This window comes from Pelodiscus sinensis, chromosome 1, assembly GCF_049634645.1.
Source record: "Pelodiscus sinensis isolate JC-2024 chromosome 1, ASM4963464v1, whole genome shotgun sequence".
Classification (NCBI taxonomy): domain Eukaryota; kingdom Metazoa; phylum Chordata; order Testudines; family Trionychidae; genus Pelodiscus; species Pelodiscus sinensis.
The window spans coordinates 257,675,488-257,747,576 of NC_134711.1; the positions used below are offsets into that span (position 1 = coordinate 257,675,488).

Here is a 72,089-nt window from a genome sequence, read left to right on the forward strand (position 1 = left end):
TGTTTGCTAGAATAATTTTTAAAAGTGGGTCTATCTGGAAGATTGATTATACCTCACATCAAATCCCAGTATATTTAGGGCTTAGCTTTGTTATGACATTGCTTAGACTATATATAAGCTATAAATGTTTTTATAAACCATTTTATAGTACATTCAGCCCCAGTCTATACTAAGATTTGTAACAGTGTTAGCACCTAGCAAGCACCTGTCAAGAACTATTTTTAACTGTGTGCTTCTGGCTAACATAGTTAGAACTCTAGAAAGGAGAAAACCAATATGGATCAAGATGGAATAACCAATTAGTCTTTGTATTGATTTGTACTAGTACAAGATGTAGTAGAGGCAAACACTGGCTAATCCAGCTTAGGCAAAACCAAAAGGCAAGATCTGAAAGGTGCTATTATCACTTTGAAACTGGGAATTAAGAAAGTGATCAAAGCTCTGTTCAATGTCTGTAAAGAATACGAGAGTAGAATGAGATCATGTCTCTTACTTTTGTTTCTACCTTGATTAGTTGATACAGCACAAAGAAAGTGTATGGAGAAGAATGTACTTAGCAGGGGGTTAGATTAATAACTACTACTAATACTAGGCAATTTCCCTTTATAATTTCTGATTCTATTGAAACTATGGTACAAATTGCACGTAAAGTGAGAACTAGGTTTAGTATTGAAGCATGTGATATTTACAGGGTTCTGTTTTGGGAGGGGGGGTTCACTTAGGCAAAGTCTCCTTGATTTCACTTGAGTGAGAACTGAAGAAGAGCAACCAGATTTGGCAAAAGTATGTAGTGTCGTGGACAGCAACTATGCAAGACATGGTACTGGTGAGAAGAATGCCGGAGATTAACTCCTTTGACCTCAAGGAATATTGAGGCTATAAAGTGGTCAAGTTGGATTCTAGGCATGGAAAACCAACCTAATTTCTGCAACCTTGACTAGCGATGACCTGGGCATTATATTTCTCTCATGTGGATGAATATTGCTACAAGACCTGGCATTTGTAGCATGAACTATTTTTCCATTTATAGGTTATGTATCTTTATCCTCTTCCTGGGTAAATATTTAGAGTTAATTGAGAAGATGGAATTGGGTGTAACACTTACAAACTTTATTTCATACACACAACTATAATTGAAATTATAGAAAATGATCAATTTGCATAATTATAAGTGTGTAAAGTACTTTTCTCTACTATTAATACTTACAGTCCTGTGAATATTTAAAATATATGGAGATCACTGGAAAGAAAGATAGAAAGGAAATTTAGGAGACTCATAAAAAGGGCGTTTCTGATTCAATTTTAACTATCTCAGAGACCCAAACAACACCCAAAGAAATGGAAAGTGAATTTTATACTCTTCTTTAAACCATATTTGATAATTCACACTGAATATAATAAATTAATTTCCTACCACTCTCCATATGTGACCACAGAGGTATACATAATTAATCGTTCATATTTAATGATTTGCTTCACTTATTTCTTCATAATTCCTATACATAAATATGGTCTAACTATTTAGGTACTGCATAATCTAATTGCTAAAGACCTCAAAACTCCCTTTTTGTGTAATTCTGTGGTTTATTGTACCCATTGGTGGTTACTCATTAGTGTTTCAGAATGAGGGTGAAAAATATCTGGGCTGGTTTTATCTCTTTAGAACTATACTGCTTAACTTAATCCCAGCTCTGTCATAGCTATTCCAACAAAGCCTCACACTAATCTAAGAGGTCTTTAATCATAGAAAGCCTACTAATGCAATTAATTGTTCTCCTTACTGGTACAACTTTCATAACTTTCATTTAACATGCTCAGCAAAGGAATTATGTTATCCAAAATTATAAGCACTTCAAAAATGGTCAGCGTAAATAATATCTTTGTTTCACTTTGAATGTTTATGGGAGGAGAGAAAAAAGAAAGTTGAATTTCTCTTAGCTTGATCTAATAAGTTTCTCATTTTTTCCCCAATTAATCTTTAAAAAATCGTATGTATGCCCAACCCCATCTTGTCCCTATTAAAGGGCACCCAAAATAGCTACTTGTATCCATACAAGATTTGAAAACATTTTAATTAATATAGAGTTACACAATTTGCATAAACTTTAATTGCTCTAAAGATGAAGTGCCAATTACTGTATTATTAATTTGTGAAAACTGAAAGCTCAATATATCGTGGCTAATGGAGCTAATTATCTGAGCAATAGAAATATTCAGTGAGCTTGGTAAGCCAGTCAATTGACTGGTCAAATAACGTTAGTTGACCAGTCATTTAACTTACCATTAATGGACCAAGGTCAAATATTGTCAAATATTCTAGTAATAAGATTCTGACGTATATAGCTGTCGACCATTCTGATTGTACCTTGGCACCATTTCTTCACTTTTAGAACTTCATTGTCCAGAAGTACTGAAAGAAGGACAGGATTTTATAATGGTTTAATCTGGCCTCAACTTAATATTAGATGTCTGGGACTACCAGGCAGATAAAAGCGTACAGTACAGGCAACTCCGTATTCATTCAATTACTTCCTGAGGGGATTTCTAGCAGCCCCTTCTCTTTTTCCATCCAGATTTCCTATAGCTGACACATTACTGGAACCGTAGCAGCCTCCCCACCCCATCATAGGAGGGTCAAGGTGGGCTATAAGAAAAGGAGGTTGGCTCTTTTCCATGCCATTCATTGCAGCAACTCCACCCCACCCTCCATTCTGTTCCTGTAATTAACATCTCTTTTTTGAAAGTTCTTTTTCAAGCCATTTGTCTGGTCACTGTATAACTTCCCTATGAATATGTGGATGGCATATCCATCCCACATTTCTGTAATGAGGTGTGACATATAGCCTAACTTGCTATATCAAAAAAGCCCTCCCCAAAGGTTTAGTGCTGCTCCAGACAACTCTGTGTAAAATGCGGCTTTGCCGCATGAGGGTGGCCCTTTCAAACCATTCTACCTATCCAGTTCCCACAGGAAGAATCTGTGTTGCCATACTGGTGCCTTTTCCCCTTTTGCTACAATTTGACTTCTTGCTGCACTCTAGCCATAGAGCACTTTTCATTCTGCCTGCCAGACAAATCCCTTCTTCCTCCTTTTAAAGTTGTGGTATAGCCATTTCATTTGTTTTGCATTTCTTTGATTTAAAGAAATTCAGTTCAGCACCTCCTTTTTGTGTAATTAAACATAACTATTTAAGCTGTATGAGCTGAAAACCTTAGTCTCACTCTTTTTTATTGTTCTAATAAATTATTGCTTTAAAATATTTGACCACTTTTGATAATATTTGGTCAACATTTGACCTGTAAATTAACCAGTTCTTTTGGACCACTCAAATACAATACCATAAACATACACATCAACACTGTTAAATATTTAAGTTTGGGTATTAACAATTACATATTTGCTGTATCAACAGGGGAACAATTATTAAATCAAGGTGGTTCAACTATCATTTGGCTTATTAAAAGTTGAGCTCAGGCTTTTACAAAGATTTAAATTAAAGGGAAACAAGAAGACCTTTTATAAATACATTAAAAGCAAGAGGAAGACCAAGGAGAGGGTAGGCCCACTGCTTAGTGAGGAGGGAGAAGCAGTAACAGGAAACTTGGAAATGGCAGAGATGCTCAATGACTTCTTTGTTTCGGTCTTCACCGAGAAGTCTGGAGGTGTGCCTAACGTAGTGAATACAAGCAGAGAGAGGGTAAGTTTAAAAGATAGGATACACAAAGAACAAGTTAAAAATCACTTAGGAAAGTTAGATGTCAGCAAGTCACCAGGTCCTGATGAAATGCATCCCAGGATACTCAAGGAGCTGATAGAGGAGGTATCTGAGCCTTTAGCTATGATCTTTGAAAAATCATGGCAGACAGGGGAGATTCCAGAAGACTGGAAAAGGGCAAATATTGTGCCCATCTATAAAAAGGGGAATAAAAACAACCCAGGAAACTACAGACCGGTCAGTTTAACGTCTGTCCCAGGGAAGATAATGGAGCAGGTAATTAAGGAAATCATATGCAAACACTTGGAAGGTACTAAAGTGATAGGGAATAGCCAGCATGGGTTTGTGAAGAACAAGTCATGCCGAACTAATCTGATAGCTTTCTTTGATAGGATAACGAGCCTTGTGCATAAGGGAGAAGCGGTGGATGTCATATACCTAGACTTTAGTAAGGCATTTGATACGGTCTCGCATGATATTCTTATTGATAAACTAGGCAAAGATAACTTAGATAGGGCCACGATAAGCTGGGTGCATAATTGGCTGGATAACCGTAGTCAGAGAGTTGTTGTTAACGGTGCTAAATCCTGCTGGAAAGGGATAACAAGTGGAGTTCCACAAGGGTCTGTTTTGGGACCCGTACTGTTCAATATCTTCATCAATGATGTAGATATTGGGATAGAGAGTACGCTTATTAAGTTTGCAGATGATACCAAACTGGGTGGGGTTGCAACTTCTTTGGAGGATAGGGACATAATTCAAAATGACCTTTGCAAGTTAGAGAAATGGTCAGAGGTAAACAGGATGAGGTTTAATAAAGAGAAATGCAAAGTGCTCCACTTAGGAAGGAACAATCAGTTCCATACATACAAGATGGGAAGCGACTGTCTAGGAAGGAGCATGGCGGAAAGGGATCTAGGGGTCATAGTGGACCACAAGTTGAATATGAGTCAACAGTGTGATGCTGTTGCAAAAAAAGCAAATATGATTCTAGGTTGTATCAACAGGTGTGTTGTAAGCAAAACTCGTGAAGTCATTCTGCCGCTCTACTCTGCACTAGTTAGGCCTCAGCTGGAGTACTGTGTCCAGTTCTGGGCGCCACATTTCAAGAAAGATGTGGAGAAATTGGAAAGGGTACAGAGAAGAGCGACAAGAATGATTAAAGGTTTAGAGAACATGACCTATGAAGCCAGGCTTCATGAACTGGGCTTGTTTAGTTTGGAAAAAAGAAGATTAAGGGGGGACATGATAGCGGTTTTCAAATATCTAAAAGGGTGTCACAAGGAGGAAGGCGAAAATTTGTTCCTCTTGGTTTCTGAGGACAGGACAAGCAGTAATGGGCTTAAAGTGCAGCAGGGGAGGTTTAGATTGGACATTAGGAAAAAATTCCTAACTGTCAGGGTGGACAAATATTGGAATAAATTGCCAAAGGAGGTGGTGGAATCTCCCTCTCTGGAGATATTTAAGAACAGGTTAGATAGACATCTGTCAGGGATGGTGTAGACGGAGCTTGGTCCTGCCTTGAGGGTGGGGACTGGACTCGATGACCTCTCGAGGTCCCTTCCAGTCCTATTATTCTATGATTCTATGAAATTTAGAGTTCCCCAAATTTTCCAAATTAAACAGAAATTAATTTGAAAATGTGGGGAAAGATTGTACAAACCAGGAAATCTAGTCAGGTACAATGATCATGAATCTAATTTATAGAAATAGATGTCATATTCCCATATTTAACTAAGGCACTATTGATTTTGGAAGAGGTAGAAGGAAATGGAATCCACATAACCCAATATATATTACAAAGTATGGAAGTATCCAGATTCTATAGATGTATGCCATGATCTTGCAATCACTCAAGGATATGCTTGCATTAGGTGTGGGAATCCTATAGAAACACTAATACAGGTATTGTGTCATATGCAGAAAGCGTCTCTCCCCATTCTTCATTTCTTCTCAAGTTGGAAGAAAGCACTTTAATCCTAGGTTCTGTTTTAGAGCAGTAGGGCTAGTATGGCTGAATTGCAAATGGCATAGATGAGAAAGCATGTGACTTATACCTCACAATTTGGGTTGGTCCCTGTGATGGGCCAACCCCGTCCCCCCTCACGAGCCGGGGAGCGCCGTTAGCTCCTGGACCGGAAGGAGACCAGTGTGGCCCCCACCGATGCTGCTGAGTGTGCACCCTAAGCTGGGCGCCACATTTAAAACCGTCACCAGCTCAGATGGTGGGGAGAGTGGCCAGAGACGCCAGGGCAGTGGCAGGAGAGGCCGGAGATGCCAGGGTAGCGGCGAGAGCATCTGGAAATGCCAGGGTAGCGGCAGGAGTGGCCAGAGATGCTGGGCAGTGGCAGGGGCGGCCGGTGACACTGGGGTAGCAGCGGGAGTGGCCGGAGATGCCAGGGCGGTGGGCAGAGTGGCCAGAGATGCCAGGGTAGTGGGCGAAGCAGCTGGAGACACCAGGGCTGTGGGTGCAGCAGCCAGAGACGCTGGGGCTGACACAGAGAACCCCAAAAACATCAGGGCCGGACCGGAGATGACCAGCATGGATGGCTCCCCGACGCCAGCGCCCGGGCAGGGACACCGTCCATGGATGATGGGATGGCTACCGTCATCACTCAGGCCAGACACCTGGAGAAGAAGCATTTAGACCATGTAGGAAGGAGGTCCAGGACGGGGGTATGCCGGTACCGATGGCCAGAGACCCCGAGAGGGGTGATGAGTGAACCCGGAGTGACTCAGCCTTTGGGTAAGATCCTTGTGGCCTTACCCTAAGGGTCCTGGGGCTGGAACTTGGGAGCTCCCCTACTCAACCCAAGCTAATTAGCGGTAGGACTTGGCAAACTGGATCAAGGGAAGGGTTAAAACCCCCCGCGTACTTGGAAGGACGCCCTGTATGGGCGCAGACTATAACACTTAGTACTAATCGCAGTCCGGCCCGAGAGAGACTGGGCTATCATGCTTCAGGCTCTGCCCTGGTACACGAGCACTCCCAGCCTCTAAAGTTATCTGGCCCAGACTAAACCTAGGAGAGGGGCCTCCGTGAGGCTTGAACGTGAGTGCCCCATCCCCACATCACCTGAGGGGGGGGATGGAGCATTGACAGTTGTGGGGGCTGGAGCACTGACAGTCGCCTATCGCAAGTTAGAACAGCCCAACCAAGAACTGCTTCATAATTTGCTAGCTGGCAAATGCACAAAAAGGGATGGCAATATAGCCAACATATGGAATAGCACACAGGAATCCCAGCTCCATCTTTTTTTTCTCCTTCAGCTACACCTTCTTTTTCCTCCTATCGCAGATCATGAGAGGAACATCAACTGTGCAACCAGAGAATTTCCCCTCTTCACAGAGGTGATTCTCATCAGATACAATAGCTTTAGGTACAGATTCTGAATCAGTGCCACAAAAATCAGCAGCACCAGAATTAGATCCATACACTTTAAGGGAGAAAAGGGGTTTCCTATTTTGAAATCTAAAGACATGCAAAACATATAAGTATCCAGAAACATGATTTTAATTACTAAACTGAAAGATAATGCAGCACAATGTAGAAATGTGTTTATTGTGTGCTATTTATTTGTGTGCTTTTATTACTAATTGTACAGCATAATAAAACCCAGATATAGTTTTAAAAATCTCATTTCCAAATCATTAAAGAATAGTCCAACGTATTTTACTAGATTAGTATGTCTCCATCATGCCAAATACCCTCTCAAGACTTTATGTCTATATTGTAAACGTTAATAATAGCTAATATTCTAGAAGTACACTAGTTGCAGCTTTTAATTCTACATAGAGTTGTAAAGATGGACTGGAAATATTAAACTCTTCCTTGGGTGTCATAAGTGGAGAACACTTCCTCCCACACATCCAGCACAATTTTGCTTTGTGATGTTGTATATTGACATTCAACTTCCTTTCAAGCATTTTGTTTACTAATCTGTTTTCAGTGCAACATTCTCTCTCCACATTTCTCTTCTCTTCTCAGGAGTGCCCTGAGTCTTAATTCATTAATGATTTTAAGGTGCTGTAAGAGCCTCAAAGGGAAGGTGCTTTAGAAGTTCAAATTGTGCTGTACATTAGATACAATACACCACCAGAACACTTCAACTCCGTGTCATCAGGTTTCTGCAAGGGGAGCAACTTGCCAATAATGACTCAAAGATTTGTGTGGGCCCAGTACATTTTAATTTAAATCAGGTATATATTGATTGTATCCCATAGCTTTGCTATTTGGACATACAGAATATTATTGTCTTGTTGGTCAGATTCAGTTAAACCAATCTCTAAGTTATCTAAAAATCAATGGAACTGGTGTACACTGAGTTCTGAAAATAAAAGCTTGACCATAGTGGGAGGGTTTTTTATTTTTTATTAACCTTACTTTTAAAGGTACAGACTTTGCCACTAATTCATACAGGGGATAATTGAAAAATAAGTAAGCTTTGTATAATTTGATTTTAATAACTGATTAATTATATTGATGTTTTAAGCTTTTTATAATGTTATCAATAAACTTTGTGAGAGATAAGACAATTCTTTAACTGCAATAGACACTGATATTTTAAAAGCTAAAGCTTTATAAACTGTTATAAACTGTTAAAACACAGATTGTCAACATCATACATCAAAATGTACAAAGTAAATATCCTTAAATCAATAAATTATGCTGGTTTTTACTAATCATTTGGTATGAATAAGGATAGTGGAATCTGATCCTCAATACTTTTAATGATTTATACTTTTGATAAAATGTTCAGAGCAATGTGTTATACTTAAGAGAAGCACACGGGATCTTTTTCAGGGGGATAAGGTAACACGCTACATTTATTGATAATGTAACAAAGTTGCATATGTATTTACACACACATGCACATATACATGTCCTGCTGATGGAATAGTTACAGTCTATTGCTCGATCCAACCTGTTTGCCAGATAGGTTAGGTGCGAGAGAGGGAGCCGGGTTCCTGTCAGTCCAGACTGACACTCCTCTTGGTCTTAGCAGGACAGAACCCGAAGAACCATACAAGACACCCCATCCTCTATAGGACTTTCCTTACATGCAAGTCTATGTATTTTGCCTTGTCAGTCCGTAATTAGTCATTCAGCATCACAATCAATCTTCCTACGACATATGCTTATTACAAAGAAATTGTTCTCACAGTCATCTGATATCAGTATGCTGACGACCCCTCCTGCGTGTTGTCTTTCCGGCGAAAGTTGTGATTGGTTCCCTATCAAGGGGTGCTTGCCTCTAGCTTCAGGGTTCATCAGTCTTCCCCAGTAGTCTGCATCTTCATTGTGCTTTCACTTAGTTGATTATTATTTGGTGCTTCTGTGTCTCCAGCTCCTCCTAAAACATTCTCTCTCTCATTCACACAAACAATACATTTACAGAATTGCAACATGGAACAAAGGGGCACTTCTAGTCACTTTAACAAAGTTACAAAGTCTTTCAACATTAAGCTTCTTTCTATCTATTGTCATAACCCCGTGTTCTGTACCTCGGTACCTTCAGTGGTCTGAACTGTCAGTGTGAGTGTTGTCTGGTCTGGGTCGTCGTGGCGCGCTCCTGACAGGACCTCTTCTCCGTCAGTGATGATAAACTTTCGGCTGCGCGCATAACAATTGGTACTCCCTTTATCTAGAGTGTTAGACCCCGTGCACTTGGGTCAACACAGGAGATCTCTGAGAGGCCCCGAAAATGACAGATGCAGGCAAGGTTTGAAATCAGTAGAGCAGGTTTATTGTCAACTGTGAAGCTCTACCAGTTGGTAACAGAGCTCAGTACAATGTTACACCACTGGGCACTATGGCCCGCGTTGTCAAGGCACCAACACTGGGCAGGCCTATTGCCATATAACAGATATTAACAGCAGTCAGTCAGAGTTAAGCTACTGTGCATTCTGTAAGTTTAGGCAATGACACCTGCCGTTCAGGTGCCTAGTGCGCCCCCGCCCCCCCCCCCCCGAAGGTCAGCTAGAGAGCATCCTTTGCAGTGTCCTTTTATAGACAGGTACAAACAACTTACATCACTTCTTTACGTACCAGGTTGCCACCCCTCACCTTATGGAAGGGGGGCTTACTTACTATCCTTCATGCTGTCAATCTCGACCCAATTCTGAACGTAGGTTGGTATGTACATTAGTTTTTAGGGAGTCTTTGTACCAAGATATTTCTTATTAAGATGTTCCGTTACTCCCCTTTGGCTTACAGTTTGTACCCAGTGCCTCCCTGTGTCCTTCATGCTTGACCTAACTTACTCAATCACACAATTATCAATAGGGCCTCTTTCTTAGCTCCTGTGTTACTGAACCAAAGTTTTGCTCACTAGATTGCAGGCCTGTTGCTGTTTTCATGTTACAGTAGGCCTGTTGACTCCATATTACAGACCCTCAACTTACTATATCTACTACAAGGCCTTACCTAATATTACCATCACGATGTATTACAATATTCTATCCCTTCAATTTAACATGCTAACATCAAACAGAACCAGAGCTAAGTTAACAAATCTGCCTGGCCTATCTGAGACCTGCATCTTGTATTTAAGTTCAATCCAAACTTTTGCTATAACATACATTTATTATAACTGACTTTTTAGTTACAAAATTCCAATTCCAGTGCTACAAATGTGGACCTATGCTTTCAAATTTGACTAATGGTTTAAATTGTTTCAATATTTTGGTAATTAATTTGGGACACATTAATGGATCCTGATTTTCAGAAGGCAGATGCTTAGCATGATTTGAGTGAATGCCCTTTTTTGAGGCATTCACTGTCTATTATGAAAAAGAAGGTCATGGTCATTAGTAGGCTTAATAATAGCATTCATTCTTGACAGCATGCTTTGTACTTGCATTTTATGACTGGGAGAAGAGGGCAAAATATGTTGATAGAATTGTTACTTCTGAAATTCTCAAGACTCTTGCCTAGAGAACTATGTTTTTTTCCTTTATATATTCTTTAAAAGACATTTTTATGGACAAAAGCAGGGTTTGTGAACAGACTCTAAAAGTTTGAACTCAGGGCTTTCTAGTCACAAAATTATTTTGTAATGTTAATTGACATGCAAATCAGAATCATTTCAACTTTTGGAAGAAATATAATGTTAGTAATGAGATATCTCCACAGAGGGTTGCCAAATTGCCCATTTTTCAAAATTGGAGACAGTACGACCACAGGCTTACCTGTCACATTGCTCAGACTCCTTTCCTCTAGTATTCAACTGCCATCTGAGGGACCAGGCTGGAAGTAGGTGACATGAACTATGGGTAGAAACTAGTCTCAGAACAAGGGCTGGAGACAGCTGGGACCTGAGAGGCTAAGAAAGCAGGATGGGTGGTGAACCTGGCCTCCAGCCCTGCTCCTCAAATGCTGCATGCTGTCAAGATCCCTTCTCTAGGCCACAGCAGTACATACCTTTCTGCTGGAGCTGGACCCAGACCCGGTGCCTCGGAATAAGCTTCCCTCCATCAGCTGAGCTTCCTCAGTATCAATGGATTTTCCCATTCTCCTGGTACTGGATGCTGACTGTGGTTACTGTGGTAACCAGTAAAGTCCAGTCAGAAGTACTGACCAGGCATTGAACGGGTACCCTTTTGACTGGATTTTCTGGTTGAAAACCAGACAGCTGGTGACACTCTGCCATAGGTGTGTGACAGCAAAAAAGAAAGAAGATGTAGGGCTAGACAGAATCATTGACCATCACTGCACTCAGAGCCTAGCATGAGCTGCTGCTAAGGTGCATCTAAGGACAGAAGGGCCGGACCACTTCACAAGGAGGCTTCAGAGGCACCATAGAAGCAGCAGGGCCTCAGGAGGAAGGGATGGCACTAGGGACAACTAGATCTCAGCACATTCCATAGCATGCCTCCCACACACCCCTGTTCAGCCCTCAGAGCCACCTAGAGTGCACCACACAGGGTCTAGTGGTGATTTAATGAGCCCTGGACTCCTGAAATATCACTCACAAGGAGCCCCGAGCCTTTTTTTAATTGCCGGAACCTGAGGTAACTGCTCCATTTGCCTCCCTTCCCTGTTGGAAGGCTCGCCTAAGGAGGGAATTACCTGGCAGAAAAGGGATGAGGAGTAGGCTAAGTCATGTACTTAATCCTCTTTAAACAACAGCCAGTTGGGCTATCTGCTCAAAATGATGTCACCAATTATTCTCACTCCAGTGCATTTGAGAAGTCTGGGAGGCATTGTACCTCTCCAAGGCAGACTACCACTCTTTGTGCTACCTAGGGGATTGTGGCTCTTCACTGGCCCTGACTGTTAGATCAGTGCCATCAGCTCCAGGATTGTTAAAGGGAAAAAAGAAGAAAACTACAGTATAAACTGTAGTTCTTATAATCAACAAATTCATTTGAAAAAAAAATTTGACTAGCACCAAGGGGACTTATACAAAACTCTGATATATTAAAAAAGAATAATGGCTATTAAAGCGAGTTTTCCAGATTGAACCTTTCTTTGCTTCTGACTAATTTTACAGCCAATTACACTGCATTCACTGTCAGCTCATTATTCACTAATGCACATCAATAAGTTTGTTTCTGCTGGTGAAAGAAGAAGCTGAATTATTTGTTGTTAATTCAGCTACCTGCAAATCTGGGCTGTTGACTGAGATATTATGTTTCCATTTGGTTAGCAGAGAATGACATGAAGAATATATTGACAATAATGAGAGCTGTGTCTGACTCCACAATTACAGTTAAAATACTAGCCAGCAAACCAACATTTCTCCTCTCCCCTTCTACATAAACTTCCTATTGTGGTATAGCTGAGACTATTCAAGCATAAAATGTAAAATACATGGTTACCAGCTTTTAGTGGACTAAACCCAATCACCTATATGGTGTGGGGTGGATTTTACAGGGCAAATGTCCACTGAATGTCAGTGTTCCTTCACATACATGTACTGACTGTGCTGACTGTTTATAATTAAACATCATGAGCCTGACAAGTGTAGGAAGAAATATATACTGGGAATAAATTAGATTAAAGGGTGAAAAGGCAAGGAAGCATCACAATCTTACATTACAATAATCCATACTAATCAGTGTGTGGATAAACTGGTTATTGCAGAAATCTTCACATGATTAAATGGGAAAGGGATATATCTATAAATAAGAGTGGCTTTGTCATTAGGACCCTGTTTTTGTATTACAGAGATGTAGTTTCAATGGCTTGTTCTACAGATTTCTTATATTACCTTATTCAAGGCATTTCTTTTTACTGAGTCTTAATTCCTCCATACGTAAAGTCAGGATTATACTTCCTTTTCCTACCTTCATCCTGTCTTGTCTATTTAGGCTTTACCCTCACTAAAAAATAAAGTGCATGGTTTAACATATAATAAAGAGCATGCCTAAAATCCTAGTGTAAACAAGGAAGTTGTTGTTTCAATATGTGTTCTTTCATGAGACCTTAGTCTCATGCAAATAGTAGGATTAAAGTGGGTAAGTAAAAGGATACAGAAAAGGAAGCCGAAAAGGACAAACTATTGTACGCGCTCAACATGCGGAATACAGCTTTATAACAGTAACTGCATGCAATTTTACTATTATTGAAGTGCAATCTTAAACAATAATCATTGTCAAGGAATAGTCCCGTCCCAGAATGTGGTTCCACCAAACAGGTGTACCAGAACAATATGTATAATAAGGCTGCTGAAAACCAGTGAACCAAACTGTAAACTTTATATATGATGGAAATCATTTTAAACTCAAGTGGTGCTACTGGACTCCCAGCATCCAAAATTCTTATCCATATGTATATGAAAGAATTATGGAGAGGCCTGGGAATGACACAGAGACAAGAATGAGTAATTTGGGAAGGGAAGAGCTGGGGAGTGCTTGAAGGGTGAAAAGATTAAAATAGCTACAGAAGAGTTATTACAAAAATTCAAAGAGAAGATTTCTATGATCCAGTGACTAAGGCACTCACCTGAGAGATTAAAGAGCCTTGTTCTATTCCCATCTCCCATACAAGGGAAAGGGAGACTTGTACCTGAGTGCTGAGCTAAATGTAATGAACAGGGTTCTCTCCTCCCTCTCCACCTCCTATAATGTGAAAACATGTCTTTAGGGACCCAGTACCATATGGAAGGTTTGACCATGTTGACTAGATTAGTCCCCAAAAATGCATTAGGTAGAGAAAAACCTATCCTGTCCCAGTTTGTGTACCACACTGGAGCTTCAGTGTCTGCACACCTGGAATGGGGCTACAGTGAACAGAAGGAGACGCATAAGTGTGTGGGGAGCTTTTATTGACCAAATTTAAGTGCCAAAATAGCAAGGAGTCTTGTGTGGCATCTCAATGATTAACAGATTTGTTTGGACATAAGTAAAAACCACTTCATCAGCTGCATGGAAGGGAAATCACAGGGGTAAGGATTGAGTTTCTTTGTGAAGTTGAGGGATTTCCACTTCATATGGCTAAATTCAGTGCCTTGCATGGTGACAAGTCTCAGAGAGGTAGACATGTTTGTCCATTCATGATATTTAAGTGCCACACAGTTTTTGGCAGCTATAAAGCTTGGGAGCATCTGACTGTATTTTTTCTCCCACTGGGACCTGATTCTTCAATTTAGGCACTTTCATCCTTTTGTGCATTCAGCCCAATGTATTCAATATTATCCAGTTTTGTAAATGCACTTAAGCATGCTGTGCTTAGCAAATAATATTATTATACTAAAATGTTACATTAATTATGTGGTGGACATAAACAAATTTCCTCATGTATTAAAATGGCAGCAAACCAATTAGTCAATCATTAATAGTTATTTTCCTTCCAGCTACAAGTAAAACAAATATAGCATCTGAAACATCTCTGTTACCTAATGCCAGTAGTGATTTGAGGATAACAGTATAATCTGCAAACCAGGAAAACCAAGTAGCAGTTGCCTTTAATAATGCATAGATATTTTGCTGCAGCGGATGTTTTATTGTCTGCATAAATGTACAATACATGCCATCTCTGCCTTTATAATTCCTCATAAAATTAAGCAAGCTGTGTGCTGATCTATTCTAAACTTATGAGCAACTTTTTTATATGTTATTGGGGATTGATTTGTATTTGTGCATAAAGATCGCTGTCCAGGATTCAAACATGTTGTGATATTAGTTGTACTGATTTGTGAAATATACACCAATATAATTTATTTTATTTTATAAATATCCATATTGTACCTTATAGCCTTTGCCATTTGTAAAATCCTAGGCCAATTTTGAAAGGAAAACAGAGAGCCAAAGTTTCTCTTTCATCACTGCTTAGTGCACTTCATTACAAAAATGTGGACTGTATAACAAAAGAAAATATTTTGTATGTTTTGGAAGCATTATATAGCAATCTTTACTCACTTAGGCTGTCCTTCATTAGCATTTTTGTTGGTAAGACTTTCTTTAGTTAGAATTCTGAAAAAAACTCACCCCAACCACAGTAGTTTCACTGACAGAAGCCCCAGTATGGACAGTGCTATGTGGACACAATGTGTACTGCCAACATATCTACTGTCATATTAGGGTTGTTTTGATTATGTCATAGGAAGAGCTCTCTCTGCTGGCATAGAACAACTTTGCAGGAGACCTTATAGTGGTGCAGCTGCAGGGATATCTCAATCTTCCAGCATGCTGGCCACACACAGTTTGCCAGGGTTATCCACTGGCAGGCTGCCAGACAGTTTGTGCCATTGGAAACTCAGGTAAACAATTGCTTACAGTTCCCAATTCACCATTCTTGGCCAATGGGAGCTGTGGAAAGAGGCACAGGCTGTGGGAAGAGCTCCCACTGGCTGAGAATGGTGAATCACCACTGGGAGTTCCAGACGCTCAAGTAAACAAGCTGTCTGGCAGCCTGTCAGTAGTTAATCCTGATTAACCCCATGCAGCTGATGGCATTGGTTCCCAAACTGTGGGGTATGAAGAAATTCTAGGGGGGGCGCGAGGCGAAGCAGCCTCCTCCCCCATCAAGTTTTGCTGCCCTGTTCAGTTCCTCCCCCCCCCCCTTTTTTTTTTGCTCAACAAGTTTTGCTACTATTGGGGGAGGGCGTGAGGGTTTTTCAAAAATCAAAAAGGGGGGCATGATGCCAAAAAGTTTGGGAACCACTGGGCTACAGGTTTCCCATGCCTGGCCTAAAATAATCTGTAGCATTTCAATGATCTTACTTGCCTTATTCATATTATTGACTTCAACAGGGCTAATCCTATGTCATAGAATCATAGAACACGAGAACTGGATGGGACCTCAAAAGATCATCAAGTCCAGTCCCCTGCCCTCATGGCAGGACCAAGCCCCGTCTAGATCATCCCTGATGAATGTCTGTTTTACCTGCTCTTAAATATTCCCAGGGATTGGAGATTCCACAACCTCCATAGGCAATTTATTCCAGTGTCTAACCACCCTGAAAGTTAGGAATTTTTTCCAAATTTCCAACCTAAATTTCCCTTGCTATAGTTTAAGCCCATTGCTTCTTGTACCATCATCAGGCCAAGGAGAACAATTTCCCTCCTCCCCACTCTGACAGCCTTTTAGATACCTGAAAACCACTATCACGTCCCCTCTCAGTCTTCTCTTTTCCAAACTAAACAAACACAATTCCTTCAGCCTTGCCTCATAGCTCATGTTTCTAGACCTTTAATAGTTTTAGAATAATCTAATATATAAAGGAGAATGTTTGTGCGCTAATAACTTGTACACTATAAGAGCTACCGCAACCAAACTTTGCATGGGATAACCTTTCCTACAGGATAAGGTTTTAAGGTACCTTTGGACCCAATAGGACCTGATCTCAACCTGTAAAAAAAAGATAACCTGTCATGCTGCACTGCAGGGGCAGCCCCACCCACCCTTGGTCATGTGCCTGCCGCCTGCAGCCGCCAGCACCGTCCGGGACTCGCCCCAACTCCATGCGCACAATGGCTCAGGCACTCTCCCTGTCCTCCTTGACTATGGTTACCAGGTAGTCTAAAAAAATAAACCGGACACACTTGACTGGGGGGGGGGGAGAGGAACGGGCCAGGAGGGCAGTGGGGCCAGCCAGCAGAGATAGGGAGAGGGGCAGCTGGTGGGAGACAGAGCTGGTGGGGGAAGATCAGGGGAGGGGCGGCCGATGGGAAGCAGAGCTGGTCGGGGGAGATAGGGATGGGGGGGGAGGCAGCCAACGGGAGTGAGGCTGGCTGGGGGAGATCGGGAGGAGGAGAACTGGTCAGCAGGAAGCAGGACTGTTGAGGAGGGGAAGCGAATCGGCCAGGGGGAGTGGGACCAAGCAATGCCGGGTAACTCCAGCTAGTAGAATCATAGAACACCAGAACTAGAAGGGACCCTTTTGTTGCTCTTCTCTGGAATTCCTCTGTCCAGGAATTGCTGTTCTTTACCTTGTAAGAATGGATGGTGACAAAATAAGCACATCTAGTGGAAAAAGATTACAATACTTTGGAAGCAAAGACAAAGACAATTATGTTTTCTGAGTTTTCCTAAACACTTAGAATGTAACTCTAGATTAGATCATCAAAGGCATTTGCCAGGTCTCTCTGATAATCAGGACCTAAAAACTTTGCCGTGATTTTTATGTCAATATTATTACAGATGTCTGGGTGTTAGATATCAGAAGGGTAGCTGTGTTAGTCTGAATCTGCAAAAGCGGCGAGGAGTCCTGTGGCACCTTATAAATGAGGAGGATGAGGCCCACTTCTAGTAGCTGATTATATAGTATATTGATTATATAGTAGCTCAGTATATAGTGGCAGTCAAAAAAGCTAACAAAGACTGTGAATGGCTAGCTAACTACAAAAGCAGCTTCTCCTCTCTTGGAATTCACACCTCCAGATCATCTACTAGAAGTGAGCCTCATCTTCCTTGATTGGATCCACCTCGTCATCTCCAGCCTGATTCTGGTCTGCATATTTATATCTGCTTCTGGAAATTTCCACTACATGCATCTGACAAAGTGGGTCTTTGCCCACGAAAGCTTATTCTCCTAGGGTATGTCTACACTACCCCGCTAGTTCGAACTAGCGGGGTAATGTAGGCATACCGAACGTGCAAATGAAGCCCGGGATTTGAATTTCCCAGGCTTCGTTTGCATAAGCCGGCCGGCGCCATTTTTAAATGCCAGCTTGTTCGAACCCCGTGCCGCGCGGCTACACGCGGCACGGGCTAGATAGTTCGAACTAGCAAGCTATTCCGAACTATCTGTACGCCTCATGGAACGAGGTTCGGAATGGCTTGCTAATTCGAACTATCTAGCCCGTGCCGCGTGTAGGCGCGCGGCACGGGGTTCGAACAAGCCGGCATTTAAAAATGGCGCCGGCCGGCTTATGCAAACGAAGCCCGGGAAATTCAAATCCCGGGCTTCATTTGCACATTCGGTATGCCTACATTACCACCCTAGTTCGAACTAGGGTGGTAGTGTAGACATACCCCTACACTTCAGTTAGTCTATAGGTGCCACAGAACTCCTTGCCGCTTTTGGGTGTTAGATGTTAGGCATTGACAAAATATTTATCCCATTATTAGACACGATTCTCCTGAATTGATCTATTGAAAACTTGATATTACTGACACAGATATGAACAACACATATTTCTTCTCGTTATTAAATTAATGGAGATAGAAATAGAATTAAAGTAGCTACAGGCATTCGGGCTAAGTCTCTTATGGTCTCCACAGAAATGCTGAGGTTTTGCAGAATTTTTCTGTTCCTTCACAGTATTTACAAATATTCACTATAAAGAATAGCAACCACAAATAATGAAATGAGATAAAACGTATGTGTAGACATTTTTTTTTCAGTATATAAGATGAATAAAAAGACCAGCAGTCTTTAGCCATCCTACCATTAAATATAGAATAGCATTTGGTTTGGATTTGACTGCATATGTCCTTATGCATTATACAATTGTAAAGAGACCTAAAAAGGCTTTAGGAAGACTTTGGTGAACATGTTGGGGCAAAATGCAAGGGCCAAAGGAACAAGAGATAGAAAGCTTGCTCTAAGTTGTACTGAGAATGGACCAGTCCCTATATTCATACATTCAACTTCATCTTCTGTCCTGTGCCGAGCACAGCTTGATGAGACTCAAAGGACACATCTGAGCTTCCGCTGCCCATGAGGCTAACCTGGCCTCATGGGGCTTGTGCTAAGGGGCTGTTTAACTGCAACTTAAATGTTCAGGTTTGGGCAGCAGCCAGAGCTCTGAAACATTTATACCATGCAAGCTCCTAGAGCCTGGGCTCCAACCTGAACCTGAATCTGAATATCTACACTACAGCTATACAGTTCTGTAGCCCAAGCCCTGAGGCTGTGTCCAGACTCAGGGTTTTTTTCGGAAAAAGTAGCCTTTTTCCGAAAAAGCTTCACCTGCGTCTAGACTGCAGCCGCGTTCTTTCGAAATTAAATCAAAAGAATGCGGCTTTTCTTTCGACGGCGGTAAACCTCATTTCACGAAGTGCTCTTTCGAAAGAAGGCGTTCTTGAATGTAAATAGGGCTTCTTCGAAAGAGAGCATCCAGACTCACTGGGTGCTTTCTTTCGAAAAAGCGGCTTGCTTTTTCGAAAGTTCCGCGTGCAGTCTAGACGCTCTCTTTCGAAAGAGGCTTGCAGTCTAGACATAGCCTAAGAGTCCAAATCAGCTGCCACGGGCGAGCCACAGGCTTTTTACTTGCAGTGTAGATTTCCTCTGTGGTCTGTTTTCCACAGGAAGAAAAGATAACACTTCATCAATGAATATGCTTGTAGCACCTGGATTTTACTTAAAGTAGTGTCATTGTCTCTGGGTTTGGTCTACACTAGGGCATTGTTTTGAAAAAAAACCAAAACCTTAGGTTGAATTTATAAGTGTCTGTGTTTCAAGCCCTTATTTTGAAATCTGTATCCCTCCTTTCCTCAAGGAACAATGCTAATTTCCAAATAGTAATTTTGAATAGTGTTAGTGTGGACGCTCTTGTGCTGCTAATTTGAAATAATGACCTCTGGAGGCCTCTCACAGCTGCACTTCTGATCACTCTGGTCACACCTAATATCTCCACTGCTCCCCTCTGCTTAAATGTCCTGGCAGCAGGAGAAGGGCTTGTCCCACACGGCAAGCTTTGAAAGCCCTGCACAAGACAGCAGCAATGGACACAGACATGACTGATCCTAACACTCCCTCAGACTCTCCCAAAGCTGCCAGCACTCCTGCTGCTCCCTCGAATACCCCTGGCCAAAGATGCAGGAGAGATCCAGCCTGGATTGGTGTGGAGATCCTGGACCTCATCGAGGTCTGGGTGGGAGGAGACCAACTTCCAGGACCAGGAAAGGTCAATGACCAGATTGCTGCAAGCCTGGCTGACAGGACACACCTGGACCCTCGACCAGTGATGGATGAAAGTCAAAGAGTTCTGGCAGGCCTGCCGCAAGGCCAGGAAGCAGAGCGGATGCTACAGGACAGCTCTCACAGCTGCTGATACTACAACCAGCTGGATGCCTTCCTAGGAGGGTGGGCTGGTCATATCCCCACCATCGTCATCAAGTCCAGACAGGACACAATTGGCATCAGCATCCAGGAGGGTGAGGTGGCAGAGGACAATGAGAAATAGCAGGAAGAAGAGGAAAAGAGGAGGATGAGGAGGATGAGGAGGCCAGTTAATTAAACATACCCAACAGCCAGACCTGCTCCTCACACTGGAGCCAGTACCCCCCTTCCAGGATATCTCCCAGGCTTTGGAGGAACCCAGGGAGGGCACTTCAGGTGAGTTCTATAACTTTCCCCATCTACACACAGGGGCAGGAGACAGGCTGTGAGGGGCTGCATGTTTCTCTCCCAGCCTTTTTTGCCTGGGGAATGCACATCAGCCTGTTCATGTGTGTGCACATGGAGTACCAGTCAGGAGCACTCAGCCCTAAGATGGTCTCACACAGGAACCCTTTGGTCCTTCTCACAAGGTTTTTGGAGAGGCCTGCCTCACTCCAACCTCCGTGGTGGGACACCTTCCCATGACAAGTCATCACTAAGTCTGGGGACATGGAACCACAAAGCAGTGTTGCTCATGGCACAAGATCATGCCTGAACTCCGGCAATATCTGCTCCCAATCAAGTGCGGTGATGTGGAGGAGACTGATCTAGTATGATCACAAACACATGGAAACGTGCTGGGGAGAGGAAGAAAAGGGAACCCAGTAACACTCTCTCCGGAAAGCAATGTCTACCACTACCACTCACCTCCCCCAACACCTGCCACCTCCTGCAGTGATCAGGGATAAAAGTTCTCTCTCTGTGAGACACTGGACCCAGCATGTGAGGGACACAGTAGAAAGCCTAGCTGCCCCGTCCCACCATTGTGCCTGAAGGCTCCTGGCATGACTGGAAACTTCCCGTGTCTGCTTGTATCCAGGCCTCGGGTGTTGTGATGCTCCCCTGAGATGTCTGTGCCCCTGATGAAAAGTGCCCATTGTCTAGGCAACATATGGCTTTTTTTTTGAGACATCACCATCATCTGAACTGAGATCTTCGGTGTCGGCTCAGAGATTAGGGCTAGGCTTCATACACAGTGACTCCTGGAATGACTGACCTTTTAACTTTTCTTCAGAGCTGGGCCAGCTGTGAACGTGGTGTGTCCCCTACCTCCTACACCTTCTACCCAATTCAATAGGATTTGCAGGAGGAAACTCACCCAGGAAGACCTAAAGAGGGAGCAGATGGTCTTCCTGCAGTCCCTCATACAGGGAGTTGAGGACGAGCACCAGGAATGGGCTGCTAACCAAGAGGAGTATTGGGCCTATCAAGAGCAAAGGAAAGCTGCCAGCAACTAGCTGGCACACCAGCATGATGCCATGTGCTCCTTCCTCACCTCAGAGATAGAGTGCATGGCTGTGCACAGGGTGGGCCACCAGCCCTCCATGGCTTTCCTTCTTAGCCCCTTTAGGGACCATCATGGACCCAGAACACAGGGTAGTGAAACCTCTTGGGCATCCAAAAAATCCCGATCACGTGGAGGCAGGCACCGCGCTCAGTTCCATCCCTGAGCCCTTCTTTCCCCTCTCCCACCACCATTCCAGGTTCTGTTCTTAACCAGTCTTTCCCCTGTTCTATGTCCCCCCCAATAAACAGTATTGGTTTTGCAACAAACATCTTTATTATTTTCTCTGTGGGGGCAAGAAGAAGGTGGGAAGGGCGAACAGTGGAAGGGAGGGGTGGGGAAGGAAAGGCACATAACAGGAATGCAAAGGCAAAAGTTCTGCAGTCGAGAGGCATGGGGGAGAATCTCACAACTGGCCTTGCATGAAACTCCCACAAGGCCTCTCTGATGAGCACAGCCCCATGATGTGCTCTCTGAATGGCACTGATGTCCAGCTGCTCACATTCCTTTGCCAGATCTTCAGCATCAGTCCTCCCTCCCTGGCAGAAAAGTCTCCCCCTTAATTTCACAAAGGTAGTGTAACACATAACAGGTAACCACCACGTAGAAGACATTGTGCTCACTGAGGTCCACATTGGTGAGGAGAATTCTGAATCTCCCCTTTAAATGGCCAAACACACATGTGGCACCTGCTCAGCCTAGCATTGAAATGCTCCTTGGTGAGGTCCAGGCTGCCCGTGTCGGGCTTCATGAGCCAGGGGAAAAATTGGTGGGCTATGTTGCCCAGGATCACAATGGTCATGTTCACTCCCAACTCTGATGGTGCGGCTGGAGAAAAAAGTGTTGATGTGAATCTTTCAGAAGAAGCAGGTGTTTCAGAAGATGCGGGTGTTGTGTGCCTTTTCTGGCCAGCCGATGATGATGTCAGTGAGGCATCCATTATGATCCATGAGGGCCTGCAGTATCAAGTCTAAATACCACTTTCTGTTGATGAAGTCCAAGACATGGTGGTCAGGGACCAGGACAGGGAGGTATGTGCTGTCTATGGCCTTCCCCTGCAGTTGGGGAAGCCAATGGCAGCAAAGCCATTCATAATGCTGTCACGTTCCCCAGAATGATGACCTTCCATAGCAGCATGTGGTAGATGACCTTTGCTACCTGTAGGAGCATAGCCCCGACTGTGAATTTTTCCACACTGAACTAGTCCTCAACTGAGTGGTAGCTTTCTGCTGTGGCAAGCTTCCAGAGGGTGATGGCCATGCACTTATGCATGGGGATGGTGGTCTCATGTGGCTGTCTTGTCATCTGAGGACAGGGGTGAGCCACTCACAGGGCTGCAGGAAGGTGGCCTTCTGCATGTGGAAGTTCTGCAGCCATTGCTGATTGTCCCATGCCTGAACACTGATGTGGTTTCACCAGTCCGAACTCATCTCCTGCTGCCTGAAGTGACATTCCATGGTGTCCAGGGGATTGAGGTGCATGTGGAGCAGCAGGAGCACCAGGACCTGAGTGAGGAAGGCCTACAGTCCACATGGGTTTGTCCTACAGGTCCTGAAGCAACATGTGGCCAGTCTGAAAGTACTGCTCCATGAGGTGCAGCACAAGGCCCGTGAGCCTAGCACAGATATGCAGCAGCTCTGACTCCATGGTGTGAGTGCTGTGGCATCTGTAAGGGCAACCGGAGCACAAGAAACCATATGCCCACCGCATCTCTTTTGTGTCCCACAAGAGGGGGCAGTGTAGGAGTGACCTGTGAGACATGGCCATAGAGAAGAGCTCCTGAAAGCACGAGTTGCAGTTTGCCTGTCTAAGCAACCACAGGAAGTGTCTGCCACCTTCATGCCCTCCCCAGAGGCTCTAAGTCTAAGGCAGACTCCAATCAATGTGGACATGCTATTTTGGAATAATTATAACTAATTTAGAATAGTGGGGGCATGCCATTTCGATTTTGTTAAATCGAGAGTTATTAAGTCAATGTTAGTAATTTCAAAATAATTTCCTAGTGTAGACATGCCCTGGATGAAAATCTGAGTGGCTTAGGAGAGGATTACAGCTCAAATGGGAACAGAATTGAAGTGAATGGGAACAAGGCAGAATGGCTATTGGTGAAATAGTCCATCACTGCTTCAAGTTTAAAGAACTAAAGGATGGTGAGACAAGTGTTTTTTAAAAAAAAACCTTATTTTTAATCTTTTCACACCAAGTCTCCCTTCGGCATCTTTCAGTAAATTGGTCAGAAATGGATTCCTGCAGACTTTACTCATGTGAGAAATGACATTGGCTTTAAGGGTTACACATCTGAATATGGATTGAAGTACTAAGCTTTTCATTTGCAGCTCCCTGCTGTCAGAAAAGATCAAGCATACAAACCATTTCTGCTTAGGAGTAGTAAGTAAAATCACATTGCCTGTTTCCAGTAATTACCCTGTGATTTTCCCGGATATAAAAGAGAATTCTGACTTTTTCAATGTACATTAAATACATAATAAAATTTTGAAATCCCCTAAAATGTATTGCAGAACATTAATGAAAGCTTTCTTTAGAAAACGCCTTCCATTTATAGCACCTGACAAATCATAGTTAATTTTAAACCTTTTCAAATGGAAACTGCTTTTTGTATTACAACAGCATATCAATCACAGCCTTGCCAGAAGTGCTTAAATTAAAAAAGTGAAATTTTTCATTTTATTCAAGCAAATTCATAGACATTTTGGAAGGGAGCCACAAAGAGATTTAGGTTTGTAATGAAGAATGAGGAGAGACAGGCAACTTAGAATGCCATCCACCAAAGTCAGAATGCTAGGCATAGAGTCATCTAAGCTAATGAATGGGAGGTGTGAGGAGAAGAGGTGTTTGAAAAGCCTCACACCCATCGCAGAGAAAAGTGTCTAGTTGTGGACTGACTATCTCTGCTTAAAAAACTTAAAAAATAAAGAACAGTCTTGCAACACCATAAGACTAGCAAAACATGTAGATGGTATCATGAGCTTTCGTGGGCACAACCCACTTCTTCAGAGGAATGGAGTTATTAAAGGTCCAGTTCCAAAATAAATAGGGGGTTGGGAGTGTCATAACCAGGAGTGCTGAACAACACCCATTGACTATGGGGTTAACTAATGTCTCCTGTACCTAGCCAGGTATCAGGCTATCAGCCAATAACAATGCAGGTAGGAATTTCAAACTAGAAGAGAGGGGTTTTCTCTCTCTGTTCTTTGCTTGAGAGGCAGAGCAGTTTCTCCCAATTATTGAGGCAGATGGGAGACACTTCTCTCACGAAGAACGGACTTCTTACAATATGTAAGTAGGGAAAAGTTTAGATAGTCCATCAGAGTTTATTGTTTTCCTTGTTTGGGGATTTGGAAATAATGTCTGAGCTTGTTAAGTGTTTTTTGTTTTCCTTTTGTAACTAAGGGTACGTCTAGACTACATGCCTCTGGTGACAGAAGCATGTAGATTAGGCTACCCGGTATAGGAAAATGAAGCAGTGATTTAAATAATCACCGCTTCATTTAAATTTAAATGGCTGCCGTGCTGAGCCGATCAGCTGTTTGTCGGCTCAGGGCGGTAGTCTGGACGCTCTGCGTTCGACATCAAAGGCATTTGTCGACCTCCCAGGTATGCCTCCTGGGATGAGGTTTACCTGGGAGGTCGACAAATACCTTTGATGTCGACCACGGAGCGTCCAGACTACCGCGCTGAGCCGACAAACAGCTGATCGTCTCAGCGAGACAGCCATTTAAATTTAAATGAAGTGGCTATTATTTAAATCGCTGCTTCATTTTCCTATGCCGGGTAGCCTAATCTACATGCCTCTGTCGCCAGAGGCATGTAGTCTAGACTTACTTTAAGTCTTCAGCCCAGAGACTTTCCCTGAGTATCTATATGAAATGGTGGCTCTTTCTATCTAGCCAATTTACTATGCTTGCAACTATAGTTTGGTTTTGATAATAAACTATTGTTTCTTTTTTCTAATTAGCCGGTATTGGTTGATTTTTGTAACCTGGAAGGTCTGTCTGTGTATATTTCCATGCCTGACTGAGAAGTCAACTACCACAGACTGCATCATTTCTTTTTCAAGCTCTTTTGGGGTAGTTTGGAGTACCCTGGGGTTAGTTTCAAGTGTCCACCCCTGATTGTGGATTCAAAAGCACTTGATGGTGGCAATTGATACCCCAAAATCTGGGTATTAGGATTCTGGGGGGAAGTTTTTGTACCAGAGCTTATAGAGGCAAGGTTTTAGAGTGCTCTTGCAGGTCCTCAACTCCTGCATTCATCATGCCAGAGTGAGGTACAGCCTTGATGGGGAAGAGAAGGAAATGGAAGGGAAAGGTCTAATGAGCAGGGCTTGACAAACCCTGGAGAGAGCTACTCACCAGCCCCACACCATGCATGCGCCAGAAGTGCTGGCAAATGGGGCACAGAGCAACTGGCTGAAATCTACTCACCCCGGGCGAGTAGATTCAGCGGTTTGTCGAGCCCTGCTAATGAGGACCTGTTAAATCAACATCAGATTGCTCTCCTGATGAATATGGAACAAGAAGAATAAAGTAAGTTAATGGAAGAGCTTCTCCCGTTGTCCCAGTAGAGTGTAGACACCACAGTAAGTCAGCCTAAGCTACATTAACTTGAGCTATGTTATTCTTCTAGCTGGACTTGTGAAAAATAAGTCAACTTAACCCTGTAGTGTAGACATGTTCTGAGACAAGATGGGTGCTCTAATAACTTATTTTGGTTTTTCTATTAGTGCGAGCAACAAGTTTGAAGAAGATCTGTGTGTGGTTTGAAAACTTGTGCCTGTCAACAACAGAAATTGATGGAAAAGCTCACCCATCTTATCCTTTTAATATTCTGGGACTGACATGGCTCAGCTACACTGTGTACATAAATAACTGCTTTTAAGAATGAGTTAGCTGCCTACATTGCTGCACACAAAGTAGCCAAAGTAGGAGGACGTGCCTCTGAGCACACTTACTGAACTAGGATCCACACACAACTTAAGAAGCTGAATAGCTGATTTCCTCAGGCTAGTGGATCCCTTTGGGACTTAGACAGAACATGCCTAGAGCAAGGCACCAGTGTGCATACTGAGAGGCAGTAATTTAGATGCAGAGATTATTTTTCCTTGAAAATTTAGGCACTAAATGGGTTTAGCTTCCTACAGGGTTTAGTGGAAATTCAGTGAAGCTTAAACATGAGACATGGTGCCTAAATACATTTGTGAATCTGACCCTACATAAAATTTCCACAAAATGGCCATTTCCACATTAAAAAAATATAGAAAAATGAAATTGTATGGGATTTTCAATTAATCACAATTTTCATACTAAATGATTTAGTTGAATAGTGCTTCTCACTATAGCAGTGTTTTTTTCCTGAAAAAAGGACCTTTTCTGTGTTTAGTTAATTTGAACTCAGAAATTATCTTGTGTTTGAAAAAGAAAAGAAAAGAAAAGAAAAGAAAAGAAAAGAAAAGAAAAGAAAAGAAAAGAAAAGAAAAGAAAAGAAAAGAAAAGAAAAGAAAAAGCACGTGAGATTTAATGAAATACAATCATTTTTAAAATGGAAAACTTGGCTTGTGAAATTTAATTTAATTATTGATCGTTTATTTATGTATTTATTTATTTATTTATTTTACATACTTGCTTACTTATTTCCACACCCTTCTCAATTCAACTGTAACTTTCTGATTAGCATATTATATGTCATTCTTTGTGTTTCGCTCTACATCACAAGTTATGGAGATAGTTGCATTGGATTTGTAAAGTACTCAGGGCATTGGACCAATAGGCTAGTGATCACATAATTCCATTAAGGGCAGTAAGGCTTTAATTCTGCAGATGTATATACTTGTAACTAATCCCATTAAACTCAACAGATTATTAACATGCATAGGTGTTAACAGGGTCAGGGTTTATGACAGCTTACATCTAGAACTGCAAAATGTATTCTCTGTATTTTATTTTTAAAAGTTTGCAAATGCTCAGACATACAGATTAAATCCGAGGACTGAATCTGAAAATAATACAGTATCTACACCTCCTGAGAGACCCTGGAGAATGTGAAAATTCCCTACATAGCATGGCTGGTAAAGAATAACTCAACTAGATCTGGTTGTTAGCAGGGGGCCTTATAGTGCTAAAAGCCTTTCACAGACTCTTAGATCTTGTCTAGATATATACCAGTGTTAATATTTCAGTTAGTGGTATGACTTTTCTACCAAAATAGATATAATAGTACAATCCTCAATGTGGCTGCAATTAATATCAGTATAAAGGTATTGCAACAGGATCTGTTGTGGGCTTGGAACATAAGAACATAAGAACGGCCGTACTGGGTCAGACCAAAGGTCCTTCTAGCCCAGTATCCTGTCTACCGACAGTGGCCAGCACCAGGTGCCCCAGAGAGGGTGGACCGAAGACAATGATCAAGCGATTTGTCTCCTGCCATCCCTCTCCAGCCTTCCACAAACCTTGGACAGGGACACCACTCCTACCCCCTGGCTAATAGCACTCCATGGACCCAACCTCCATGACTTGATCTCACTTCCCTTTAGACTCTGTTCTAGTTCTAGCCTTCACAACCTCCTGCAGCAAGGAGTTCCACAGGTTGTCTCCTGCCATCTCTCTCCTCTGAAAAACAGAGGCCAAGGACACCATTTTATCCCCTGGCTAATAGCCTTTTATGGACCTAACCTCCATGAAATTATCTAGCATCTCTTTAAACTCTATTATAGTCCTAGCCTTCACAGCCTCCTCTGGCAAGGAGTTCCACAGGTTGACTACGCGCTGTGTGAAGAAGAACTTTCTTATATTCATTTTAAACCTGCTACCCATTAATTTCATTTGGTGTCCTCTAGTTCTTCTATTTAGGGAACTAATAAATAACTTTTCTTTATCGGCCCTCTCCACAAGGGAGGTCAAGTGATTAGTGTCCACCCAACAGTGAAGACAAAGGTAGGGAAGCATGGGCCCACTCATTCCACCAGGCTCCAACCCAGGACAGTAGGAACGTCAGTAATGTCCGGCCTTCAAGAGGGAATTCTGAGGACATGTCAACACTAGAAAATTATTTCAAAATGACTTATTTTGAAATAATAACTCCTGAAATATCAATTTTGAAATAGTGTGTCCATACTACAGGGGAGCCTTGAATTAATCCAAGACAGGCTTCCTTAGGCTACCTCCAGACTGCATTCCTCTGTCAGCAGAAGGATGCAAATCAAGCACTTCGAAAGTACAAATGAGCCCTCATTTTTTGAAGAGTACAGGATCTGCCAAAAAAAAGCGCTCTGCTGTTGGCAGAGCCAGGGCTAGACTTCACTTTCACTTTTGAAAGGGCACGTGATGGGCACAGCATCTGAACGTGAGTATGCAAATGAAGCCCGGGATAGTTAAATCCTAGGCTCATTTGCACTTTCGAAGTGCCTAATCTACATCCCTCTGTCAGCAGAGGGGTGTAGTTTAGACACACCTTTAATGTGGACATGCTTCTCAACTTAGAGCCTCAGGAAACACTGGGGAGTAATTATTTTGAATGACTCTGGGAAGTAGTTATTTTAAAATTGCATCAGTGAAGTATCCACACTGTTATTTTAAAATAACTATTTTGAAATAAGTGTTATTCCTTGTGGAAAGCAGGAGTTTTTATTTTGAAATAACCAGCCCCTTATTTTGAAATAACAGGCTTGGTAGTGTGGACGTTCCACTAGTTATTTCGAAATAACTCCCTAGTGTAGATCAGGGTTGAGATACCCTCCCCGTGTCACTTTGTACCATCTGGTTTCCTTACTTAGCTTCCAGTTCCAGCTAAGAGAAATGGAGAAGAAACCAACAATCAGCCCAACCTGATTTAGCATATGGTCCTATTCCCTCAATAACACTCCTCTAACCCCTTTGTCAGAAGTTTTTAGGGTAGACATATCTTGCTCCTCAGCTTCTCCTTCTGAACTGGGTTGCTCCCTTGTAACCCTATCTCCAATTAGAGTATTTTCTGCAGAGCTGAAGGGGCAGTCAAGCTGGTCCCAAGACCATCCTTTAGCCTATTATGGCCCAATGTGTGGTTTATATATGCCATCAGAGGTACCTTATAGCAGAATACTTAATTGTCCTTCTCTGCTACACAGGTATAAGACATTGCTATATTCATAAGATTGTATCCATGCTATAGGAACATTGTCTCAATTAAACTATAGCTCTACAGTGAAAATGGTACAATTGGTGTGTGTGTAGACAAGGCCTTATTCCAAAAGAGTCCCACAGGAAAAGAGGCACACTAACGTGTCCGGGGTTGGGGGGAAAGACCCATACCTTCCTGGAACAACAACTGTCTTAGCACAGGATCTGTGCACTCATGCCATCTCATAAATACATACACATAATTCAATTTAATTGTTCTATGTTTTTTTTCTTTTGAAAAAAAGCCATATTAAGAGAATTTTAAGACTGTAAAGTCAAGGCCTTAAACAACAGGAGTTGCCCAAGTCAACATATGCTACTTCAATTATACTTTGTTTGTATGTATTTATACAATGCACTCACAAACTTAGCTTTGGCATTTCCTAACTTTTAAGTGCTAAACTTTCAGATGCAATTTTCCCTTAATGTACATTTGGATGAAATAATACTACTAATAGTGGAAACAAGACAAAGACAAATACTAACAGAATGGAAAGAGAACTATGGATTTGTGTGCACCTCCATAGACTTGCATAAACACCATTAGCGTTAATGTGTTTTACACAGATATAGGAGAGAACAGAATGCCAAGCATAGTGTAATTATTTTTATTATGTAAACTAGAAAATTATAATAAGATCTGAAAGCTTAACATTGCATGGTAATTGCTGAGTAATTTCTAGTATAACTATGCAAGTAATTCCAGTGCCATTATATAGTGTTCATTGTATGGCTATAAGATTTGAAGGTGCCTTGCAGAATACTTGGGTTTGTGGTTTAATTTTTCAAAAAAAGGAAAAAAAACAGCTATGTAAAGGTAGCTGAAGTTTATTTGTATTTTACCATTGCTCACACATTTCTCACAGGACTTTCATGAAATAGGATGATTGTTTCTGAAAGAGTTTTTCCATTAGTAAAATAATAAATAAATACATAAAACCCAATTTTCTTCTTTAATAACATTGCCTTCTTTTTAATTCTTAGCTGTGCAATTTACACTAGCACTGTAAAAAGCTATTTGCCATAAATTCAAATACTGGCAAACAATCTGGACCAAAGAAGTTTGGAAATGCTTGAAAACAGATTTGGCTGTTAAACTGATTAGAGAATTATTCAGTCTGTTTTCAAATGACACCACTGAATAACCAGCTAATTCAACTTCTTGAAGCACAGGATTCATTGATCATAATAAGTCAGACTTGAACTCATTGACCATATGGCACTTGGATACCTATGTTTCCCGCAGTTGTACTGTTGAGGGTTGCACTAGGAAAAATCCTATTGGCCAAAAAGTAACTTCATTGAGGAGAAAGTTTTTTGTTTGTTTAATATTCATTTAAATTTATTTTTCCTGTTTTGTCCAGTTTTTAATCACAGCTCTGGGCCTCTACTAAAATTTAAACACATAAAAAAAAAAGCAAGACATTTTAATTCACATTTCCTGTTACACAAATACAACGTTACTAATTATTTTATAAAAGAAAATGCAAAGACAATTTACTCAGACATCTCATGAGACCAACTAATCACTTAGAAGGTGAGGTGGCTGAGTATGTAAAGTGATAGAGTGATAATCCAATCTATTTTTCTCAAGGGTTTGAAGTCCAGCAACGCAGAATAGCTCCACAGTGAAAAGCATCAACCACTGGAATGTACTGTCACAGGAAGGAAGAGCTGATAGCAACCTTATCATCTTCTGCTTTAAATGTCACATTAAAAAAAGACTTTAGTATGTGATTGCTAATTTAAATGCCTAAATCCCAGAGCCACACTCCAGTGGATTTGCAAAAGCCCTACTCAACTGCCCTAATTTTTTTTTGGACCCTAGAAGATTCTTATGTGTCTATGGGTATGTCTACACTACAAAGTTAATTCGAACTAACAGACGTTAGTTCGAATTAACTTCCATAGGCGCTACACATACAAACCGCTAGTTCGAACTTAATCCGAACTAGCGGAGCGCTTAATTCGAACTAGGTAAACCTCATTCTACGAGGACTAACGCCTAGTTCGAATTAAGTAGTTCGAATTAGTGCTATAGTGTAGACATACCCTATGTTACTGACTTTGGGCATTAGCAAAGCAGCCCCACACCAGGTATTGAAATGCCCAAGACTCAGAATGATGCAAAAACTGTAGTATGGTGGGCATTCCTCTTTCTAACTTGCCTGTGAAGCCTGGTGTGGTAAGCATATGCAAATCCCATCTTCAGAATCAACTCCTATAAGTGAGCTTGCAAACTGGCAGAGGGCTGCCTCCAGCATGTTTTTTACTCCCAGGGTTTCGACAGTCAGTTGGAATGGGGGAGATCCTGGGGTTCAAATCTCAACAAGGGATCTCAGAAGGAATCCATCACCTCTCAGGTGATTGTCTGATGGTTAGAATGCTAACCTAGGAGGTGGGAGATGAAGCACCCAGTCCTCCTGTTCCAGTGACTTTTTTTATAGACAGTTCAACAGGGGAGACAAAAGGCAGACCACATCAGACTATCCATAGTAAGGGCAATAACATGAGAGATGACAGATTCCTGTTTCAATCCCTTCACTCTCTCAGGTAGCCAGGGAACTTTTTCAATTCTCCCACATTTCCGGGGACTACCCAAACCAGTAGGGTAAATGTTATGAGAGAGGAGGTCCTTTCATTCCCTCTTCCTTGTTTTTTGCTAAAATGAAGTCAGTGCCTAACTCAAAGAGAAGATTTGCAGCTGAGAATCCCAAGCAGAAGGAAAAGTCTCACTGGAACCCAGACTTAGATTCTGAACTTCCTCAGAAACATATGTGCCAACTCCATGAGTGTTCTGGGACTCAGGTACCCCTGGGGGAAAAAATTGCTGCTCAGCGCTCACCAGCCACAGCTGTTCTGCATCTGGGGGAAAGTAGAGAGCAGCAAACAGGAGACCGGTGCAGGAAGAGATACAGTAAGGGCAGGGCATCAGGAAGATGGCAGGGCCTTGAGGCAGAGAAGGGGTGGAGCACCCTGGGGAGAAAAATAAAAGTCAGTGCCTATGAAGAGAGTTCTGGGGCTCGAAAGACACTCCGCACTTTGGCATCTTCCATTAGTGCATGAGTCACTTACCATACTGACTTCTGTAAATCCCATTCTGTGGCACCTATGTTTACTGTATCAATAACTCAGGATTTGTGAATCCCAATGCAATTTAATGCACCTGAAAGGATGATGCTCAGCACCCTTACCTTTTTGTGACTTTAGCTCCAAATTCTAGGCCCATTTCTTTGTCCTTGTCTTATGTAACACAAAAAGAAAACCCTGCCAAACAAGGCCCTCAACTGCACAGTGTTGCTGCTGCTACCAGGGATGCAAGTGTCTTCAGAAATGTCTTCATAGCTGTGTAATTTAAAGTCAGAGCACACACGTATTGAACATAAGACACATAGAAGAAGTTAGGGATCAGAAAGGATAAGATGAATGTTTCTCGAGGAAGGTGTGGGATGTGTGTAGGTTACAATAGCTCTACTGAAACTGCTATTGACTTCTTCAAGGGACTGGGGTCCAATATAAAAGAATGTCATGATACATTAGTACAATGTAAATTGTTCTCAATTGTGCTGTATGTTGATGGAGTTATGAATGGGAGGGTATGACACCATTGCCTATGATAGCAGGGGACCAGGTTTGATAACCCAAAAGGTTCCTTCTAGTGCTATATTCTATTTTCTGTCCCTGGGGAGAGAATGAGGGGAAAAAAACCTGCTATGTCAGATAGTAGCCAGATGTTTAATTAATCACTGTAAGGTGATCTGAAGCTATTATGATCACAATTTGAAAAACATAAGAGACTACATTGAAGCATCCTTTTCTGTTCTACTTTCAGTACCTCCACCTATCAATCCACATCATTACTAAAAACTTGCAAGGAAAGATAGGGTTTTCAGCATATACAGAAGTCAGGCAAATTTGAGATTCTGGTGCCTCCAAATGGGGGAGTGAACTCCGGAATTATCTATCCATATATTTCAGAAATATGTGTCTGTCTGTATGTATGTCCAACTGTGAGTCTGTTTGTTCAATAATTCCTCCTAAACAGTAAGAACTAGGACCACCAAATGTGGTATGCAGCTTCCTATTATCCTAAATTAAAGTACGGTCAGGATTGGTTGTACCAGAATAATGGGATGCGACTCAAATGTAATTGTTTCTCCTAACATGGAAAAGGAGGTGTCTGGCAGAAGAAACAGTTATACTGTGGAATGACCACAAGGGGGCAGGCAAGCACCCCTGTCAGAAGCCGACAGGTGTGGTCACCCCTGCCATCCCTCCTGGCTGGTCCTAGGGCAAATCCAATGGCTGGGGTACACCCCCCCCCAATACAGGCTAAACCAGGGAGAAGGTAGCAACTAGGGTGTGTAACCCCACACCTTCCTCTGGCCAGACCAAGGCAACATTGGGAAAGTCTTCTAGTTTATTAATATATTGAACAGCACTCATCTCAGCCCAGATCTCTGGGGGGCATTGCTATTTACCTCTTCCCATTCTGATAAATGACCATTTATTCCTGCTCTTTGTTTCCTATCTTTTAACCAGTTTCTGATCCATGACAGGACCTTCCCTCTTATCCCATGACAGCCTATTTGCTTAAGAGTCTTTGAAAGTCCAGGTACTGTATTCACTGGGTCATATTTGTCCACATACTTATTCATTTATATTGAGAAAGACACAACTTAAAAACTCTGCTGATCTCAGTAAGAGATGGGAGAAAAGGAACCCCTTGAGAGACACATCACAAATGCCATAAGTCTTGGTAGGTTCAGAATAGCATAATGAAACTCACCAAAAAATTAATTGAAAGACACTTTAGATCTTAGAGTATTGTTCTTAGCATTTTCCTCTATGAGACATTTGTTATATGCCACATTCCACACTTGCCTATGCTTCTGACTAGTGCTACTGTCTATATGCATGTATATTATATTACATCAGTTGAATCAAAGGCATCAGTGACTGTGGCAAGTTCCTACAATAGAAAAAAAAGATCACAGGCTTTTAACCAGACTAAAATGGCTGATCTTCTAACACTCCAGGACTGTAAACTTGGTTCACAACATCTTAACATCATCTTGCCATAAGTACAATTATCTGATGTGGAAATACGTTGATTTTAAGAAAAGTGACCGGTGGTAGAACATTTTATAAGGGGGGTCCTTTGAGCTTTGGAATGTCTTCGTAGCCCCATGCTTCAAAAACACAGATTTCTTGATGCTCAGGGTGCACTGTAAGATTTTTTAAAATCTTTGGAGAAAGAATGGTATTCAATTTTCTGAAAGGGTAATTCTTGTTGGAGGATGGAGTTATTTTGGTGGGTGGTTAGCTACTGATTTTGGTGGGGACTTTTTTGTTCATGGAATGATAGATACCTTTACTGTATTTGTGCTATAATTAAATAAACAAACAAATAAATAGCAGGTGCCCCGGCCCATCAAGATCTCTATAGGGACTCTCTATTAAGCCTTAGTCAGCCTCCAACATCATAACTGTAGTATACCAGATCTTGGCCCTTCTGTTGCTGCTTTGTTCAATTATAAGTACTGTATACTGGCCTGTTCACCTGGGTTTGGCATTGTGTAGCAGGCCAGTCCTGAAGCCAGCTAGACTAATGGTCAAGTCCTGATATCACAGTTTTTTTCAATTTTTCTGTCCCTGAGGGCCTTGCCATAGCTCAACCTATGTGTCTCCTCTTCTCCCCCATAAGATTCTGTTATGACAGCAGTTAGAGGTACTTGGGCACTCCCATTCCACTGGTCTCTGATTTAGGGACCTAAAAGTGTGTACAGCATACAGGCCACTCATCAGTCCACTCCAACTCATACTCTTTCTTTGGTCACTTTCCCCTGGGCTGAAGAGGGGGTTCTTTGAGACCTCCTTTAGCTTCCCCCAGCTAGAAAAGCAAAGGGAGGGGAAAAAGAGATTGCTGCTTTCAGCGTGACCTTATCTGTGCCATAGGCTGTGTTCCCCAAAGCATTCGGCATCAGCCTTCACTCTTGTTGCAGCCACTTTCTCCAAGAAGACAATAGCCTTTCAAATGTTCCCTTCATCTGGAAAATACCTTTCAGGTTCTGAGGAACAGCATCTCCCCATCCTGGTATGGTCCCATGACATGCTCTGTCTAGATGTGTAGTCTACTACTACAATGTGACATGCCCTCCATAACAACATGATGTGATAGAGGACAGACATACTTTTTCAGTTTATAGAAAAAGAAATGTTTCACCTCTTAAAGACTAATCAGTATGCTATTATATAATCTATATATACCTCCTTGCTTGCAGAAAGATTACCTCCTTGTTATTTGATTATCTATCCATCATTAAAGTTAGGGAAAAGTGGACATACTGACCTCCATAGACCTTTCAGGATTAATCTAGCCTAATATGCCAACAAGGCAAGTAAAGTATTTATTCAAGTATAGAAACCTATGTACACATTGTTTCCCAATATTTGTACGAGACTGAGAATGATATTATTGATTAAAAAACACAAAAGGGAATAAATGCTCAATACTGGTAATGACAGGATCTATTTTGGAAATAGAATGTTAACTGGCAAGAGACAAGGTGGACTTGCATTGACCAATCTACATCGCAGAAGCAAGTTAGTTTTACATTGATCTTGGCTTATTTGAATGCATTTTGAGGCAGGGTGTCAATATTTTCTAGGAGTCATGTGGAAGCAACTGAGGGTGCATCTACACAGCAGGGCTTAACTCAGAATAAGCTATGCCAATTGAGCTTCGCCAATTGTGTAGCTTATTTCAGAGTAGCTTATTTAGAAATTGGTAGCGTCTACACAACACTTATTTTGAAATAGAACACCGCCTTACCTTACTCCTCAGACAATGAGTGTTACAAGATTCAGAGTAAGAAGTCCTGCAGCTTGATGGGTTTTTAACATTATTTTGGAATAACTGCCTGCTGTGTAGACGCAGATTAAGTTATTTTGAAATAACGCTAGTTATTTCGAAATAATGTTGCTGTGCAGATGTACCCCAACAGATTTAGTAGGGCATAAGCTTTCATGGTTAAGATCCACTTGATAGATGAACTGGAGTGGAAATCACAGAGACAGTACATGTAATATCTATCTATATGTATGTATGTGTATATACACCCACACATACAAAGAGAGAGAGAGAGAGAGAGAGAGAGAGAGAAAGAAATGGCAGAGTAACCCTATATACTACTAAGTAAAACTGCCATGTGAGACTGCACTTAGAATACTAAATTCTGCTTTGATTACCTCTATCTACACAGACATTGATAGTGGAGGGAGTTCAGAGATGAGTATCCAAAGTGATTAACGGAGTAGGAGAATTGCCTTGAGAGGAAAAATTAAGAACTTAAGGACTATGTCAATGACTTCTGGAAACAGTATGGCTCTGTTAATGTAAGTGGAAGCTGGAATGGGACTTCTTCAACATCAAAGACACATGGCAGAGTCACCTACACAGTGCTACTTAACACAGTACATTACCAGCTCCTGTTTTCTCCTGCTTATATTTTTCCCCAAATTGTAACAGATTAGGCTGAAAGTTTTCACGTTTAGTGTTTGCCTTAGAATGAACTTTTTTTGGAAAGTATCAGCAAAAATGGTTCAGTCATTTTCAAGGACAAAATTAGAGAATAAAACATTTTGCTTTGACCATGTACAAAAATCCATACAAACATTTCACTGAAAAGTTCTAGTGCTTCCCTATTTTGGAGCAAGGATTTAACATGTAATAATGGGAGAGGGTGCTTTGGTCCTAAGATGTGTTGTTCCAATAAAATCCTGTCCAAATTTATCCAAACTGTAAACCTCTCAAAATTAAAGTTCACTTATACTTTTTAGCCACTAAAGGTATGTCTACAGAGCAACAATATTTCAAAATAACTAGTATTATTTCAAGATAACTTTAGTCCATGTCTACACAGAAAGCAGTTATTTCAAAATAATGTTGAAATACTGTCAAGCTGGAGGACTTCTTACTCCGACTTTTGTAACCCTCATTGTAGGAGGAGTAAGGGAAGGTGGAGAAAGAGTGCTCTATTTCGAAATAAGTGCTGTGTAAATGCTCACAATTTCAAAATGAGCTACAGAATTGGTGTAGCTCAATTTACATAGCTTATTTTGAGTTAAGCCCTGATGTGTAGATGTAACCTAGTGTGGTTACAGAGCAATGCAAGTGGTACCTAGACCACAGCAACAGTTAAGCCCAAAAGACCTCTACAGCATGGGCTGGGAGCTAGTTGACTTTTAGCTCAGAGGGTAGAGGCTCCTATACGCTGCTTCAGAAGTCCCAGGTTCAAATCCGCCTGGTGGTGGTTACATAGACACACCCTCAGAAATTGGCAGCTATCATGTTCTAGCCCCACACAGCCCCAACACACCATCTGATTATGGAGTGCACGAGGAGTAACATTGCACGAGGAATAACAGTTAATTCGAGGGAAGAGTTTTGGATCGGACTACCGCGTCTACACATGGCAAGTTAATTCGGGCTACCGGCTTTTTAAAATGGCAACTGGCCACATATATGCTAATCAAGCGTGGGATATTTAAATCCTGCAGTTCATTAGCAACTTCAGTATGCTTCATTTGTCTTCCTAGTTTGAACTAGGGGGCAAGTGTAGACATACCCTTCCTAAATTGCTCCTGCAGGCTCCTAGGGGCTTTAATAGTGACAAGTACAGAAAATGAGAACAGGGAGACTCTCTTACTTGTACTCTCAATAACCTCTATACCTATGCCCAGGCAGCAGGGACGAGGAGATGCTTGGGGAGGGGAGTTGATGAGAGTCTGAACCAGGAGCCTGAGGAACGTACTGGCAGGGAACTCACTTAGTATAATTAATAATTTTTCTAATACTATCATTTGTATTTAATATATATATTTCTGTACACATAGCCAGATGTGTACATGTGGGGAGGGCTGAGTATATGACAAGTTTTAGAACTGAGTGACTGTCAGATACTGGGGGGAGATATCAGAAAGTCTAGTTGTATTTTGAGTTTTGCAAACCAAAATATTTTTATAACGAATTTTTTAATTTTCAAACAGCATGTTTTAACAAGAGTTGTATTTAACTCTTTGAGCCCAAGAATACCATACTTATCTGCTCTTTAAGCTCTGTGTGTGGTGCTCTTTCCCCTACTATTGGCTAAAAAGGGGGAAATCTTTCGCTTAGATATTTGACACTCATATATTAAGGTGCCTGGGACCTAAATTCAATCCTATTTGTTGATCATTCACTCAAAGGGCCAGCATTGGACATTATACATCCCACCCAGGACTGTCAGTATTACACTTCAATTCAGCAAAGAACTTAAACATGTCCTGAACTCCCACTGAAGTCAGCAGGACTAACCACTGATGGAAATAGGATCAGAGACCATTGTGTTTCATGTCCTGCCCTCAGCAGTATCTTATAGCTGAAGGGACGTAACCCTCATCGTAACCCTCATAGTGAACCATTGCAGTACTGTGCAATGCAAGAAATGTGCTCTTGACCCTAATTATGCCTTAAAGCATGAAAGCTCTTGTAATTTTATCCTAACTAGTCTAAATGCAGTTCACATCGTATCTCTTATAGGCAATCAATATTTGTGTGCGTGTGTGTGTGTGTGTGTGTGTGTGTGTGAAGTGATGATAGAGGTAAAAACTGAGCACTAATGTACATTTCAGAGTGACATTAAAATGACATAATACTTCTGTTCATTTTTTAAAACTGCAATGCAAAACATACTGTTTTGTTGTCACTGATGGAGTACATCCTTGCAAACTACTTAAATGTGTTGTTAATCCCCAAATAGTGACTAGAATATAAAGGTCAGATTTTGATGCCCTTACTCTGATTGGCTAGTAGCATTCTATGACCGAAGACTCACAGAAGTCAGTTAAACTTTAAGTGTGTCTAGTGCTATCCTATGTGAGTAAGGTTGGCATAATCCTTTGCTAATGATTACAACAATTTGGAGATACTTAATTAGAGACAAAGGTCAGAATCACTTCCATATGGGATTTAATTTGCTTTTATTGTCCATTCATCCAGTACATACTTCTTTAACTTGCTGGCAAGAATACTGTGGGAGATTGTATCAAAAGCTTTTCTGAAGTCAAGATATATCATGTTCACATCCCCATATGCACAGAGCCAGTTATCTCACCATAGGAAGCAATTAGGTTGGTCAGGCATAACTTACCTTTGGTGAATCCTTGTTAACTGTTCCATATCATCTTCCTCTCTGGCACGTGGTTCATAATAAATTCCTTGAGAACCTGCTCTGTGATTTTTGCAGGGACTGAGGTGAGGCTGATCGGTCTGTTGTTTCCCAGATCCTTTACTTTTTAAAGATGCCTTTTTCCAATCATCCAGGACCTCACCCAATCACCATGGCTACGTCTAGACTGGCATGGTTTTCTGGAAAATCAGCCATTTTTCCAGAAAAACTTGCCAGCTGTCTACACTGGCCGCTTGAATTTCCAGAAAAGCACTGACGATCTCATGTAAGATTGTCAGTGTTCTTGCTTAAATACTATGCTGCTCCCGTTCGGGCAAAAGTCCTTTTGCGCAAAACTTTTGCACAAAAGGGCCAGTGTCGACAGCTCAGATTTGTTTTCTGCAAAAAAGCCCCGATTGTGAAAATGGCGATTGGGGCTTTTTTGCGGAAAAGCATCCATGTCAATCTAGATGCTCTGTTCCGAAAATGCTTTTAACTGAAAACTTTTCCGTTAAAAGCATTTCCAGAAAATCATGCCAGTCTAGACGTGGCCCATGAGTTTTCAAAGATAATGGCCAATGGCTTTGCAGTAACATCAGCCAGCTCCCTCAGCATCCTTGTATTCATTGCATGGACTTGTGCATGCCCAGCTTTTCTAAATAGTCCTTAACCTATGTAGGGCTGCTTCTCTTTGCCCTATACTGTGCTGCACAGTGCAGTAGTCTGGTAGCTGACCTTGTCTATGAAGACCAAGGCCAAGGTAAAAAAGCTTGGGTATCTCAGCTTTTCCTTATCAGAAGTCATGAGATGCATAAGATGTCCACTCCCCACTCAGTAAAGAGTCACATACTTTACCTGACCTTCTCATTGTTGCTAATATACCTGTAAAAACTCTTTTCTTACCATTTAAATTCTTTGCTAACTGCAACAATTCCCAAGTACACCCATACATGCTCAGACACTATTTTTGGGTAGTCATCTGTCCAAGTTTCCACTTTTTAGGTTTAAGCTCACCAGAGATTTCTCTGTTAAACCAAACTGGTCCCCTGACATGCTTCCTATTGTTTCTACGCATCAGGATGGTTTGTTCCTGCACCCCCAATAAGGCTTTTTAAAAAAATAGCTAGATCTCCTGAACTTCTTTCTCTCTCATATTGGACTCCCAGGGATCCTCCCCATCAGTTCCCTGAGAGAGTTAAAGTCTGCTTGTCCAATGACCAGGGTCAATATTTTAGAAACCCTAAGTTCTTACTGAGCATACTGAAGGTCTGCAGCATCCACCTTAGGGTGGAGTGACTTTTGTTTATTTTGAGTAAAGATTTAGGACAGAGGGGCACAAACCATAGCTTGTGGGACACATTTATCCTGTCAGACTCTCCAGTGTGGCCACTGAGCTCCCACTGGGGAGCTGTGTTGGGATAGCCTTGCCAAGAGAAGCCAGCCTGATGGCCAGGCAGTGCAGCAAGCAGGAGTGGCTCACCCCGGTCCCTCCCCTTCCATTGCCCCCCTTCCCAGACTCATGTCCCCCAGTTCCCGTAGTCACTAGGCAGCATGCTTGAGGAGGGGAGGAGAGGTATTTGGATATGGGTTGGACTCCAAGGGAGCAGTCAGGGGCTGGGAAGCAGGGAGGGTTAGATGGGATGAGGGAGGTCCCAGTAGTTCAGGGGTGGGGATGTTGTATAGGTTGTGGGAAGCTAGCCATATTTGACTGTTTGGGGAGGCACAAACAGCCTCCCACAACCTCCCCTATCCAGTTCTCCATATAATTTCTGTACTTAATGTGGCCCTCAACCCAAAATCTTTGCTCACCCCTCCTTTAGGAACCAGATAATTTCTCTGGTAGTATGCCATGCCCCATCTTCTTTCCTTTATCACTTGCTCCATTTTTCCAGTGGAAAGGTGAGAATTTTCCCCACAGTTTTACACTACAAAAAAGTTTAAATGTGCAAGAAAGTGTCCCCCCACTTTCCATCTCACTTTGAAAACTTTTTTCAAACTTTTTTTTGGAAAAAAAAAAGTAAATGGGTGTCTCTCCTTCTCTCTCTCTCTTTCTCTCTCCCTCTCTTTTTCTCTTTCTTTTTTCCTCTCCATGGCCCAGTAGAAAACATTAGAGGAGAGTAAAAAAAAATCCCAGAAGTGGGAATTTTCCTATTGTTTAAAAAATCATTCATGTGGGGTTTCAGAGAATTAGGCCACAAGGGACCATCATGGTCAACTAGTCTGCTCTCACACTGCAAGACATGTAATCTCACCCAACTACCTTTCTGTAATCACTAATCTCTGGCTGAAGTTCTCAGATTTTGAGTTAAAGACTGCATCACACAGATTCCACTTTTGTAGAACAGTTTGAGAATTGTCAGTGAACATTTCTGGGAAAACAAAATACGTCTTTTCACCTGATCAAGAAATTTAAAAAAAGTTTAATCAAAATTGTTGACCACTCCTAGTTAGAAATTACTTTACTTTACAAGATCTGCTATAGTCTATTTCTCACAAAGGCAGGAAGTATGCCAGGTCTCTACCAAACTACAGCCGCCTCACCCAGCCAGTGCACACAATGTCCAGAGGATAGCCTTGCAGTCTAGACCATTGCTCTGCAGGAAGACAAGTTTCAAGTTGCTGAGTTCTGGTATCAAGATCTCTAACCTAGTGGATCATTCAGCACCCAAGGATGAAGCACTGTGCATGACTCTGCTGCCTCAAGGAGTAGTACTTATAGGCTCCAGGATGAGTCCTGTTTTGGCCAAAAGAGTAGAGCTGGGAGGCTGAACCAGGCAGTGTGTACATGAGGGGTATCAAACCAGTGTGAGAATTCAGGTCATGACACGGGATAATAGAACACAACTACAACTGTATCAGTTTGGGTTTATCTACACTAGACCAGATTTGCTGTACCATATAACTACACTGGCAAATTCCCTGGAGGAGATGCCACTTATAGAGGCAGGAGGTTTTGCGGGTATCACTTATAGCAATTTTATGAATAAAATAAGTTATACGAGTAAAAGCATAATTTTGAGGTACAGCTGTATCCATACTAAGGCTTTTGCTACTATAAAAAATGTTTTGATGAGTCATAACTGACATAATTATATAGACAAAAGTTTTTTTGTATAGTCTAGCCTTAGAGTTCCATGAAAGCCTGTATTTAATTCTCTGTCTCTCTCTCTGGGTACGTCTACACTACAACGTTAATTCGAACTAACTTAGTTAGAATTAGTTAATTCGAACTAACCTAATTCGAACTAATGCAGCAAGAATAAAAAACTAGTTTGAATTAGCGTTTTGCTAATTCGAACTAGCATGTCCACATTAAGTGGACCCTGAGCCAGGCTTAAGGATGGCCGGAAGCAGTGCCGGCAGGGCATCAGAGGAGGACTTAGAGCGTGGAGATGCTGTCTGAGGCTAGCCGAGGGCTGTGCTTAAAGGGTCCCGACCCCCACCCCGGACAGACAGTTCTCAGGGATGCCCCACTTGCAAAGCAGTCCTGGCTTGGATTACCTGGAGTACCCACACTGGGCACATCACAGCACTCGGCCATCAGCCCGGCTGCACTTGCTGCAGGCTGCCATCTGGGGAGAGGGGGCAATTGGGGGGCTGCAGGAGAGCTTCCACCCCCAGAAGTCCGCAGAGCCACCCCAGTCCCCCCCATCAGGGGCGCGTACCCCATTCCTCCCTCACCTCCTTCCACTTACCCTTCCCTAGCCCCTCTTCTTGATGTACAAAATAAAGGACAATTGTGTTCAAAAATGGAATCTGTCTTTATTGAACAAAACTGGGGGAGACTGGGAAAAGGAGATGGGAGAGGGGAAGAGAGAGGGTGGGAGAGGGGAGGGCAACTAAAATGATCAGGGGTTTGAAACAGGTCCCATATGAAGAGAGGCTAAAGAGACTGGGACTTTTCAGCTTAGAAAAGAGGAGATGGAGGGGGGACAGGATAGAGGTCTCTAAAAGCAGGAGTTGGGTGGAGAGGGTGCATACAGAAAAGTTCTTCAATAGTTCCCATAAAGAAGGACTAGAGGACACCAAAGGAAAGGAGTGGGTAGCAGGCTTCAAACTAGTAAGAGAAAGTTGTTCTTGACAAAGCAAAGAGTTAACCTGTGGAACTCCTTGCTGCAGGAGGCTGTGAAGGCTAGAACTAGAACAGAGTTTAAAGGGAAGTGAGATCAAGTCATGGAGGTTGGGTCCATGGAGTGCTATTAGCCAGGGGGTAGGAGTGGTGTCCCTGGCCAAGGTTTGTGGAAGGCTGGAGAGGGATGGCACGACACAAATGGCTTGGTCACTGTCTTCGGTCCATCCCCTCCAGGGTCCCTAGGGTTGGCCACTGTCGGCAGACAGGCTACTGGGCTAGATGGACCTTTGGTCTGACCCAGTACGGCCATTGTAAGCTCAGGGCTCAGGGTCGGGGGTCTCAGTGGACCCCCTTGATTTTCATGCACACCTGCTCCTGGGTGGCCAGGCTGGCAGCTCTCCTGCCCTAGCTGGCCACTTTCCTGTGCCTAGTGCGGAGGTCGTGGACGAGGTCGACAATATCCGCACTAGCCCAGGCGGATGCCCGCTTCTTGCGGTCCCGGGCAAGCTCCCAGGAGCCGCCAGCCTGGTCCCCGGAAGAGGGGGAGGGCTGGGAGGCATCGGGTGGGTGGCTCGATCCGTGCCAGGTGCAGGGTCTGCTGGCTGGGTGCTGGCAGGCTTTCACCTGGCACAGGCATCGTAGCCAGCCCGTGCCCCTTTATGGGGTCCGGGGCCAGGAGAGGGGCAGACGAGTGTCCCTGGTGTTGGCCAGAGTGGCCACCAGGGAAACCTGGGGAGGGCTAGCCTCCCACTAGTTCGAATTAAGGGGCTACACACCCCTTAATTCAAACTAGTAAGTTCAAACTAGGCTTAATCCTCGTAAAATGAGGTTTTCCTAGTTTGAATTAAGCGCTCCGCTACTTCGAATTAAATTCGAACTAGTGGAGCGCTAGTGTAGCGCCTATTAAAGTTAGTTCGAACTAACGGACGTTAGTTTGAACTAACTTTGTAGTGTAGACATTCTCTCTCTCTCTCTCTCTCTCTCTCTCTCTCTCTCTCTCTCTCGCTGAAAGATCTGCTACAAATAACATGGCTAGTGGCAAGAGTCACAATAAGGTCAGGATCCGTTCTCATTGTATCTTCTGTTGCCTTAAGGCAGGAGTGGGCAATAATTTTTGTAGAGGGGCCACTCTACCACTGTCGATAGTGGTTGCAGGCCAGTCCCGGAAGGAGAGGAACCTCAGCCAGAAGGGGCAGCTCCTTCTAGGCACCGCGTGCTGGGGGGAAGAGACTTTGTGTGTTTTCCTGTGGGGCAGAAGAGCATGGGAGGTCCTGCCCTTGCCACTGCCAGGAGTGCCCAGTGCCCAGGGGGAACCATCTGATGCTATTTTCCCGTGGTGGGAGGAGGAGACGTCTCATGCACACCTGCCCCCAGGCTTTGATTGGCCTATGGGTGGGGAAGTATGCCAGGTCTCTACCCAACTGCAGCTGCATCACCCAGCCAGGGCACACGATGTCCAGAGGGAACCACTAGCCTTTTTAAACAGCTGGCAGTTCTTTCTGGTGCCGTGTATCCCTGGGAGAGGGAGAACACTTTGTGTGCTTCCCTGCCCCCGGGTCTCGATTGGCATGGGGGCAGGTACACAGGAGGGCATGCCACAGGCCAGATGAAAGGGCTTGGTGGTCCAGCTCTGGCCCACAGGCTGTATCTTTCCCATCCCTGCTTTAAGGAGATGTCATCTGGCTTATTGGCAACATTAGTTCCTGTCCTGACTGGCTCAGCTGGCTTGTTGCTGAAGTTTGCTTCTAGATGTTTTGTTGTTTCCTGTGAAGTGCCTTACCTTAATTGTGAGCACCACAAAATATTATAGGAAGAGTGACATTAATTTTATTCTATAAACAAGAATAATTCTTCCTCCCTGCTTTCAGACAGAAATTTATGTATAAGGATATGGCTCTGGTATGAAGTAATATCCAGACACTCTCCAAATATTACAGGCTGTTAAAGGAACCCCCCTCTCATAACAAAAGTTTTCCCAAGATAATAAACAAATGCTAGAACATCATGAAACAATACATTTGGGGTATGTCTACACTACCACCATAGTTCGAACTAGGGTGGTTAATGTAGTCATTCGAAGTTGCATCTTGCCAGGCGCCGCCATTTTTAAGTCCCCGTTAGTGCGGACTTCGTGCCCGTGGCTACACGCAGCATGGAGTAGGTAGTTCGAATTAGGCTTTCTAATTCGAACTACCATTACCCCTCATGGAACCCAATTTATAAACCGGAAGGGCTACTATTTGATGGTACTGCAGGCCCTGGTCGACCACCGGGTGGTCGGGGCAGGCAAATGATGCTGGCATATTCCGGAACTCCTGCCTGTACCGCAGGTTGCAGGCAGGAACATTTTTCCCCTAGAGCACCTCCCTCTTGGGGACGTGCAGATGCCGGTGTGCATAGTGGCTGATGCAGCCTACCCCCTAATACTGTGGCTCATGAAGCTCTACACCGGACACCTGGATGCGAGCAAGGAGCTTTTCAACATCCATCTTAGCCAGGCTCGCATCCAGGTGGAATGCGCCTTCGGCCAGCTGAAAGGGTGGTTCCATTGCCTCCTCACATGGTTGGAGATGGGCGAATGCAACATCCCGGAGACAGTGGCCGCATAACCTAATGGAGAGGAAAGGGGAGGCCTTCCTGCCGGGGTCAGGGACAGGTGCTGATGGTGAGGAGAGGCCATTTCAGCAGCCCGGGAGGGCTGACATCCGCCAGACTCAGCCGGCTTGTGTCTGAGAAGCCCTGAGGAAGAGATTCTCAGAAGGATCCCACTGACTCTCCCCAGGGCCTCCCCCCTGGGGGGGATTGGCCTGGCCCATCCCTACCTGTCCATCCACTACCTTCACCCTCTTCCCAAAAAGAATACATACACACCCCGTTTTCTTTGTACACAGACATTAGTTTTTAATTAGAAACACTATCAGGAAAGAAAATGTGCTAACTGTTTAAAAAATTATCTGTGCACTGTTCAAATGTGTAAAGGTAAATCTTTCACTCAAAAATAAAGATTTTGTTATATAACTGAAATGACCTTTAACTGGCATGGTAGGGGACTGAAAAACCTGGACAGGGGAGGGGGGCTCAAGTGGGCCACTGCTTTCCTGATCACAGGGGCCTGCCACCTTCCTGTGTCCTAGCAACACCATGACCTTAGGATAGGGGTGGAGCGAGACCTAGTTCTGGCCTGGGCAGGAGGGGGAGCAACTGTTGGGCCTCTGAGGGATCGGGAGCAGGAGGGGCTGGGAGGGCTAACATAAGAACATAAGAACGGCCGTACTGGGTCAGACCAAAGGTCCATCTAGCCCAGTATCCTGTCTGCCAACAGTGGCCAGCACCAGGTACCCCAGAAAGGGTGGACTGAAGACAATGATCAAGTGATTTGTCTCCTGCCATCCCTCTCCAGCCTCTAACAAACAAAGGCCAAGGACACCATTGTATCCCCTGGCTAATAGCCTTTTATGGACCTAACCTCCATGAAATTATCTAGCTTCTCTTGATCTGAGGAAGTGGGTCTGGCCCACGAGAGCTCATAATCTAATAAACCACCTTGTTAGTCTTTAAAGTGCTACATAGTCCCGTATTTTGTGTGAAGAAGAACTTTCTTTTATTAGTTTTAAACCTGCTACCCATTACTTTCATTTGGTGTCCTCTAGTTCTTCTATTTAGGGAACTAATAAATAACTTTTCTTTATTGGCCCTCTCCACACCACTCATGATTTTATAGACCTCTATCATATCCCCTCTCAGTCTCCTCTTTTCTAAACTAAAAAGTCCCAGTCTCTTTAACCTCTCCTCATATGGGACCTGTTCCAACCCCCTAATCATTTTAGTTGGCCTTTTCTGAACCCTTTCCAAGGCCCAAATATCTTTTTTGAGGTGAGGAGACCACATCTGTACACAGTACTGAAGATGTGAGCGTACCATAGTTTTATACAGGGGCAGTAAGATATTCTGTGTCTTATTTTCTATCCCTTTCTTAATAATTCCTAGCATCCTATTTGCCTTTTTGACCGCTGCTGCACACTGTGTGGAAGTTTTCAGAGAACTGTCCACGATAACTCCAAGATCTCTTTCCTGATTTGTCGTAGCCAAATTAACCCCCATCATACTGTACGTATAGTTGGGGTTATTTTTCCCAGTGTGCATTACTTTACACTTATCCACATTAAATTTCATTTGCCATTTTGTTGCCCTGGGGGAAAGTGGGAGCTGGACGGGGGAAAGGAGGGCTGGAGGAGCAAGGGAGCAGGGGCCTTGCATGCAGGAGGAGCAGTGCCTGTGACAGGGGAAGGCAAGGCGAAGACTTCCCTCATGGCACAGATGTCAGTGTGCTGCTGGACCAGCTCATCCAGCAGCCTGGTGCGCCTCTCAGCCTCTGCCTGTATCCTCTGCTGGAGGCTCCTGTTGAGGTCCTGCAGGGGCACAACATGATCCCTCAGCAGGTCCGTGTACACACACCAGTGCCTGCAGGCGCCACGGGTCTGGGATGGTGGTGGGGTGGGTGTGGTGCTCCCCTGTTGGGTAGAGGGTCCGGCTGTGGAGGAAAAGAGGAGACAATCACTGTCTGTGTACACCCCTGCTATCCCCAAGGGCATGCCGTGGCTGTCACGGGCTCTCCTTTGGACAGGAGAGTCAGAAGTGTTACACATGACACCGTGTGTGAGTTGGGCAGCAGCCTAAAAGCCTCACAGGGGCCCCACAGTAACAATGGGGCTAGCTGCCCCCCTACACTGCCAACCTGCCTGTGTGTGGTGACCTCTCAAAGATCTCACCTGATGTTCCCTCCACACCCGCCTGGGAAGCCTCTGGAGTCTGGATCCCTGCTGCCTCCTCTTCCTCCTCCTCCTCCTGGTGCAGCTCTCCCGCCTCTCCTGCCTGGTCTTCCTCCCTCAGGAGGGGTCTGTCCATGATGTGGTGGGGTAACCCGGACTCCACCACACGCAGTAGAGTCTGGGCTTCCTCATAGTAAGGACAGGTCTCAGGGGCTGCCCCAGAGTGGGAGCTCTGGTCCCGGGCCATGGCATATCCCTGCCACAGCTCCTTTACCTTGGCCCTGACTTGTGCCATGATGCAGGGGTGATGTTCTTTGGTAGCCAGTCCCTGGGCTGTGTGCTCATAGATGTCCTCATTCCTGTGGCGTGTCAGCAGGGCCTGTAAGGCTTCTTCCTGGTACCAGAGCTCCAGGAGGTTTTGGATTTCTGGCCCTGACCAGGCTGGTGACCGCCTTTTGGTGCCCCTGGGTCAGTCCTCATCTCTGTCCTGAGAAGAGCGAGGGGGGCCTTGAGGCTGGGACATGGCTGACACGGCTGGCATGGGTGCTTTGTCTAGCTGCCGGACAGCAAGGCCTATTTGGGTGCCTGTGCCTTTAGGAGGCTGTGGCCAGGAACCACAGAGGTGCTGTGCCTGTAAAGGCTAGACTGTCCACCAGGGCTTCTTCTTGGAGGCCTTTTTGTCAACAGAACTGGCTCCCTGTGTCCACACACACCTTTTGTCGACAGATCTCTGTCGACAAAGGTATTCTTCCTCGTAAAAGGAGGTTTACTGCTGTCGACAAAACTGCCATGTTCTGTCAACTTACTGTCGACAGAATGTGGCGGTAGTGTAGACGCAGATATAGTTTTGTTGACAAAAGGCCACTTTTGTCAACAAAACCCTGTAGTCTAGCCACACTCTCTGAGCATTGCTATCCAGCTAATTATGCACCAACCTTATACTAGCCCCCTCTAGGTTGTATTTCCCTAGTACATTTATTACAATGTTATGCAAGACTGTGTCAAATGACTTACTAAAGTCTAGGTATACCATGTCCACTGATTCTCCCTTATCTACAAGGCTTGATATCCTAACAAAGAAAGTGTCTTAAGATGCTGATCCTGAGTATATGGTAGCCTTAGCCATTAAATTAAATTAATTACAAAATCTAGACTTTTTATGTTCTACTACTAGCCTTAGATAGCTGTGCATTATTGAATTTAGCAGCAATATTAAAGGCAGAGGAAGCATTCATTGTCTACAGCTACACTACGGGTTTTGCCAAAAGAGATTTTTGCGCAAAAAGGAAACATTCACACTGCTTGTTTTTGTGCAAAAACCCCTTGCACAAAAATGGACCGAAAGAGATTATGCAAAGGAAGCACAAGAAAATGCTAATCCGCACTTCATTTGCATTGCCTCTTTCAGCAAAACTCATAGGCTACGTCTAGACTGGCATGATTTTCCACAAATGCTTTTAACGGAAAAGTTTTTCTGTTAAAAGCATTTGCGGAAAAGAGCGTCTAGATTGGCACTGATGCTTTTCCGCAAAAGCACTTTTTGCAGAAAAGCATCCATGCCAATCTAGATGCGGTTTTGCGCAAGAAAGCCCCAATCGCCATTTTCATGATTGGGGCTTTTTTGCGCAAAACAATACTGTGTTGTCTACACTGGCCCTCTTGCTCAAAAGCATTTGCGCAAGAGGGCTTTTGCCCGAACGGGAGCAGCATAGCATTTCCGCAAGAACACTGACAATCTTACATGAGATCGTCAGTGTTCTTGCGGAAATTCAAGCGGCCAGTGTAGACAGCTAGCAAGTTTTTCAGCAAAAGCAATTGCTTTTGCTGAAAAACTTGCCAGTCTAGATGCAACCATAGTGTAGCTGCAGCCATTGTGTGTATCAGCCCTGACCAAACCTTAAAGATGTATTTTATATGCTTTTAGACAACTTCTATTACTCTGGAATTTAAAATTGCCTCATATTTTGGAACAAAAGATAGTGTAGAATATTTGAAGTAGTCAACATTTAAAGACTGATACTGTTCAATAATAAACCTGTAAGCAAGGTAGAGAATGCACACTGGCTTAGTATATAAAGTACAAAAACAGATAGAAAACATCACGATATTTCCTGTATCAACTCTTGTCAAGAGTTTCCATTTTGATCCACACTCTGCTAATGGCTATAAATCACCCACAAATTACCCCTAATGAATTTCATTAATTGTCTGAAATGTTAATTTGGCATTATCATTTCCATTAACATTTTATGTTATTTGGGGTATATGTCATTTTCTAATTTCCTATTGCCTGGATATTTATTGTATCTTCATAAGCATATTCCTCTCATCTGAAAATTGTGGGGGTCTTGGAACACAAACTTCTGAATTAGGAAATGTCTCATAGACACACACATATTAGGGCTGTCAATTAATCACCATTAATTATATAGCATAATTAATGTTTTTTTTAGTGTGCATTCATCAAAGACCCTATTGGTGGGAGGGCAGAAGCAGCTGCTGCAGAAAAACTGTCTGGAATAATGCTAGCCACCACAGGAGATGGGAAAAGAAGAGGCTAGAGAAAGATGTGGTTCTCATCCCAGTTCCAAAGCAGAGATCTTGAAACACAGGTAGACCATGTTTTTACTGTAAAAACAGAATGTCCAGAGGTTCACTTGAGCCCTCCCCGCATCCTGTCCCTCACTTCCAGCGCTCAGCCAAGAAACCCTCCCCATGCCTTCTGAGGTTGGTGCTGCCTCCCCAATCCTATGCTGTCTGCAACCACCGTGGACTCCATTCCTAAGACTCGTGCTGCATGGGGCTAAGGCTGACCCTAATTAGATCAGGGGGCTGATCCTCACACTCCTAAGCCCCATGATGTCCGGAGCCCCATGTAGCACACAGAAGGGGTGAAATCTCCTCCTCAGCACTACAATGCTCATGTCTGGGGTTCATCCCCCAGGTTCTGTGTTGCCCACAGCTGGAGCAGATCCTCCCACTGAGCTGCATGCCTCCCCTGGCTGCAGCTGATCTTCTCCCACCCCCAAGCTCTGCACTGCCCAGGGGCCAGCTATGAAGCCAACACTCCCTGCCTGCAGAAAATTTCCCCACTTTCTTGCTGTCAGGTAGTGCTGTCTTGAGCTGACTCCTGGGCAGCGGCCACCACTCTCTGCTCTGCACTGCAGCCAGGACAATTGGCCTATTTTTTCGAAAAAGTAGGGACAGCTGGGACAGAGCTCAAAGAGGGACTGTCAAGGCTAAAGCTGGACATATCATCACCCTAGACAGCTCATGCTCAATCAGGGGCAATTGGTGAGGAAGTACACAGGGGGCCACTCGCCATGTTCCCACCCTTACCAGAGAAGAATTGGGACAACCTCCTTCCATGCCAGGCACCACCTCTCACTGCTCATCTTCTGCCACCCCTTGTTCCTGCTCTGTTCTCTTCCTGCCTTTGCCTCACCCTTCCTCCACCCCACCACGCCTCTTCCCCCATCCACCTGCCCTCAGCGATGCAGCCTTGGGGACTAGCGGAGGTGGGGATCTGGTACCAGCAGCAGGGGTCTGCCCCCTCTCACACTCACCATCAGTGGCAGGGAAAGTGGAGCACTGTTGCCACACCTCACTCTGCTCCTCTGGCTACATTGCTCCACTCCCTGACGGTGAGGATGAGGACAGTCCCACACCCTCCCTCAGGAAAAGCTCTAGGGGAGAAAAGCAAGTTGGGCCACATTGATCTGCTTCTTCGACTGCTGCCAGTGAGTAAAGGGGGAGATTGGCGCCTGCTACTGGCGCCTTCTCCCCACCACTAGTCACCTCAAATGCCCAGAGACTGTGGCTCCACCAGCTACTGACTGCCCTTTACTCCTTCATTCCACACCACACTTTGCTTCTGTACTGTATTGTTTCCAGCCAGCTCTTTACTACTGGAACAAATCCCCTCCCTTGTATTGTGTCCTATTTCCCATAACCAGCTGCTCACTCCAGGAATACCCTACAGAGAACATAGCAAACTCACCCTCCCTGAACCAGCCTCTCCTCCTCTGCACCAAGATGAGTCACTGAGGTTAAAACCACCCTCCCTTGCAATCAGCTGGTTCAGCTGAAATAAAACCTTTCCATATCCATAGCAAGAACTCCTTTGAACAAGATACAATTATATTGATTATACAGAAGAATTGATTGAATTATTCCAGACATTGATACAGTTCTACCTGTGTTTTCAGGATCTACAGTGATTAAATATGAGAAAAAGTTAGTGGAGCAAAGCAGCCACAGTTCATATCTTTTAAATGAGAAGTTTATGTTTAAAATACTTCCAGATGGTGTTCTGGCTACAAAGATAGTTATCTGTAGCTATTTCAGGGCTGAGTTCCAATACCATAGAAGCACTTCATGTACCACCTACATGCTAAGCCTGCTTTTGCCTCCATATCTTGTACTTCAAATATCCCACTATCAGCAAATGAATCCAGCCAGCCATGACAGAGAACAATTACAGAATGTCAGGATCATTAAAAGCCCATGGATCAAACAAAGTGCAACACCTTTACCAATGACATTTTTAAGTAGATAACTATGGGCTGCAAGCTATTCAGTTCTGTAAATGACAGAAAGCTAAAATAGATATCCAAATTACATATTCTAATCAGTCATACATTGTGCCTTCCCAAGGAAACACAACCTCACAAATAAATGACCTATAGGACATCAAGAGAACTAATCAGTTGGAACTTCTCAAAAATTCACTGGCTGTTGCTTTGACTAGTAACCACTGGGTTTCCTTGAGCAATCATAGCTATCGTGGTGTCGTGGCACACATTATTGGGACTGCATGGATGCGGCAATCATTTGCTGTGAAACTCATACTGAAGAGAGACATTATGTTGAAACATATATAGGGCATTTCATGAATATTGCAAAAGAATATACTCAAGAAAAGGTAACAATAGTTAGCACTGATAGTAAACATAACATGGTAGTAGCCACAGTCTACAGAGATCCATCAAAGTAGTGCTCAGGGATGTTGGTTTTGAATATGTGCTGGAAAAATGTAGAGAACTTGTGGACCATGTCAAACACAGTCCAGCTTACAGTACAATGCTGGGAATGCAATAAACTGAAAATGCACAGTAACAAGAACCTCTTGTATAAGATATTTCAACCAGATGGAACTCCACATTGGCTATTATTCAGTGCCTCCTTTGCAATAAAGCCGCTGTCACATCCACATTAGCTCTTCAAAAGCACCATCTGTCAGTGCCGACAGATAAGGATTTTGAAAAACTGCAAAAGCTAGAAATAATACTTGAGTCCTGCAGGTTTGTGACTGAACTCCTTCAGGGGGAAATGTATGTCTCCTGCTCCTTGGTTTTTTCCAGCATTGTGCCATATATTTCATGTTATGGCAGTCTCTGATATTGATCCAGCACGTGTTGTATGATTTAATACCATTTTCATGACAGATTTCACAAAATGCAAAGTTGGCACCTATCTGAGATTTCTAAAAATAGATACAGCACTAGAACATGGTTTAGAATGTGAGAGGGAGAAGATGTGGAACATGCTGTCAAATGTCTTTAAAGAGCTACACTTTGATGCAGAAACTACAGACAGAACCCAAACCACCAAAAAAGAAAATCAATCTTCTGCTCATGGCATCTGTCATGGTTGTTCCCCACTTTGGCACTCCAAATGCAGAAGGTGGGGGCTCACAAGAGACCCTAAAATAACCCCTGTCTCTATAGGCTTCTACTTAAAAGCTTCCTAAGACCACAGATTCCCTGGTTTTGGGAGGTAGCTGCCATCACCAAGTGAAACAAAAAAGACACCTTTCTTCTTGAACCCAGGAAGGAAGCACTTGGACTTCTTCCAGAGGGGTATTCCCAAGATCTTTTACCACAAGAGAGCTTGGAAAAAAGAGAAAATAAACTGCAATCTATGGTAGCTGACATCTCAGTCTTAGGCAGGCATACACAGGCACAGACCTCCTGTTTCCTTCCAGGACACAAGAATCAAATAATTGACTTAAAAAAGGTGATTTTAATAACAAAACAAAAAGATACTTGATAAAGCATACTTGGTTACTAGTTGTTACAGAGCATCTAAGAAAAGAGCAGATTAAAACACAGAGCAAAAAATGATATCTCTGGGCACAGTTTAAATAGTGAATGCTGGGGGGGAGGAAAGAGCAATGGATTTTACACAGAGAAATTTTACCAAACAGCAAAATAAAGAAAAAATAACCCAATCATGACTAAATATACATTTTCCCTCTATTCATGATCCGTACTGATCTGTATTTCAAGGCCCAGTTCACTCCCATGTCCAATATTTTGTATAGGTATGGCAATTCTGATTACTGCATTGGCTCCCTCCAGGCCTTAAGTTAGAATTTTTGACACAAAAAGAGCAAGCAAGGTATCTATATACAATTCACATTTTAGCACTGTTCCCCATTGCTTCTTCTGGCCCCTGCCAACACCCTTGTTAGCTACCTAAGTACCCTTTAGTGATCAGCACTCCTCCTATCCATCACAGCATCAAACTCAGATGAGGAAAATGAACTGTCGGTCCATATTGCTTTGGATTGACATTAAGCAGCAACTGACATCAGCATCCTTTGGAAGACTGGTCACAGCAAAGAGGCATATAAAAATATTTGATACATTTGACATGTAACTATCTTGTGACACCTACAATAGGGGCATGTGAATTCCCTTTTTTTTCACTTTCAGGTGAAATTGTAATCAAGAAGTGGACAACATTATCTCCCACAAATATAAACAACCTTCTTTGTCTGAGGGTATGTCTACATGGCTTCCGAAAAAAGCCTGTAGTCTAGACATAACCTGAATGCCCTGGTCTACACTCAGGCATTATTTAGAAATAATGTCAAACACAGTCCAGCTTATAGTGCAATGCTGGAAATGTAATAAGCTGCAAATGGACAGTAACAAGAACCTCTTGTACAAGATATTTCAATCAGATGGAACTCCACATTCCTCAACATTGAATTTATAAGTGGAGCATCCACACCACCAAACCTGATATTTTGAAATAACGTGCCATTTATTTCAAAATCTGTACCCCTATTTCCTTAGGGAATAACAGTAATTTTGAATAACCGCTATTTCGAACTACTCCCCAAAATCATTCAATCTGATTACTCACCAGTGTTCCTTGGGCTCTAAGTTGAGGTGGCACTTCTACATCAACAGAGCTTGCCTCAGACTAAGTTTGACTCTTCCCTGTACGGGGGACAAACTATTTCTATTTTGTAAAATCAGGAGTTATTACATAAAATTTAGTTATTTTGAAATAATTTCTTAGTGTAGACATGCCCGGTGATCGGCTGAGCAAGATGTAGGACTTAATATACTGATAGGCATTAAAGGATTACATATTTTCATTGTTAACTGCAGTTATTTTCTTTTCCTTATTCTAAATTTCTAAGTTCAACTTTCATGATAAAAGGGTTGCTCTACAGTACTTAGATGAAGTCAATTAAGGTTACTTTTGCATTGCAAACATTTATAATAAAAATAATTAGAATCACTGAACACTTTGTATTCTTCGTTGAATTGGCAGAATGTTAAAATGGTAGTAAACATCAAGCATGATTAATTGTGATTATTTCATGTATAGTGTTCCTTACTAACTTTTGGACCTGTCCCAAGGGGTTTACAGATCAGAATGGTATCTTTTTATATCCCTTTTGTGCTTGCTTGGCATAGAAATAAATAGCTACTCAAGCAGAAGAGGGTAGGCTATCAGGCATTCTCTCTCTCTCTCTCTCTCTCTCTCTCTCTCTCTCTCTCTCTCTCTCTCTCTTCCTTCTCTTTTTGTTAATATTTTTCTTATGACAGTAGCTACAAACCCCGGGCCCATTTTAGCAGACACTAAAAACATGACTAACATAGTTGTTGAATACTTGGCAGTATTGAAGTTACACCAGCTAGAGTGTCTGTCTCCTTTTTTCTCAAAGGGGGATTAAGCGTGCATAATATAGAAACAAAGCCTTTATATTTGAATCTATAATTTACTCTGAAATAGTTGCTGGAAGCATTTAAGCAAATGATGAAATCCTCTCTCATGAAAAACTGCCACTAAAGATAATAGTCCATAAGGCTTGGGTCATAGCCCAAAGCCCTTTGCAATCAATGGAAAGTTTTTTCATTGGACTAACTTGTTTATATTACAGCCACTTTATTGAACCTCTGAAGTGGGAGGAAATAATATTTACACTCATTATGGGATTCTTTATACTGCTAGCCTTTGTGCTTTTGCCGGCAAAGAGTATGCTAATCAAGCACTCATTAGCATTTGCCACACTGTCGTTAGCAAATTCTCTGCCCAAGGCTTTTTGCGCAAGAGGTTTTAGTGCAAAAAACAAACTGTGTAGACAGATCCATTTTGCACAAAAACTCCCTTTTGTTCAAGATCCTTGTGCCTCAAAAAAGGAGGTATGCAGATTTTGCACAAAAGGGAGTTTTTGCGCAAAATGGATCTATCTACACTGCTTGTTTTTGTGCAAAAACCTCTTGCGCAAAAAGACTCAGGCAGAGAATGTGCTAATGACAGCGTGACAAATGCTAATAATGAGCACTTCATTAGCATACTCTCTGCCAGTAAAGCCGGCAGGATAGACATAGCTCTAGCAAGATAACATTGCCATATTGTAAGTGAGCTTTAAATCAGGCAATGGGGGATGGGAATTTTTTAAAAGTAGTTGGGCATCTAACGATTCAGATTAGCATTAGGTGGGATTTTTGAAAATACCAAAGGAGTGTATTAGGAGTTAGTAAAATAGATATTTTTTAAAATCCCACAAGGCCCCTAAATACTTAAAAAATCTGGCTTTTAGTACTTAGCTGAATGATTTCACTTTGTTCTGTGATTAAGCAGTTACAATGGATCCAATTTTATTTTAAATAAAAACATTTTATTCCAATTTTGTAAACTATGTATTGTATTTTCTGTTTTGGTCTGGAGAACAGAATTTTAATATGTATATTTTGCAGTCATTTCTACAAACAGCAAAAGTTTGAAAATGTATATCAATACGCATTACAATTTTTGAAAGTGATATACATTTATGCTGACACTAGCAATACCAAACAGTGGCATTATTGTAATTTATAAAAGCATCTATATTTTTGGAAGATTTATAACTTTAATAACTATTACATTAATGTGCATATTTAATGACTTTTCAAGACAAAGCATGAGTGAAGTAATTTTATATTACCGTAGAAAATCCTTAAATATATTCCCAACATTTTAATATATTGCTCCTAGTCCATGTTTTCAATGAGATATTTCTTTTTAATGACAAGTATTTATACAGATTATAAATTCTTCATTTCAAAATTTTATTTTATTTTATTAATTAATTAAACATTAAATCACATTAATCTGCACATTTCCTGAAATCAAGAATAGTGAGGGAATCTTGCAGATTTATCCATGGACTGAGGTTTGCTGGATCCAGGATTCTTCCTAACAAGTAGGTAATGAATGTTATAAACTCAGACATTTCAAATGCTGCGCCTTGTGAAAGCCCAGCAGCATTTGCAGGGGAAGAGAAAAGATGTCTTGGTGATATTGTAAGGAACTGTCATCCCTTCATAACATTGATGCATTAATAAAGGTCAGGTGCTATTTAATTTTAGAAGTCTATGCCACAATTTACTAACCTGGAACTAAACTTAAGCATTTCCAGCCATATATAAGCACATACAAAAGCATGACTTGCTTTTCAGAGGGACATTGATATTAATGGGAACTGAAAACAGTTCAGCAATATTGTCATGCCATTGTCACCTGTTCATCTAAATATAGATTTAGGAACTTAATTTTAGGCATCTTGCTTTAAAAATGATGAACTATAAAAGTTTAAAATTTTTATTTTTCAAAGAGGATTCTATTTTAAAATGTCATGATATACAATTGTAATATACACATGATATGTGATAATATACACATTTATGTCACTGACTAACTCTTGGTGGAGTGTCTTTTCTATGACTATACTACCTTCTTAGACAGATGTTTGAACATGTATCTAACTTTCCTTGTTGTTAGTATCTCTTTGATTCAAGTTCGTCTTAGTGGTTCAGGGATGATAGTCCAATACGGTATTATTATAATTTATGCTTAGATTTGGGGGGAAATGGATAATACGTTTGGCTAAAAAATTGGTTTGGGAACATACACTATTGAAGAATTCAGATCAAACTCAGTAAATAGTTGCAGCCTAAAAACTGAAAACAAAATTTTAAAAATGTTGAAATGAATTTCTAAGAAAATCAGCTGAACATTTTTAAACAAAAATTCTGAAAATATTTTAAAATATTTCAATTTCACTTTTCAAAATTAAATACCAATTTTGGTTGACATTTAAAATGTTTCATTTTGATCAGTCTGAATTATTAATGTATTAATCATTATTTTTATTTTCAATAACAAAAGATAAAATCATTTTAGTTAAGAACATAAGAAAAGGGCAAAGTTTAGATTTTAAACTAACCTTTAATTTGTTATAGCTTTTTTAAAAATATAATTTAAATTTTTTTAAAAAATGGAGAAATTTTATAGGGAACATTTGTTGCTATAATTTGTTAAATTAAAAAACCCTTAAAAACATATCTGTATTTTTTTATCCAGTGACCTGTGGCGCCAAGGAGGCTTTCTTCAAAATAATAGAAGAAAGAGAATTTCTCTGAGGGCATGTCTATACAGCAGGGCAAAAGTTGAATTAAGATAAGCAATATGAGCTATGCCAATTGTGTAGCTGAAGTCAAAATAGTTTAATTTGGCTTTTGGCTCTGTCTACACAGCAGAAGTCAAAGGAAAAACACTCTTCCTTCAACTTCCCTTACTCCTCATAAAATTAGGGTTACAGGAGTTGGAGTTAGAAGTATTCCAGCTCACTATTACTTTGAAATAATTGCTTGCAGTGTAGACTCACTTTTTGTTTTTTTCAGAATAACATCAGTTATTCCAAAAGAAAGCTGCTGTATAGACATAGCCTTAGACTTTAAAGCTGCCTATGTATTTGTCCAAGCTTTGGTCACAAGTCTTAAAGTGCATGTGCACATGCAAACATGTACACACACATACTTTCTTCTGCTTTTCAAAGAGTATTTACTACCACTTCTGAAAGGCAAAATTAATTGTCCCCTATCGCTCTAGGAATATCTTTGTTTTTATTTATCTTTTTATGGGATGATATTTTCCAGCTGGTATATTACATGCTTCTGGTAACACAGTAATGTATCTAGCTTTATTTTGTTTTAAGTGCCAATAATGACCACCAAATATGTGAAAGAAAAATACTAAATCCTATCAGAATTGCATTTGGGAATTATTATGATCAAGGTGACACAACATTTTCAGAGGAAGCCCAATATGGTCAACAAAGAGACCTTTGCCTAACATACTGAAAATCAACTCATGCTACTATTGCATAGTGAGGGAGTCTGTACCTTTTAAATGGAGGGGGAAAGAGTTGAAACAGTTTCTTTATTAGTACAGTATACAGCTTTTTTAATGCTACAGTCTTAAAATAACATTTTTTTGTGATTTTGCCTTTTTCCATTAGGAAAATGATTGTTTACTTTTTCTCCTGTGAAACATAGGTCTTTAGAGACATTTTCATCTATTTTGGTATCAGCACAATTCTAGAAGACAATCTGTGCTAGTTGGTTTGTGTGACTAGAGGCAGCTGAGCACAAAACATTCACAGTCTTACTATCTACAGCACAGTTTGTAGTCTCTGGCCTTCTTCAGTCATTTGTATGAGGTCAGAGAAAAGAGAACACAAAAAGTTATCAGATCAGAGCAATAGCACTTTACAGCTAATTTGTATGTATTTTGCCCAGCTGTGGAAAATGTAATATAGCAGAGAATCTATCTCTGTTGAACATTTCATCTGTAAAGGTGTACAGCCAAATATTTCAAACCTGGGTGGCTAAAGTTAAGCATGCATATCTATTTTTGATCTCTAAATATCTGAATTTTAGCCTGAATTTTAGGAGTGTTAAATACATTTAAGCCCATTGGCACTGTGGGTAACATTAGTCCTGAAAAGCTTGCCATTTCTTGGGTAATTATCTTCCAGCTATATAATTTGCAAATCTCTGTCCTGCTATGATAACTGTTGCCTGATCTAAGATTACATATAAGTTTCTAATTACCCACCTTTAGAGTTGACAGGTTCTGTGTCCCAAGATCAGGCCCAGTATTCAATTATTCTATGATTGGGAACTCTAATGTGCACAGTTGCAACACTCACACTATAGATACTCTTGTATATTTACAATATATACAGTTTATTAATACAGTTAGCACAGTCACAAAAACCCCAATTTCATAAAACAGGGGATATATCCATATTTCCATACCATATTCTTACATCATTACTTCTAGAACAATCTTAGGTGTTAGTCTATCATCTTTCTCATTATCTTCACCTTCCCCATCACCAGGGGCCATCATTCTTGACCTTCCAAAGACTACATCTTCTTCTCCCTATCGCCCCTAGGCTGGGGTCCCACTTTTGTACTATGTGATGCTGACACTGACATGTTCAATTCATATTCAATAGGGGATGTTTCTAATGTTGAATTGTCCTTTTCCTATAGGTCAATGTATCATTGCTCTCAACTTATTATCATGTACATCAATTTGTTACCATGGGACTACATGCATCTGACGAAGTGGGTCTTTGCCCACGAAAGCTTATGCTCCTACACTTCAGTTAGTCTATAAGGTGCCACAGGACTCCTCATCGCTTTTGCAGATTCAGACTAACACGGCTACCCCTCTGATATATGGGTCTTTGTGGTCATCTATCACATCCTGTATCCTGATTACTCAACTGCCTGAACCAGTTATTTGGTTATTAAGAAGGGTACTATCTATTGACTTTGATTCTTATCTGCTTCGTTTTAACTACTCAATCTTCAGGTGCTCACTGATTCCCAGTTCTGCCTTCCTGTTTTTCCCTTTGATATTTCCATATCCTTTGCTCCTTGTTTCCCACTCCCCCTCTTTTTTTCCTTCCCCCCCCCCGCCCCGACTTCCTTATTTATTTTGGGTCTGCACATCCTGAACTCAAAACTCCGATCATCTGAAGAAGTGTGCTATTCTCAGGAAAGCTCATGATATCATCCACATGTTTTGTTAGTCTATAAAGTGCTACCAGATCATTTGTTTTTTTTTTCAATTATTTTGGGACATTTATATAATGATGTACAAGCTACCTCTGATGGTATTTTTCTTACCATTCTTTGTGGGTGACAGTTCTCAAACATAAATTCCTCTTTTCAGTCCCAGGAAACAATAAATAAGCTATGACCTGTATCTGCTAACCTTAGTTTCTGCTAATTTTGCAAATGACCTGTTACAGCCTTTAGCAGATTTCTTGCATTACAGCTCTTTATACTGAATCTACTCATTAATATATGAATGAATTAATCTAAATCAACAGAGCCATATTATTAGCATGATAGGCAAGTAACTTGATAGGCTACATAATCAATAGTCAAATAAGAGTCCTGTGGCTTCAGATTGAATCCCAAATCATTAGTCTTTCAACCCCTAGTATCAATTTTTTTTCTGGCTGCAATACAATCCTACCCATTTTCTGGGTTTCATGTCCCCTATTTGCTCATTGGGTTTGTTCCCATCTTGTCTCTCCAAACCTTTTTCCACAACCCCTTTGCATGGTGGTTCCATTGTACACCTTGATTCCTACCAAGCGGGCTGAAGTCTCAGGTTTTCTTTAGGCCTGGGGTTCACAGGATTCTGACTGCGAGGTTTCCAACAGATCCCAAGCCAAAAAGATAAATTTATGTCATACTACCTTTCAAGCTTGAGGTTTAGCATTCCCTAATATTCTACTCCTCAGTGCTTGAGGCAGGCAGTCCTCAAGTCTGGCCCACATTTTCAGACATACAAGAACTAACTGCTCTCCTGTAGCTTTTCCCAGTTCTCTTCTGTCCTAAGTTCTGTCACATTGTTATAAGACACAGGAACATCCTCCAGCTTCATCACTTTTTCTAGACTTAGGTCTGGTCTACACTAAATGGGAAGGCTGAAGTAAGCTATGCAATTTCAGCTATGTGACATATGTAGCTGGAGTTGATGTATCTTACATTGCATTTCTGTGCTGTCCACACAGGGGGAGGTTAACAGGAGTAAATGCTCCCATCAGCTTCCCATAGTCCTTGTGAGGAGCAGGAATCCAGTGTCAGTGGGGGTGCTCTTTGAGTTCGATCTAGCTGGTGTATATAATACCTGCTAAATCGAACCCTGGAAGATTAGCTGCTGCAGCGGTGATCTTCCATGTAGTGTAGATGTGCCCTAAGTGAGCTCTTTCAATTTTTTTAAGGACATCTTTCCAAGTGGACATACTAATTGACCTATTTAACACCCCTCTAGGCATCAGCAGGTGCATTAACTGATCTCTCAGACACCTGTTAACCTTCACAATGTGTGTGTGTGTGCATGCACATGTAGACACGTGTGTGCAAGGGATGTGCCCCATCACATATACTGTATAGGATTTTTTTCCATTAAGAAAAAATATTACTTATTGAAAGAGAGTGGGTACTTGCTATACCTAATATATGATGTATTCATGTGAATACAAGGAGGAAAGCATGGCTACTATTAAAAAGTGTAAAAGGCTACTACTGTGCTTTACTGGATGTTTGATGAGTGTATTTACACATTATGCTTTAGCAACAAAGTATAGTTGCTGTAGCAACTAGTGAGGAGGATTTTAAGAGTGCCTAAGGTTATCTTCTTATCAGATATGGAGCCATTTCCAGCAGCCTCCTCAGAGAGGCACAAAGTGGGAAATAAGCATGAGAGCTCTTGTCACACACATATAATCTAATCAGTGGCCTGGATCTGAAGTCCTTCTACAGCTGAATTGTGGTTGCTTGCTAGTTCCCACATTCCTGATGCAATTCCTCCTTCCAACATTGCTGCCACTGGGCTTGCCCTAAGAATACTGCAGCTCAGAGACAAGGGATGGTCAGCAGCCAAACATGGCATTCTCAGTGTCATAGTAATTTAAGGCCAGAGCACAAATCACACTGAAATTCAGTCCCTTTGAGACTCTTACACTATAACCATAATTCCTAGCGAGTAGTTCTGTTTAATGTTCATTTGTTTTTCACCATAGCTTCAGATGCAGGTGTAAGCCCTGGTAAAGAATATTGACATTTGATAGTAAAAGAACATTATGTTTATTACAATTCATTTTCACACCACAAGTTTACTCCAATAGATCTATTTGTGGCTGTGTTCTGAGTGAATCATAACCTTTTAAAATTAGTGTAATATTAAATTTGTAACTGTACACATAGAGATGGGGACAGTAGTCCCCTCCAAATTCAGAGGGTCATACATGATTAGATGATGATAGATGCGAGGCCCAATTTTGTGGCTTTATCTATTCTTTGTTATCATGAGCACATGCTTAAAAGATATTGTTCATGTCATTAATCTGAAACAAACAAAAAGCTTCCTGAGTAGCAGGTCTTACAAGAACAAACACTTTTCACACCATCTCTGATGCAAACCTCATCCTGCTGCTGTGTAGTTGCTTTAATTCAATATGTTTATGAGTTAATTAAAGTCAGGGATATGAGGGAAATTAGGTGGCATAGGTGGTGCCCAATATGGTCAGGAACTCAGCCCTTTCATTTGAGCTCACCAGGCTTACTTCATCACTTACCTTGAGGGGTTTCCCTACTGTTTGAATACTCATAAAGTGCAGAAGGAGAGATTTTAATATGTGAAATAGTTAGAATTTCAAAAAAGACATTTCCTCCCACCGTCGTAATAGCTCAGCAGCGGCCAACCATTAAAATAGAGTTGGTTAGTAATTTCCAGCTTTGAAAATCTTTATAGCTTTATCTGGAAGGAATCCAAATGATGCCATTAGCTTAAACTAGACTCATCAGTGCACAGTATTCCAGAGATAGGCTGTATGGCATAGCTAACTTTATAGATGCCACAATAGCTAGCTTTATAAATGTATATGTATAACCCTTTCAAGATCACTAGTGCAAAGAAATGGAAAACTGATCATCTTTGCAATTCTGAGGGGGCATCTACACAGCACTCTACCTCAAAATAAGCAATGCAATTTCTGTTGTGCAAATTACATAGCATATTTTGAGGTAATTTCAAAATAGCTTATTTTGAAATTTGGAGCTCTCTACACAGCACCAAATTTTGAAATAAAGCACTATTCCAACAAGCCCCTTAGCCCTCATGGAACAAGAGTTACAGGGACGCCAGAATAGTGCACCCATTATTTCAAAATATATTTCAAAATAACAGGCAGGTTTAAAGATGCGGTGTTGCTATTTCAGGATACTTCCAGTATCTAAAAATACCCCATTGTCGATAGATATAGCCAGAAAGTGTTCTGAATGGAGGGTCAGATATTTAAAAGAATTTACTGCTCATTTTGGCACTTAAATTAAGAGGGCAGATTATCAAGCACAGCACTCCCATCTCTCACTATTCTAGATGTGGGTGCTGCTGAGCTCTCTGACAATCTGGCTTTTCTCTTAGGCTATGTCTAAACTACATTCTTCTTTTGAAAGAGGAATGTAAATGAGGCTGATGGAAAATTCCAATGAAGTGCAGATTTAAAAATCTCGCACTTCATTTGTATAATTGTGAGAGCTCTTTTTCGAAACAGGGTTTCGAGTTCCTGAAAAACTAAGGTGTATGGGTTATTTCGAATTTTTTTGAAAGAATCCCTTCTAGACTATTGTTTCTTTTTTGAAAAACCATTTTTTGAAAAAGCGCTCTCACGTGATTATGCAAATGAAGAGCAAGATTTCTCCCCAAATCTTTCAGGAGACCATTTTATGTTCCAAACCACAAGGTTTAATCAGTAATTACTTGGTTATATGTTAATTTATAGATAATTCAAAATAATGTATACTTAAGCCCTTATAAATACATCATTACAAATGGCCAGTCCCAGACATATGACTCCTAACACTCAACATTAGCTTCCATCCCAAATAAAGGCTTTCATCTTGTGTTTAAGGTTGCCATACTTTGGCTATGGGAGGTCTTCAACAGGAGCAAATAAAGATAAGAACAATCCACTGAGAAGTCCTGTTGCCACTTCCCCACATTGCCACCAGAAAGTTCTACTTTGCAGAATAACAGCAACAGAATTCTAGCAGTCTGCAGCTAGCAGAGTAGGCCACTTAGAAAGGCAAAGGTCTCAAATTATTTATCTATCCATATCATTATCTTAACTGGCACAACTGCAAATATTAATAAGGATCCTGTTATAGTTTCAGTCCATTGACAAAAGTTGCCCTTGATGACCATACATTCCTCTTTGCTATACACTATACTAAAATAGGTACTTTAGTTCTTTTTAAATGCTTTACTCTTGTGTTTTGAAACAGACTAAAAGGAATGGATTGTGATTTGTTTTCTATCTCAGTAGAGCTTCTCCTAAACCATTTCCTGGTCTTTGCAGTAGTCTTAGGCTACGTCTAGACTGGCATGATTTTCCGCAAATGCTTTTAACAGAAAAGTTTTCCGTTAAAAGCATTTGCGGAAAAGAGCGTGTAGATTGGCACGGACGCTTTTCCGCAAAAGCACTGGAAAAACTTGCCAGTCTAGACAAAACCTTACTGTTTAAGAAACCAATCATATTGGAAACCTCTCTGGACCTCAATCTTTGCTACGGGAATGGAATAGATATTTTTTAGAAAGAAAGGAAGTGTCCAACCTTGAGGGTATTGAAAGCCATCCTTGGCTGAACATTTGAAAGGGGGAGTGATCATTGACTACTCCTTTTACCAAAAGACAAGGCCACCTACAGCTGAAACATTTGACCCATAGATTTGAGGAACATGACATGATAAGAGTACCAAATTTGGCAGAAGTCATCCATGCCTCAGATTCTCCCATGCTCTCAATTTTAAAAATCTCATTTTTAAAGCCAAACTCATAAAAACATAAGAACGGCCGTACTGGGTCAGACCAAAGGTCCATCTAGCCCAGTATCCTTTCTTCAAACAGTGGCCAATGCCAGATGTCCCAGAGGGAGGGAATACAACAGGTAATCCTCATGTAATCTGTCCCCTGACATCCATTTCCAGCCTCTGACAAAGAGAGCCTAGAGACACAATTCCTACAATCCTGGCTAATATCCATTGATGGGCCTAACCTCCATGACTTTATCTAGTTCTTTTTTCAACTCTGTTAAATTCCAGGTCTTCACAACATCCTCTGCCAAGGAGTTCCACAGGTTGACTCAGAGCTGCAGGAAGAAAAAATTATTTTTGTTTGTTTTAAACCTCCTATCTCATGATGTTTCTGGATTCAACCTAAGATGACTGATATTAGAGCAGTCATCTTATGATAGTTTCATGACTCAACCCAATATACGGTATGTTTCCTCTGATCAGCTGATTCATTTGTGAAATCACTAGCAGGTCTCAGATGGAGGGACCACAGAAGTTTGATAGGAACCAGGGAAGCTGTCTGGTCTTCCCCATAAAGGCTTCTGTATTGTAAGTAATCTCTAAGATGTAAGAGTTAATGCTTGTTATCTATTTCCTACTGTAGCACTGCATTTCACCCAAGTCTCTATTCTCCTCTATTCTCTTTTTTGTTTCTTTGGCTCTTCATCTTCCTCCCCTCCCCCAAAAAATAGCATCTAGTTATCAGGGGATTTTAATTGAAATCTCTGATTTGGACACTTTATGCAAATGCATAGGAAAGAAAAGTGAACCGTTCAAAATGAATGTTCATTTAAACTTTTTGATTTTTCAATCTATTTTAACTGCTTCTTCCCCCCTTTGTGAGCTAATACATTTTAAAGTATTCCTTTTTTTTTGTCTAAAAGCTAATTTTAAAAAAATAGGCCAAGTCCCTCTGCACATTCCTGTGAACCCAAAATTAACAGGCTAATGTTGTGACAGTGAACGAGTGATTTAGTAGTCTCTATAAGTCCCTCACTTATCTGGCTTTGATAATCTTATGAGGAATTTTATCTAAATCACTTTAAAAATCCAAATAAATTAGGTCCACTGGGTGTCTGATCTCAACTTTTACAAAGAATTGAAACAGGTTAGAGAGACAAAATTGATCCCTTTCAGAAACTATGCCGGCCTTACACTATTAGATTAGATTTGTTAAGTGTTATACGTGGCTTTGGATTTATTATTATTTTTAATTACACTCATAGCTGTCAGTATTTTTAGAATTCTAAATTCCAGCTCCCAAGTTCAGAGAGAGGCATCTAAATAAGTTCTTATGAGATGCTGGCTACTCCGTACTTTTGAAAATCATATTGAGTTTAGAGGCAAATTGTGAATGGGCCTGGCTAGAGGATAGTGCACTAGGAGCTATCTGTCTTCCAAGAGCTACTCATAATTCAAATGTCTGTGCTGAGGAGGAGAGGTTAAGGGAAAGGAGCAGCTAGTACAGCCTACATCACTAACCAGACCTAGACCTAGCATATTATCCTGCTAGGCCTTTATCCTGCTTCCCCTGCTAAACATTTCATGACAACAGAGTTGCATGGGTGGAAACCCTTTAACAATGTTGTCATAACCATGAGGGCTAGCCAGCACTTGGGGACTAAGGGTTAACTATGTCCCCTGTACCTAGCCAGATATTTGATCAGCTAATAACAATGCAGAAAGCGATTTCAAACTGGGACTAAGGAATTTTTAACTTTTCCCTCCTTTGTCAGGGTGGTTTTCTTCCAGATAACAGAGAGATGGAAGGCTGTCTCTCTCTCCAAGAAAAGTCTTTTCACAATATGTAAGGGTCCTGCTCATCTAAACTGAGAACATAAGTACTTTGTGAGGTGCTCACATTTGAATTTGTTTACAAAGATTTGCCCTTTGTAATGTTTTTGGTCTCACTTGAAAAAGAAATTAAAAAACAACAGGATCAAAATGAGGTTGATCACTGTGCATATAACTAGAACACTAAACCTGCACTTAAGACAAGAGCATCTTCCAGGCAAATACTTTTGGAAAAAAATTGTCCTCATGCTATTGAAATAATCAGAGTCAGGATTTCTTGGCCCAATGGCACAAGTTAAGTTCTAAAGTCCAGGGCTCTCCACTAAAAAAGATTGACTTTTGGCTCCCTAGATATTTTAAAAGGGAGATTCCTAACTCAAGTATCACAGCTGAATTAATCGCCTTGGTAGAGCAGAGACAGAAAGGATGGCTTCACAGATAGTGCCCAAACTATTTAGGGCTTTATAGATCAATATCAGCCAATTGAATAGAGCCTGAACATAGACATGAGCATAAAAGCACGATGTTCTTTGTGGCAGTGCCAAATAAGAAGACTGTTTCAGTCTGAGTGGTTTTCAAGAGTTGATTAAAAGAAGCATACCCATTAGAGAGGTGACCAAAAGTACAGAAAACTGAAAAAAAAAGCCTATATTTCAAATAACCATCCCTCCTACATCCAAACAGGGAAATATCTATGTGTTGTAAAGAAAGGCTGTTATTTGCAAATAGAAAGAAGATATTGAAAATAGTGAGTTAAAGGGCCAGAAGGCATGAAGTAGGTATGATACCTAGTTAAAAGAATAACTAATGAGATAAGAGGAAGTTTCTGAGAAGAAAGCCTCTGACTAAAAGGGATGGCTAGAGATGTTTTAAAATAAGATAAAAAGTTTGTTTGTAAAATGAGCCAGTGTGGCCTTTTGTGCCATTACATTCTAGCGTTATTTCAAAATGTAGGGCCTACTCATGTGCAGAAGAAAAGCTGTTGGTCAGCAAGAAGGGAGGGAATGTCTACACTTGCCCCCTAGTTCAAACTAGGGAGACAAATGAAGCATACCAAAGTCGCTAATGAAGCGTGGGATTTAAATATCCCACGCTTGATTAGCATATTCGCATCCGGTTGCCATTTTAAATTGCTGGTAGCTCGAATTAACTTGCCGCATGTAGAAGTGGCAGTCCGATCCAAAACCCTTCCCTCCAATTAACTGTTACTCCTCATTGCAAGAGGAGTAACAGTTAATTCGAGGGAAGGATTTCGGATCAGACTACCGCGTCTACGTGCGGTGAGTTAATTCGGACTACCGGCATTTTAAAATGGCGACTGGACGTGAATATGCTAATCAAGCGCAGGATATTTAAATCCCACGCTTCATTAGCGACCTCGGTATGCTACATTTGCCTCCCTAGTTCGAACTAGGGGGCAAGTGTAGACATACCCGGAGGGAGGAAAGACCTTCAATAGAAAAGAGATTGTAAACCTTATCTGGATTGAGATTGGAAATAAGGGTGAACTCTCTCAAATTTGTTTGTAGTGGAAGTCAGTATGGCAATGACATAAAGGGTATAATGACATAAAGGGTATAAATAGTGTAATACCTGCCTGATCAAGTTAGAGTTGACCAATATGATGTAAGCACCCATGGTTTTAGTTCATAAAAAATAGTATAAAATACTATTTGGCCTTTAAACTTAGTGAAGGGATTTATGGTTAAATTGTTGTCCGGTATTTTTTCCCATATCAATATTAATACCTTCCAATATTATTAATATTTACAACACTCCTTTTTTTGTAAACAGTCAATATGTTAGTGACTTTCCAAACTGCGGAAGGAGAGGTGAAAATGTGGAGATGTGTCTGTGTGTCTGTGTTAAGGAAATATTGCCTATGTTCATTAATATCTCTGCAATATTGAATTTTAGTGCCATTAGAACTCTCAGATGAATACCATCTGGTCCTGAGAAAGTACTGTATTTGAATTTTTCATGTTGTTCTTTAGCTTTTCCCTTAGAGACTTCAGTCTCCATTATTACTTTAATTCCCTACTTCATAGATACTTTTCATAAAAAATGACAGTCAAATTGAAATAAATACATATACAGATAGAAATTTTAAAGGCAAAAGGATTGTAAAGGAAAAGCAAAACGAAAAACTATGTAGCACTTTAAAGACTAACAAGATAGTTTACTAGGTGATGAGCTTTCATGGGCCAGACCTGAAAGTTCACCTATTAAACCATCTTGTTAGTCTTTAAAGTGCTACATAGTTTTTCCTTTTGTTTTTGCAAGATCTGACTAACACAGCTACCTCTCTATTACTTGTAAAGGAAAAGAACATTACTTCTATATTTGGTTACTAACTATATTTTTTGTATCTTTTATCCCTTTAGTTTTCTAAAAACCATACTGTATGACTATTTCTGACATTTACATAATACTTATATACACATAGCATATTAAAATTAATTAGCCTGACATCTTAGATTCATGATCTGCATACCATCTCTTCAAGCTTTTCATTTAAATTTGTCTGGCATAGATTGTGACTTATTATGACATATTTATTCTGTGCTATTTGAACTGTTTTATTTACCTTTTAAATAATGATTTTTTTTATCACTTCAGCATCAAGATTTTTTTTTTACATAATTGTAGCAACTAGGAAGCTAAATGCATGCACATGACCTTGGAAATTCAGAACATCTAGAGAACCATTGGAAAGTAATGAAGAGAATATTGTTCACTCCTTTACAGTTTCTTTTTAAAACTAGCTGATTGACATAATTATTTACATTTTAATTGGCTACTAATGATGGAACAAACATGTACATTAAAATATCCTACCTCCATGCTCTTGTGCCTTGTCACAGTAGAGACAAAAAAAGTTAAGCTCAGATTCTCAGGTATTTTAGCACCTAACTCCATTTCAATGGAAGTTGGGTGTCTAAATGCCTTTGAAGTGGTAAGCTTTACTTCCAGCAGAGTTCTCATAGCAGTTCTTTTCTTTTTAATTGCACAATATGCTCTGGACTTTATAATTCCATCTGCACCGAGGGACTTTGAAATCCAAGATTGCTCCCTAACTGCTTCTATATCCGGAAACCCACAACCTTGTGTCTGTTCTGTGGATTGGATGAAGCTTTTCTTTTCCAGCTACTTACAGTTAACATGTTGAGAGAAAGATATAAGAGTACAAATAAAGGGATACACTCGGTAAAATGAAGTGAGCATAGCAGTCTTTAATCCTTACTCGTTTGATTTTTGTGATGATCCAAGAAGTACTTGGTAAACAATCTAAATCAAGAAAATAACAAAGAAGGGCTCTGTTGCAACGGACTATTAACTCTTTAAGATGAGTTTGGATGGTAAGTGTCTCAAAGGATTGGCAATATTGTTTGGTGGAGAGGCTGCTGGACTAAATCCTAGGAGACCAAGGTTCCGTAACCAGCTAAGTTGCTGATCAGCTGTATGACCTTGGGCAGTCATTGTCCTAATCTTTGTCTTTGTCTC

At 41.6% G+C, this 72,089-nt stretch overlaps 1 pseudogene; it reads left to right on the forward strand.

Annotated features, from left to right (window-relative positions):
• Nucleotides 1–22,348: 22,348 nt before the first annotated feature.
• On the forward strand, nt 22,349–54,494 carry LOC142826484 (uncharacterized; annotated as a pseudogene).
• The last annotated feature ends 17,595 nt before the right edge of the window (nt 54,495–72,089 follow it).